At 33.0% G+C, this 58,242-nt stretch overlaps 9 protein-coding genes across 10 annotated transcripts; 1 reads left to right on the top strand and 8 right to left on the bottom strand.

The window, feature by feature from the left end:
• Positions 1–3,359: 3,359 nt before the first annotated feature.
• Positions 3,360–8,405, bottom strand: LOC123212045. The gene is made up of 4 exons (XM_044631070.1): positions 6,806–8,405; positions 4,717–4,863; positions 4,251–4,367; positions 3,360–4,135 (listed from the first exon to the last, which is right to left on the bottom strand). The coding sequence occupies exons 1-4, from the start codon at positions 8,339–8,341 to the stop codon at positions 3,551–3,553; spliced, it is 2,385 nt and encodes a 794-aa protein (XP_044487005.1). The 5' UTR covers positions 8,342–8,405; the 3' UTR covers positions 3,360–3,550.
• A 5,214-nt stretch (positions 8,406–13,619) lies between these two features.
• LOC123212527 (ethylene-responsive transcription factor ERF039) lies at positions 13,620–14,437 on the bottom strand. The gene has a single exon (XM_044631695.1). The coding sequence runs from the start codon at positions 14,402–14,404 to the stop codon at positions 13,763–13,765; it is 642 nt and encodes a 213-aa protein (XP_044487630.1). The 5' UTR covers positions 14,405–14,437; the 3' UTR covers positions 13,620–13,762.
• Positions 14,438–16,075: 1,638 nt separating this feature from the next.
• LOC123211251 lies at positions 16,076–17,707 on the bottom strand. The gene is made up of 2 exons (XM_044629855.1): positions 16,498–17,707; positions 16,076–16,416 (listed from the first exon to the last, which is right to left on the bottom strand). Exons 1-2 carry the CDS (start codon positions 17,301–17,303, stop codon positions 16,185–16,187), a joined length of 1,038 nt encoding a protein of 345 aa, XP_044485790.1. The 5' UTR covers positions 17,304–17,707; the 3' UTR covers positions 16,076–16,184.
• A 2-nt stretch (positions 17,708–17,709) lies between these two features.
• On the bottom strand, positions 17,710–24,187 carry LOC123211250 (peroxisomal acyl-coenzyme A oxidase 1). The gene is made up of 14 exons (XM_044629854.1): positions 23,758–24,187; positions 23,242–23,350; positions 23,058–23,119; positions 22,607–22,816; positions 22,204–22,291; positions 21,967–22,129; positions 21,412–21,610; positions 20,807–21,004; positions 19,875–20,006; positions 19,400–19,520; positions 19,117–19,227; positions 18,677–18,746; positions 18,197–18,380; positions 17,710–18,100 (listed from the first exon to the last, which is right to left on the bottom strand). The coding sequence occupies exons 1-14, from the start codon at positions 23,893–23,895 to the stop codon at positions 17,891–17,893; spliced, it is 1,995 nt and encodes a 664-aa protein (XP_044485789.1). The 5' UTR covers positions 23,896–24,187; the 3' UTR covers positions 17,710–17,890.
• Positions 24,188–26,708: 2,521 nt separating this feature from the next.
• Positions 26,709–29,283, bottom strand: LOC123212446 (O-fucosyltransferase 30). The gene is made up of 2 exons (XM_044631587.1): positions 28,787–29,283; positions 26,709–28,225 (listed from the first exon to the last, which is right to left on the bottom strand). Exons 1-2 carry the CDS (start codon positions 29,266–29,268, stop codon positions 27,160–27,162), a joined length of 1,548 nt encoding a protein of 515 aa, XP_044487522.1. The 5' UTR covers positions 29,269–29,283; the 3' UTR covers positions 26,709–27,159.
• A 1,516-nt stretch (positions 29,284–30,799) lies between these two features.
• LOC123210974 (transcription factor MYBS3-like) lies at positions 30,800–33,604 on the bottom strand. Its single transcript, XM_044629473.1, has 3 exons — positions 33,142–33,604; positions 32,138–32,346; positions 30,800–31,606 (listed from the first exon to the last, which is right to left on the bottom strand). Exons 1-3 carry the CDS (start codon positions 33,419–33,421, stop codon positions 31,049–31,051), a joined length of 1,047 nt encoding a protein of 348 aa, XP_044485408.1. The 5' UTR covers positions 33,422–33,604; the 3' UTR covers positions 30,800–31,048.
• Positions 33,605–34,831: 1,227 nt separating this feature from the next.
• On the bottom strand, positions 34,832–39,597 carry LOC123210976 (2-oxoglutarate-Fe(II) type oxidoreductase hxnY). The gene is made up of 11 exons (XM_044629474.1): positions 39,457–39,597; positions 39,172–39,364; positions 38,971–39,045; positions 38,675–38,726; positions 37,889–38,010; positions 36,725–36,825; positions 36,572–36,630; positions 36,121–36,177; positions 35,965–36,010; positions 35,342–35,421; positions 34,832–35,099 (listed from the first exon to the last, which is right to left on the bottom strand). Exons 1-11 carry the CDS (start codon positions 39,529–39,531, stop codon positions 35,036–35,038), a joined length of 924 nt encoding a protein of 307 aa, XP_044485409.1. The 5' UTR covers positions 39,532–39,597; the 3' UTR covers positions 34,832–35,035.
• Positions 39,598–40,429: 832 nt separating this feature from the next.
• LOC123211843 (E3 ubiquitin-protein ligase HOS1) lies at positions 40,430–47,632 on the bottom strand. The gene is made up of 10 exons (XM_044630769.1): positions 47,396–47,632; positions 46,063–46,453; positions 45,604–45,738; positions 45,314–45,489; positions 44,481–44,888; positions 44,204–44,362; positions 42,735–43,232; positions 42,126–42,263; positions 41,155–41,876; positions 40,430–40,943 (listed from the first exon to the last, which is right to left on the bottom strand). Exons 1-10 carry the CDS (start codon positions 47,501–47,503, stop codon positions 40,769–40,771), a joined length of 2,910 nt encoding a protein of 969 aa, XP_044486704.1. The 5' UTR covers positions 47,504–47,632; the 3' UTR covers positions 40,430–40,768.
• A 3,973-nt stretch (positions 47,633–51,605) lies between these two features.
• On the top strand, positions 51,606–53,230 carry LOC123212217. Of its 2 annotated transcripts, none has more exons than XM_044631297.1 (4): positions 51,606–52,489; positions 52,577–52,648; positions 52,763–52,807; positions 52,941–53,230. In XM_044631297.1, the coding sequence occupies exons 1-3, from the start codon at positions 51,839–51,841 to the stop codon at positions 52,766–52,768; spliced, it is 729 nt and encodes a 242-aa protein (XP_044487232.1). In that variant the 5' UTR covers positions 51,606–51,838; the 3' UTR covers positions 52,769–52,807; positions 52,941–53,230. The 2 variants fall into 2 exon arrangements, with proteins under 2 accessions (XP_044487232.1, XP_044487231.1); XM_044631296.1 differs by having other exon boundaries at positions 51,607–52,489; positions 52,938–53,230.
• Positions 53,231–58,242: the final 5,012 nt, after the last annotated feature.

Raw genomic sequence — 58,242 nt, 5'->3', positions numbered from 1 at the left:
TTTTTGGGAAATTAAAATTTTTACCTTTATTTTAATCTATGTATACATAAATATCACTCATTCTAAAGCTTAAATAAATATACCATAATAGTAATCAATTTTTATAAAATACTTCTCTTTAATCTTTCATGCAGAGAGATCATTTTTCTTCTTTCTCATCTTCAAAAACAAAAGAAGGAAAAAAAAAACTGAATTCTTTAGATTAAAAATTCTTTAAAGTAAGGATAAAAAAAAAAAAACCCACAAAAACTCAACCACATCCACTTTATAAAAATGATGATCGAAGAAAATCATTTAATAGGATTTAACTGAAAAAAAAATTAACATTTAACTGGAAAAAAAATCATTTTAACATTTATATCACATTTTTTATTCTCAAAAAAATTTTATCCTTATTTTTAATCTTGAAAAATCAGCCAAGAAAATATTATTATTTCTTTTTATGTATTACAAAGAGAGAAAATATATAAATATTTGTATCAATATTTAAAACAAGATTTATATATATGCTTTAGATAAAATCAATTGAATTTAAAAATTTTTGAGTTTAAATTTTTTAGATTAAATCTAAAAAAAATTTAAACTCATTTGATTTTATCTTTTTAAATTTTGGTTGACGTTAATCTTATATTGAAGCAGTATATGAAAAAATAATTCAATAAGTCATCCATGAAACGCATGCAGTGAGGGTCTTATCGTAGCATATGTAAAGAATATAGTATATTGCACGAAAGCAAAAAATTCAAGCTTAACGTAAAATAGCGCAAAAAATATTTAAGAAGTAAATATAATATAATATAAAAATAATAATATAATATGCAAAAAAAAAACAAAAAATATTTGCATTGTAGAGAATATTTGCATAGATATTCAAAATAGAGTATTGCAGATAATACTTTGCATGCGTGTTTGCTTCAATGTATTCATTCACGTGAATGTACATATTTTTACAATCATTTTCTGTAAAACTATTTGTTTGTTTGCTCATAAAGATCATATAGTATATAGCATAAAAGTATTAAACATATATAATATAAATCATCGAATTGTGTTCTCACGGATGAAGAAAATTCAATGAACAATTTTATCGATCATTGGTCGATAATGAAATTTCTTAAATTAACAGTGATGACATAATAGTAAAATGATATGTGAGGTTTCATTATAAAAATAAAAACATAATTATATCATACTAAATTTAATTTAATTTAATTTAAATTTAATTAAATAATTTAATATAAATTATCAATACCAATTAAATTTAATTTAATCTAAATTCAATTAATAATTCAATACAAATCTTGATTTTATTAGATCAATTTGTTTAATTCAAAACAACTGAAGGCGAATTCAATGGTGGGTAAAGGGGGAACGTCGCCGCCAACCCCTGAGGGCTCTGCCATATGTATATATGTTTTGGCGGCTCATGTGATGCAATGCATCCACTGCATGTGACGACTGTAGGTTTATTTTAAAATAGTTATTGTGGGGTGTTCCCGTTAACAACTTTTCTTCCAGTATCAAGTTAGTCTTTCCTTGTTAGCGTACTTTTAAGGCAAGAAAGTGCATTTATTACTTCCTCGTACTAATTTGAATAAAATTATATATATATATATATATATATATATTATTTTAAATAGATAATAAATTATTATATAATTAATCAATTTTAAATTAAAAATAAAATAATATATTAATTATTTACCCTACACATAGCATTGGTGAAAAATTATACTTTAAATGATTAAAATAATATAATAGTGGATTCCCTCTAGTTGTGGTTTTGAATGAATGACGTAGACATCCATCCATCAACCCACGTCCCACCTTCAAATTCCCTATTGAATTAAAGTACAACAACATATGATTTGTTGGACCATCTTGACATGAATTTGTTTTATGATAGATTTTTATTGCTTGTTTCTTGCTCATATTGAGCTCTCCTTGATTTTATATATAAATTAATATAAAAGGATGATATCGGGCAAGTCAAAATATAGTATAGGAAGATAATAGAGATTAGATTTGATTTTGTCATTAAAAATATTAAACATAGTACAAAGATGTTGACTTCATTTTAATTTGTATTACAAAGAAAAGCAATTTAAAGAAATTGACAGACGACAGGCCATTGGAAAGTTAGCTAGCTAGCAACCGACGACAAGCACAAGCAGCCCGCCTGCCTTCCCATGTGCATTTCTTCTATCATTTTGCCTCTTTCAATTAAATGCCAATTTAAATATCAACGGAAAAACATGTCAAATATAATATTTGTAATTCTTTATGTCGCAAAGATCAATTTCTTAATAATAAGTACAACTAATTTTTTGTCACTTGGCTTTTGGCATGTAGGGAAGGCCGGCTCCATCCCCACTTGCGTAATTTGACAAAAAGACAAAGTCATTATTAGAATGTTTCTATTTTCATATTATAAGACATGTTTTGATTTCTGACATATTAAATAATTATAGTCACTCTTGTAAGTAATTGTAACATCAATATATTTTTTTAATTTAAAACATAGATTTAACCATTAAACCAATAACAAAGGTTTTTGAATTCTCCTAAGCAATATAATATTACCTTGTTCATATATAATTTGCGTGTTATCTTTTCATATAATAATAGGTTGTATTTTCTCTTTACTCGTATAATTGAGATAACAGTAATATATATATATATATATATATATATATATATATATATATATAATTGATACATAAATAATATATTATCATATAATTAAATATTATTTTATTTTTAATTTAAATAATTTAATTATATAATATTATATATTTATTTTATATATTTAAAATATATACTCATAATTTTATTATAAGTAAACCATATAATCGAGGATATTTATTGAAAACTTGCTAGATGATTCGCGCTCAGATAAATCGTTGCTCGAATTGACTTTATGATCTACAGTTAAAAAATTGATAGCCCATTCCGCCGAGTGGCTATCAGATGGGTTTGGCCGCCAACCTTTTGAAAATCGCGCTAAAAGCTCAGTTTTCCAGTGGCAGGTAGTGACCAATTCAATTTCTTATCGCTACTGTTGCCAATTTGTAATTGAATAATATTATTTATGTTTATTTTAAATATACAAACAAATATATACTTATTTATATTATTATATAATTAAATATTATTTTATTTTAAATTTAAAATGATCTAATAATATAATAACATAAGTTATTTATATATTCAAAATAAATACATATAATTTTGTTGTTTATAATTTGCAGGTATCCAAAGTTTTCGACTTTTTTTGTCAGTCGAGAGGGAATTAAAAATCCTATTCTAAAAAAGTCGCCCCAAAAATATCATATTCTAAAATCATCACTCATTACGCATTTAGCCAAAGAAAATGCATATATAAGGAATTCAAAATCTTGTACATGACATAGACAGTTGAGGCAAGACTTCAGTGTGAATTTTATATACTGACTATATGCTGCACAGATCAAACTTACACAAAAATTCAGTAAAAAGAAACAGTTGCCTTTTTTTCCCCCTCCATTTTTTGTGGTTCCTATAATCTCATTTATGCACTATCAAACAGTCGGAAAACATTCCTCAATAAACTGAATACGGTATAGATAAACAATACCATAACAATCCTCTTTGAAGCTAAAATCCTGAGATTCACCCGCACACCATGTTTCCTCATTAACTTCACGGATGTTGCAACCAACATTAGAAGCCAAGAACGAATTGTATATGTCACTGCCTTTGCATTATCCATAGGCCCATCCACATACGGCCATTTAGGGCCTTCAGCCTGCGTCTCTTGCTGATTTAGCCCAAAACTCTCATTCAGCCAATCTGACAGCCAAATGAGCAGTTTTGCAAGCCAGACAACCTCATCATCTGAAATGGGACGCTTCATCCAGTCACCCTTGTATCTGATATTAGCTAATGCATTGTTTCCAACTCTTTTGGGGTTAAATATTTCATCCCGAGATTGCTGTAGCTGTTCTGTTTCTAGTGAAAAGGGAATTGGCTTTATAGTATGCACACCAAAAATGCAGCTTACTTGGGCTCTCAGTGAATCTATACTCTGAAGGTTGTTTGCGAGACTATTACTCGAAATGGCTTGCAACTCAGCTTCTGCACGCAATATGAATAACTGTAATCACAAAATCATGATCACTGGATGAGAACCCCATTGTAAATAGATGTGCAAGCACTAAGGCAAATATAGAAAGAACTGATGACAGCAATGACAGACAAAATATCAACACCTGAAGTAGTTGTTGTCCACCATCTTCGCCATCATGAAATAGTCGTAAATCTTTGTTCAAATTTTCATGCAAGAAAGATCCATCAGCATCAGTCTCACATAAGCCATCCTCCCAGTCCTAGAGTTGCCAACATAAATTTAAAATAAACAAAATTAAACTTTGGATAGTTAATAAATAAAATGTTTGTACTTAATGACACAAATATTACAAAATCACCAAGAGGCAGGAATCAGGAACCCTAGTAGACACAAAACAAACAAGAATCTAAACAAAAAAATGGCACCATAGAAATGTGGTTCAAGGTAATAGTGCCATTTGATTTTTAGACTTCCAAGAAGTTATGCCTCTGAAACATCAATAAGTTGAAAAATGGTGCCCATATTTCATTATGTTACTTATAAAAGTGAACTGGAAAAGAGGGGAAGGGGGAGGGGGAGGAAAAAAAGCGGGGATACATGAAAAATACCTGCAGCTGTTCACGTATAGAAGGAACAAATCTATATAAGCTATTGAGCTTAGATTTACTAGATCCAGCCACTTTGGAATGATAAACAGCATCTACATTCTTTACAAGGTCGATTAGCTCTTTTGCTGATGTCAATACATTCATAACCTATTAATTAAAGTTCTGGATGAGTAAAACTGTAGAAGAAACAGCAACATATAAGACAATATTCAGAACAAAGACATTACTGAGCATTAACATGATTAGAGTCATGCCACATATTGCTAATAAAGAAATATATTAAGTCTCAGTGCACACTCACATAAAGATATGGTTTGCAATCTTTAAAACAGAATAATTATAACAAAAAAGAAACTATTAATCTTAATTCCTATTTACCAATATATAAACAAAAAGTTAGAAACCTTTACAAACACTGGTGGTATTAATATCATCCTCAAAATTATCCGAAATTCAGGAACCAGAAACCCTCTCTAAACACATGTCAATCCAAGGGAGGGTTTACACACTAGCATACAGACTACAGTAGATCAACTTGAATAAAGACACCGTGCACTAACTCATGCTCTAATGTCCCAGCCAATGCCCTGCCCCCAGAGAGAAAATTGTATAGACATGTTACACTATATAAGGCTAAGAAATGAGTGTGCTAGTAGCTCCTGACTTAAGTCAGCTTTGAAGTTGAAATCTCAACCAAATGCAGTTTGGATTGCCCAGCAAACAGCTGAAGTGTTTGCTTTACTAGTAGTATGCTTCATTAGCACACTAAAACTCAGAATAATATGTTTGTTATCTTAATAAATTACCAAGACTGTAGATTGTATGTTATTTAAAGCATTAAAGATAGCCAAATAGATGCAAATGATAAATAATAAAACTCTTGTGATCAATCGATAAACCAACAGGCAACCAAAATACAGCATAATACAGTTGAAAGAAAAGGAAAAAAGATGTAGCCAGAACAAAATATCCAGAACAAAATATCAAGAACAAAAACATGCAAAATATTGCATAATATTTTATTTTAAAATAAGAGAATTTTTTAGTGGCACCAATTACATGTATGATAAAAAAAATTATAAACTCCTTTATTCATGCACAAGGAGGACCAGTTCATGCATGTACAATGTGCAGCAAATTTTAATACATCAGAGCATAAATCAAGCTCATAATTTTCAGTAAATAATTACCTTTATACTATAAGAAAAATATTACATTTACAGACATTACCAGAAAACAAGAGGATGTCACTAAAATTAGATACATGTGTGGTCTGCCTACTGAGTTGCTAAGCTGTGGGAACATATGATTTGAATAGAATTCAATATCAAGATGATCCTAGTCTGAAAGCACAACATACTCAATAGAACCTTTGAATCAGGCCATAACACCCAAATCCTAATTTCCAGCCAAGATCGATTTGTCTATTACTTTAACAATTAGAAGCAATGCCTACCAAGATCATTCAGAAATTTTATTTTTCCCAAGCAATGAGGGATCTAGATTCCAGGGACGATAACAGGAGGGTCTCTATGCAATCCAAAATCTGTCAACTCAAATTAGTAACCAATATAACCTTTCTCTACAGTATTTCATCTTGAAATCATTAACCAATAAATATGTACAGGGTCAGATATATCGGAAGACATGTACCACAGCCCACAAATCACAATTGTCATTACATGAAACAGAAACACAAATATAAAAGAGTACCTTCTCGTACTTAATCAGTTTATTAGGAATACACGATATGACACAGATCGAGTAACATCAAGATAACAACATAAGTCCATAAAACTAGCTAATACCAAAGTGTTCTAGAATCAAGTGGCACAAGGCTATCAACAAGAATAAACCAACTGCTCTATAGTACAGTATATTCGTTAAATCATTAGAAAAATGAATAAGGTTTAATGTCCAAGATCAAGAAGTCCAAAAATTCTCATTACCCATACACAATGTAAAGCAAGACAATAGAAACTAATGCATGAAAATGTAACTTTTTGATAATGTGGAAAGGCATGACAAATTTGCATACAATAGCAAACAAGAACAAAAAAATCCGATTTATATTTGCTAAGACACAAACCTTGAATACCATCTGGATGATTACTTCAGGATCAGTGTGAAGAAACTTGTGCGCAAATCCAATAAAGTGCATTACCAAGGAGCTGTAATATAGATAGTTTGACAACACATAATCCTGCCATGAAGATGAATAACCACAAGCTTGAGACTGAAAACCCCTATTCCTCACATTTTTACAAGATCCATTCACAACTGCATCAAGCTCTGCAAAATCTTCAATGCTAATCCTCCATGGCTCCATATAGGAAACCCAAACCGAAAACACCTCAGATGCATTCTTCATTGAAGTCCCCATTGGGCAAAACAGAAAAGTCCTCAATATAAACCTATAAAGTGGTCTTTGTATGATTGCATTCCAAGACCCGACAACACCCACAGAAGGCACCATGGATGCTGAATCCCAAGTCTTCACACCACTATCAAACAAAACTGAATCTGAAACCCCCCATTTTGGACTTCCACTATACTCAGCAGTACTATCAGACTCCTTCATAACCACAACTGAACTCAAATTCAAGTACTTAACAAACAACTTAACTAGCTCTCCTAACCCACTTGTTGGTGGGGTCTCCCCCAAAACCGAACAGAACCGATGTAAAACACCATAGTACTTGCACACATTAACACTCAATGGCGAAAAATCATTATCAATAAGCCAATAGTTCACAAAAACATCAACCAAAAACTCTGCACGCACTATAACTGAACCATCATAACCACTTGGGTAATTCAAAAGTGAGCTACGATATGGTTGCTGGTGCACATTTAAATCATCAATGGGCACAAATGCACGCAAGTATGAATAAAAAAGCCGTAAGTAAAGACTACAATCAATCTTTTGCTCTGTTCCACTCTTAACATTACTCGAAAAAACTGATATAGAATTCGTCCAATTTTCTAACCTAAATTTCCCTTTCTTTGTTCTCTTGATTAAATTATTATCAATATTATTTTCGTTATTTCCTCTACTAGTTGGGTAATATGCGAACCAAAACATGTAATACTCAAAAACATTTAACTGAATCTGATGCACTGACCCTATACCTTTACTTGTATCTTCTTTTTCTCTACCTTTAAAAATGGGACACAAATTAGAGAGTATTTTGGAATCTTTTTCGCTTGAAAGCATGAAGCGGGCCCACCCCGGTAATCGTTCAGTCGGGAAGACGAATTTGACCAGTGATTTTCTATCAACGGCGAAAATTGAGTTAAATAAGATGCCGTTTGGGGAAAGGAGGTGGAAAACCCTAGAAGCTATATCAGGGTCTTTAGATGAGGAGATGATATCGATCCAACCGTTGGATTGTGAAGGTGAAGCAGGGTAGGGGCCATTGGTGAAACCGAATAGTTTGAGGATGAGAGTTGGAAAGGTGAGGGAGAAGAAGTGGCGGGACTGATCAGAAGAGTGCGAGTGTAGGAAAGATTCGATGGAGGCGCAGGCGGAGAGAATTTGTTGGGGAGTTGAAGAGGAGAGGATTTTGGAGGCTAGTTCTTGTGATTGGGAGATAGGATCGATGATGTAGGAATGAGGTATCATAGTTAGAATTGCAGAACCTCTAGGGTTTTGTTGCAGAAGAAGAAAAGGTTTAAATGAGAAAAGTGCCAAATGTGGCGCGTTTTAATGAGGGAGAAGAAAGGGTTCGATTGTGATTAGTGATTAATGTTAGGTTCAAAAAAAATAAAATAAAAATGTTCAAGGGTATAATGAAAATAAGAAGAATGTAGGGTTCACATAGATTATTTGAGTTTTACTATAACAACGCTAAACTGGCCTAGAAAAAAGAAATTCAGCCTAGCTGGGCCTAGAAGGTCTTATCGAAGAAGGCCTATGAAGTTTATTTAAGTTCCCGGCAAGCAAACCAGAATTCATGGAGTGGTCCACCTTCTTCTTCCCTCTCTTTCTTTCTTTCTTTGTTTTTTTTTTTTAACCACAGGGCTTACCTGTATCCATTAGATGAGAGGTTTGAACTCAAATATTTACTTTGAAAATTTTAACATTTGACTAATTTTATTAACTCTTAAGATTTGATTTACTTTATTATCCGCCTTGATATGGAAACAAAAATGTGACTCAAGGAAAAAATAAAATCAATTATTTAACCAAAAAGAAATTTAAATAACCACCTATAACTACCTTTTACGTACAAATTTGATTGTTAAGGTTAATATTTTTTCTAAATAAATTTTGGCAGAGTTACAATTTGTATGTAAAATTATCGTTAAGTACAATCCTAAATTTATAAAACAAAGGGGTTATATATACAAATATATAGTTGAATACTAAATCCCTAGTACAATACTTCTAAACAAATTCTATTATTAAGGAAAATCGACAATTATGTGCTCTTCAAATGGTACAGAGTGATTAGGATTTCATAAACGTGTGAGATAAAATGAATTATGATTTCTTGATTGTAAGAGATTAAATTGACATATTGAAGAGATTATGATATAGTTGAATTTGTAGAGTACTACTTTTGGATGAAATGACTTTCATTAACTTATTAATTGACTTATGTGTACATGAAATAGTTATCAGTCGTTTATATGAGTTAAATGAAGTAAGGTTTTCACTTGGCAGAGTAAATGAAATCGAGCTTGTGTTGAATTATGGAACCGAGGGCTTGTTGCTTGTTATATGTTCTCTCTAGGTGTTATTTTTTGTGTTGCTCTTGGCTGGTTTTTTGTGTTTTTGTTGTTTTTAAGATTTGCCTTAAGGGTTTAGTGTAGTTTTGTTACTATTTTATCTCTATATTGTGTTTATGAAGATAATATGATAAGATAAACTTAGGTTGTTTTACGGTCTTAATATTTCATTTCATTTGCTTTAAAAAAAAAAAAAAAGCAAATGAAACATATTATCAATGAATACACCAATTTATTTCGTTTTATCTTCATAGAGAGAATAAAATAAGCATTATAGAGATTTTTCTCAAGCATAAAGAAACTTTTAAGATTTTATGATGTTTTATGGATGAACTAACAATATAACAACACAAAAACAAATAAAATAATATATAAAAATAATTTGATATTAACCTCTATTTATCCATTGATTCAGATGACTTGAGCAACAAACTGACATGCTCGTAGTAGATGAGTCTTCTTCCTAACTCCATCAATTCTCAATAATGGAGTATTTTTTGTTTCTAAATGTTGAACATGGGGCCCTATACACAACTCCTATACATCTTTCAATCAAAATGGCACCACAAAATGGGACCCTAAACTTATAAAGGTTTCCAAATGTACGTTTTTTTTTTTTTTTTAAGTTGTGAGACATGGTAATTGGCCAGGCAAATGGAGGTTCTACTAGAAACTCAAAATTTAAGCCCGATTTGATACTGTAGCACCATGGGTTTGGCCTATAGGTTATCCAAATCAGATTGTAGGTTTTAATATTAGACTTATAAGTCGGTCCAACCCAAATTTGATACTATTCACAAATTAAAAAAAAAAGGCAGAAGCCTTCATGGCTTCTATCTTTAGCTTCTGCTTCTAGCAATTATTTTTTAATTTTTAAAATTTTTTTATACAAAACAAATCAAAATCTTTTTTATTTCTAATTTTATTTACAAATTTCTCAATATTGATTTTTTTATTATATTCTTAATCTCATTTTATCTCATCAACTCTTTTTCGAAAACTGTCTAAATTTGAAAATGATAATTTTTTGTGTTTATAATTTTATTTTTATTTTAATTTTATTATTACAAAATATTACAAATGGATTCAATATCAAATGTTTGGGTTATTGTCCTTAATTTTAATAATTGAAAAATAATTTATGTTTAAAAGTTTTAATTAAAATTTAAAAAAAAATGTTTAAATGGGCTGACCTGATTAAAGCCCGTGAGTCGACCTATTTAAGGCCCGACCTTGTCTGACCCTATATATATAGGGCTGAGTCTTAGGTCTTCAAAAATCCATGGATCGATCCAATTCGAAGACCCATAGCAATATGGGCTTAGGACCCCGCTCGGCTTGACCCATTGATGTCTTTGGTTGTGAAGAGTTTCTTTTGATACATCTAAAGTGTTTTATAACATTTTTAAAGGGGTCTTTCATGATTTTAGGGAATATAATATATAACAGTTAAAAAAAATTAATGGACATTTAAGGCTTAAATAATTTCTCATAGGCAAATAAAACAGTTGAAAATAATATGCCTAATTCAGTAAATCGAAAAGCTCTAAATTTGCATATCCGAATTTAATTTTGTATTCGAGATACAATCCTAAGCATTCCAATTTAATGATTTTCACAACAAAATTTGCTTGGGTACTGTATTTGAGTTTTTGGGAGGTAGAATTTTTCTTTGGATTACGTAATTTGGAGAGATTGTGTTCTCTGGTTTCCTTCAAACATATGTTGGGAGAGAAGAGATAATGATAATAGCATAAAACCTTGGATGTTAGAATATTTAAATATATTTCAACTATTACCTCAATTCTCACTAATTATTCAACTAATAATTAATCACAAACAGATCGGATCAACTTGTTATGGATAGATCATAACCCAATATGGATAGATCATAACCCAATAAAAATGAACCAAATATAAATAAAAACCTGTAAAATATGTATAGTAACTTAATTTGCAAATCACATGAAAGTACAAAGTTGTGTTTAGGAAATGAGCTTTCTGTTCACTCCTTATTTGTAATAAAATCAAATTTTGTGTGGAGAGCAAGCTTAAATGGCCCTTTGAAATGTTTGTGCGTGGTCCAATTACAAGCCCCATGCATTTGAATTTATGAGGAAAAACATGTATTGAGAACGAGTAGTCTATACATGGGGCTCTACCTCACCGTCAACTTGATGTGATTGTCTCCTCTTTTCATATAACAGAAAGAGATACAAAAACCATAACATTATCAATTTAGGTATTTTCTATTTGTCATTGTTTGTGTGGGCACAAATTAAAGTACCATCCATCGCAATCTTCTTTTAATTTTTGTAACTTCCTGACATATTTTCTTCGTTTCCTACTAATTTGTTCAATGGGATCACCATCCTCCTCTCATAATTAAGTGGGTTAGTCCATTTACATATTTTTCTTTGAAACAAAAAATTACCCATCACCATTAATTCCATGCTTATTTATAACAAATAGAAAGGTGACAACCTAAATGACCCTTGTCATATTCTAGCTTGTGTTGCAAGTTTAGTCTGTCATATTTTTGTGGGGCATCATACATGTACACATATTCTCCCACCCCTTTCTTTACCTTTTAAGCCATTAATTAACTTATACATGAGCTTTCCTTTTTTTTTTTTTTTCCATTTTTGCTTTTTCTTTACAAAAGATTGATTAATATATATATATATAAAATTGAAAATTTTGACATAAAAATTATGTAAAGCGTGCGCATGTGATTCGATGTGACTTATCATGTGACACTCTTGTCTAGCTACCTTGTCTGTCCATACGAAGCTAAACCACATTTTTTTCATTCATTTCTTTCTTCTAAATGGTATCAATGCATTCTCTATTAATTATTGAGTGAGATGACATTTTCATGGTTTTGGCTATAATAAATAAATTGATACATATTTATATATATCATTATATAATTAACTAATTTAGAATTATTGATAAAATAATACTGATATACATAAAAATATACTTATTTATATATTTAAAATATATATATAAAACATTGCTCATGGTAAAATTTTGCCTTTTACAATTATTAATAACAGAATTTTATAACAATATAAACACCATTGACACTTACCAAAAGCTAGAAAAACTTGAGAGCTTAAGAAGGAAATAAAGACAATAGTTAGGAATTAGGTGGTTCTGACTTCTTGTAAAATTTAGTTAAGGACATGGTCAATTAAGAATAAAAGGAAAAAATCAAGATAGTCAAACCACGTGAAGAGCTTTCCCTGTTGTACAAAAATGGAGATTTCTCTGTTAATAGTTATTAAAGCAAAATCTCGTAAAGTAAATTAGACAAACTTCATCAAAAGGTAATGCCTCATCATCGCTGTCTTGTGAGCAAATAAAAGAGGCCTCAATGAGAATAGTTAAAAGGTTTTGTACTTGGATTACTTTCAAGCATATGGTCAAAATGTTGGGATAAAACATAGGCAAAGTTATTTATGCAAGGCAAATCTTTGTCAAAGAGGAATTATATGCATCAAAAGCATACAAATAAGTGTATCATAATAATCTTTTGGGTGCAAAGCATTTTACAACTCAAAAGAAAGGAAAAAAATGTCTTCCATTCATATGATATTTCTTACAACTGATGCTCTCTGTCAGAGTCACACAGGTCATTTTCTCTGCTTACATTATTCTTCAGCTTTATTAACAGTGCAATAAGATGAATATTTGGCAGCTGGGTCTTATATATAATAAAATTATATACCCTTTTCTAGTTTAGAAATAGAACCCACCTCAGAATGACCAGATTCTTTATGCAAGTGCCCACCAGAAGCCAGTTGCTACAAAGCTATTGGCCTTAACTAGATAAAATCATCACATTTATTAAAATCTATAGCTACCATACTTTAAATAACATGGCTTCTCTATTAGCTTTACATTCTAGAGGAAGCCTCATGCCAAAGCCAATGGACCAATTTGTGCTTCATACTTGCTGTATTTGTAACTTTTCTTCAAACGCAAGTGCACTTGACAGTGAATATAGAGTCATTTTAAACTTTTCTTCATTATTTTTTTGTGCTTCCTAACTAATTTTAATTGCTGAAACATATACATGGCTAAAAAAAAAATTATAAAATATATATGGGATAATTATGACAAATAGAAACATAAACCTAAAACTTATTAAATTTGTCATATTTTCTATATATAAATATATATACATACAATAATATTGTATGTTCTTGTCAAATGAAATCACTTCATACAGAGTCTAAACAATACATTAACATTCAAACTTGAACTTAATTACTATTTCATATGACTAAAGATGAAATGATATTCAATTCCATAAGAGTGGTTCCTCTTCATACCAGAATCCAGAATCTGCAGGCTGCCATACAAAAGAGTTCCAGAATTCATGGATTTGATGAATTCCATTAAGGGAGAGATCAGGGAGGTCAAATAATTCATCATCTTCATAGTTATTATGATAGAAAGGTGAGGTGGAGGATTCTTGAGAAGCCACAGTGCTTGCTGGGGAGTGAGGAGCTTCAAGTTGATGGGCATGGGGTGTAGGGTTATAGCTTAAAGCAGCTGCTTTAGCAGCAGCAATTTGAATGTCCTTGGGCGACGAAGTGGCCGGACGGGGAAGCTGATGAACTAACTCCGGGAAGTTGAGGTGAGCTGAATGACCTTTAATTGTAAGAGCAGCGACATCATGAGCTCTAGCAGCCATTTCTGGGGTTGCATAAGTCCCTAACCAGATTCTAGATTTCTTCCTCGGCTCCCTTATTTCTGAAACCCATTTCCCCCATTGACGCATTCTTACTCCTCTATAAGTTGGATGCTTCTCATCATTAACCAAATTTCTTGTGCTGGTTTTAGAGGACTTTTGGGACCTGAATTTTGTTGAGGAATGAGAATGAGAGGAGCTTGAGGGTTGAGCAGCTTCACATTCAACATTGATTATTGAAGCTTCCATTGAGGTTTGTTTTGTGAGGATGTTGTGGCTATGGCGATCACAAAATGTTATTAGGTGACATCCTTTATATTTGTTTCACACATATGGTTTAAAAAAAAGAAAAAAGAAAAAGAAAAGTTGATTAAAGAAATGTTAGCCAAAGGGTTATTTCCTACCCAAGTTTTAATGTAAAAACAAATACACACTTGAGGGATTCAAAAAACTCAAATAGCTATCTTTGGACTAACTGTTGTTAAAATTTTTCATTAAAGTTAAAGATAAAATTATTATTTTATTAATAATATTAAAAAATATATAATTTTATCTTATTGTCCTTTTCGGATTTTGAAAAGTAACTTCTTCCCCCTAAATCTCTAGGGTTTGTTGCAAACTTTGAAAAGGGTAGCAACCAATCAGTTTTGACATCAATCAGCCTTCTATGCCCCTTCTTCTACTACTGTCGACGACACCAAATGAAAGTTAACAAAGCCCCAAAACTAAGAGGTTTTGTTGAATCAACTCTAGACAGTAAGAATCTATCACGTTTTTCATCGATTTGGCTTCAGACCTAAATGACTGTCAACGAAGACCCATTCTCTCTAACCATAAACATGATGGAGACACAACCATAATCAAGTTCGTTGCACGACGATTCATTGCATTTGTGGCTAGAGAACTATGGTTGTGTCTTCGTCCAGGTTGCAAGAGGGAGTGCCGACAAATGAGAGGTTGGTCAGAGAACGTCGCTGGAGAAGAAAGGGAAGGAATGAAACCCTATACGTGAAAATGTAGTTTTTCAAACTTTTGGGTAGAGACAAAATATTAGTTTTTTAAATTAAGGGGAGAAAATAAGATAAAATTTTATTTTTTTAAAATATTATTGTTTAATAACGATTTTGCCTTTATAATTAACAAAAAGTTTTAACAAAAATTTTATGACAAGTGGATATTTAAGTTTTTGAAACCTCACAATGTGAGTTTATCTTTGCACTAGACCTTGGGTGGGAATAAGTCTTTTGGCCAGAAATGTATTTAAAGAAGGTGGACCTAGCTGGATACAAATGGGCGAATTTCAACTTATATTATTATCGTTGCTCATTCAGAACAATACACAGATTTGGATTTTTCTTGTACAGTATATTTGTTTTCTCCTGTAGTCACCTGCCCTATTCCCTTCCACTTCTACGCATGCTCTGATTCAAAACTACTCCATTTAGATTATCTTCTTCTTCTACAACAACCACCATTTAGTGTTTTCTCAAATGCATACAAGTCTTTTTTAATTCCCCAAATTTAGGCTGCCGGCTCTATTATATATTAAAGATGATAACTACCTTCAATTTTATTCTTCATCTTTTGTATTGGGTCATAGTCATCAACCAAAAGAGCTTTCTTTTTTTCTTTCAATAAAGAAATCCAACCTGTGAATCATATTTATTAGAAAAAATGAGTGTGTAGCCACATTTTGATTATTTTTGTTTTGATTTAAAGAATAATTGCCTGAAATTGACTCAACAGACTCGCATCATTTACACACATTTGACCACGTAAATGTTAATTCACCTCAATATGTCCCAAAATTCAGGTAAGACAAGTCCTGCCAAAATCACGTGCAAGAAAGCAACACAAAAAAAAAGGGAAAAATTACAACAATAAATTGGTCAAAAAAGTTAAAAAAAAAAATTAATAAAGGCTTTATAATCACTGTAAGGTAGTTTAATAGAGCAAGATTTGTATAATTGATAATAGATATGCAAATTTAAGAAAAGAGATTACATATACGTGAATAATCAAGACTCAACTAATTGCAAGCTTTTTCATGATTAAGTAGTCCTCCTGTCCTGCCTTCATGCCGATGCACATATTGACGAGCCCACAAATGCTTTCGATTAACCAAGAACTTAGCTTTTGATTGACCATTTAGAACCCTAGTTACCACTGTTGATGCTGTAAAAACTATACGTCCAAACTGTGGTTCTTGCCCCGGACGACTTTGCTCTATGAACACATCTTCTACGACTTCACCCCACTTCCTGAACAACAATATTAAACTATTGATTTAATTACCCCACCAAGATAATTACCAAAATTATGAAAAAAATATATATACTTACGAGGTGAAGAAGTTAATGATTTCTTCTCGTGTTAGAGGGTGACCTTTGGAGAATGTTAAAAACATCATCTTGGCATCGTCTGGGGACTGTACAGGATGGAACGCTGGAGCTTCAGGATTCAAATTTGATTCTCTTGGTGTTACATTAATGGCTGCAGCTTGTGCACTATTAAAACTCTGAGTAAAGGGTCGAACCACAGGCCTTAAGCCAGACTCGTCAACTTCGATAGCAGCCGTGCCACCAAATATTTTGTTGCAAACAGTCTCCATAAAGTGGATATAGCGCTTGTAAATGAGCTCCCGGTTGTAGTAAAAGAAGCTGATATTCATAGGTTCATCCAAGAGGCCTTGAAAAACAGGGAAGTTGTCTAATAGTGTGTGTTCAACAGCATCAGGTTTAATGAATTTCAGGCATTGCAATGCTTCATTGGAGAGGGCTTCAATGGTTTTGTTATCCAAGGAATGAATGGTTCGAATCAAGTCATGATAGCCAATCTCCTCTAGCACAAGCCAAAAAGCTATGGTTCTTTTAACTTCTTGTGAACACCTTCCCATCATTTGAACCATTCTGTTGAATAGTGATCTCTCAAGTGAGTAGAAGAGTAATAGATCTACTAGGGTTCCAACTCCTGCCATGGCCAGTGCATGAATTAACAAGTTGATTGAGAATAAAGTAAGGTTTTTAATTGGGTTTTGGAGTTTTGGGGCACATAGCAAATGAAGAGTCTCGTAAGAACAAAAATAAGAATAAACAAAAGTTGACGCTTGGGGCATAGAAATTGTGACCCTTTGGGAAAGAAAATGCATTAATTTGATTGCAAGTATTCGTTGACCCTGAATCGATAACTTTAATTAATTTCCGCCTACTCGTTATAAAGAAAATTGTAAAAGAAAGAGAAATTTCCCGTAATTGAAAGCATCTGCTATTTTATTTGCTTTTGAGTAATATTAATCTTTGTATTTGTCAAGATAGTGCAGAAATAATTGAATTTTCTTTGTCAATACTAGTGAAACTGAGATTGAGCTATAGTCTAAATTTTAAACCCCTTCCCCTGCCATATAAAAGTAAATTATAAAAACAATTTCGAAATGGGTAGTTAATGGTACATCATTTTTAAGACTCTGTCCTGATAATTACTAAAATCCCGACAACAATGAAGGGGGAACTTAGATTTTTAATATGTAATAAGCATATAAAACAAGAATTATCATATAGATATCAATTCTTCTATCCTTCAATGCTAATAAAATTTTGTCATAATTTAGGTCCATTTATTCACCAACAGTGATCACAATCTAGGGAATTTTACTGGGTTCGAGTTAACTATATAATGGCACTTTTTGTAGTACTACTTCAAATTTTAGTTGGAGAAGATGTTACAGTTCTTGCATCCTCAGAGTCTTGCTGTTCGGAGCTGTTGTTTCAGAATGGGGCGGATGTATTCATGGTAGCCATCAGGTACAACAGAATCATTGAGAGGATCCTTCCAAGCTTCCTCGTAGAGGTTTGGATACACGTTTCCATCATACCGGCCAAGGACTGATCCCAGAAAATGGTCGGTATAATTGAATGAATCAACAAGGGCAACCGCATTAGGACGGACCTAACAACCCATGAATTACAAATTGTAGTAAGACTGGAGAAAACATTAATCATTGAGCAAGAGGGGAAGTTGAGAAAATTATCTGTAAGCCCATACCTGGGAATACAAAGACCTTAGTTGCTCATTAGCAAGTGAAGCTTGCTTGGAAGTTATGCAGCCAGTGGATACAAAATCACCCAGATTTTTGTGCAGAATATGCAAAGCATAAATGTTGCAGAGCATTCCTAACACTTGTTTCACCCCCTTTCCAGGTATGTCTTGTCGCAATTTCTCAATAAACCTGATTAAGAGAAAAGTTTCCCATTAAAACTTAAAAAATTGAGAAGATATACAGATGCGTCAAACGAAATTTGGCCAAGAATTTAACTTAATTTTGACATTCTCAGCATAAACATAATCTTATTCTGTTTCAATTCACTTATAATTTCAAAGAAATTTGGCATAAATTTGATGTTTGGGTTAGGTTCCTTCAATGTCCATTCATCAACAGACCCCTCTACCAGCAGATACATTCATGAAAGGAAAGGCGGCCTATCAATTTGAGACAATTGACATGATCAAGAGGATGGAACTTACTTTGAAACAACAATTAACTGGCAATGAGCAATTGCTGCCTCAACTAAATCAGCTAAGAGTTCTGAAAAGCCTGAAATTAAAGGAAGAACCAGTGAAAAACATCAAATGTTTTTACTTTAACTTAAAAGACCATACATTACCCAAAAAATAAACTTAAAAGGCCATAAAGAGGCCAAATTGAATCATGTTAACGATACTATGAAAATGAAAAGATCAACATTCTGTATCTTGTACTAAATTGAATCATGTTAGCGAGAGAGATGCCAATTAAGGCAAAAACTCATGTTAGCAAGAGAGATGCCAATTAAGGCAAAAAATTAAGTTTCAAAAGTAGTCCATACAAGTGACTTGTTCATAAATTTGGTCATATAGAAAGTTAAGAAGAATAGATAAATGTGAAATACATACCAAATTCCTGAATAAAGGGAAAGGAAACATACCCTCTTCTGGATTTGCGAACTTGCTCAGGTTTTGAGCACATGCAACAGACATCCTAGTGGCCCTTGCTTCAAAAACCTCCAGTATTACAGAAGGCTTTAACCAATCCTCAGCTGCCAGCCATTGAAAGAAAGAGGAAAAAAAAAAATATATGATGGTGAACATGAATTAACACATTTAGAAGAAGCTGCAAGTGTTCTATCATGACAGGGATAAACAACAACAGTCTGTGTTACATATGAAACAAAATTGCATTGAACAGGAAAAAAATAATAAAAATATTACCTCTTTGAACCTCACAACGACATTTCATCAAATGCTCCGCTTGTTCCATGTAAGATATTGTCCCAACAGGCTTCTTTCCAGACCCCAGTTGAGAGACAGTTTTCATGAGAAACCTTGCAACCTAGAAAAAGAATTTTTTATAGAATGTCATTCACAGTCCAAACAATCACTTGGGGTCACAGCAGTACGAGGGCCAACCCAAAACCAGTAAATAAAGAAGTCCATACAAATTATGGTCCTTTAAAAACTGCAAACAAATTGACAACAGGTTGCCACAACAGACAACTGTATTTACATATATCTTAAAGTGAACCCAAACTAAACAGGAGAAAGTTCGGACATTTAAAAAACCTCCTTCATCAGGGCAAAAAATTTGTACCAAAACCCAAGAACAACAAGCAACTAGAATAAATGCTATAAACTGCAAATGGAACTTGTTGAAATCAGACTCAGATTATTTAATTGTTCAAAACACCTGTAAAAGTAGCACAGTGTTGTCTCCTTCATATGTACAAGCAGGGACATATACTGCAAATAGTTCTGGAAGTCCGCTGCTACACAAGTAACCATGGCCACCACATAATTTTCGACATTCCTCAATCCCATCCTGCCATAAAAGAAATTATCACTTCGAATATTTCAAATAAATAACATGATACTGCAAATTGGCTTTCATAGACAGAGCTTATCGAACCAGAATCCAAACACTTGCAAAAGAAAGTGCCATACATGAAGCTAGTAGTAGAGTCAAATAGAGTAATACAGCCATAAAAAATTACCACAATATAGAAAGATGGCCAACCACCATAAAAACGAAAGCATAAATAATACAAATTTCAGCATTAAAAAAAAAAAAAAGGAAAAAACAAACCTGTCTTGGATCCTACAGGTCATTGAAACTAATTAAGCCAACAAAAATGCAATCCTAACGCTAGCTTCATCGGGAACATCCCAACTTCATGCAAAATTTTACTTTTAAAACTTGAGCAAACTATTGGGTGTATTATATCAATAACCATCACAAATTACAGTCTTAATTCTGCAAATGCAAAATCCAGTTCCGAACAGTTAGTCCATGTTCTTCACCATACTTTTAATAAATAGCAGAAACCATAAATGGCATCCCCACAGAATGCTCTTACTAACAATTCTGGAGGAACATGACGCATAGCTAAAGCAAATGAAATATAAGAACCCTGAGGAACAGTATAGATACAAAACTATGCATAGATATGAAGTTTGCATTCTCAAAAACGGGTATCCAGTATAACTCATCAAAACTCATTAGCAAGGTTATCGTGAGAGAACAATGATGAGTACAGGTGAAAGAATCAACTCTTGAAAGAACAAAAAAAAAAAAAAACAATTAGCCAAAAGAAGGCCTAAAGATCAGTTCTAATAACATACAGCTGTGGCAGAAGTAGTCAGAGACTTCAAACCCGCGGTACATGCATGAGCCTCAGGCAATGTTGAGAAATCATTAGCTTGCAATCTTTGCATCACATCGGTATACAACCATTTCAACCACTCACTAACAAATCTGAAAGCATAGGCAAAAGCAAGCAATGGGAAGAGTCTATTTTGCTGAGTTTTGTAATCAATCACCTAAAGCAAGAAAGCAGCATAAGCATAAGATGCAGATATTCTGTAACAAACTGGAAAATAGTGACCAAAACTCGACAACAAGATTAGAACTTATCAAAGCAAATTTCTCTGCTCTATATGTTAGAACTCCAAACAAGAAATAGTTAATTCATGTTTTTCTAACAATTTGGAAGACAAGAATTGTGTCTGAGACCCCATAAAATTAGAAGGATCATCTCAAAATTGATCTTCAAGTAAAGAATATCTTCAATAGTAGCAATAAGTTATTAACTAAATCATAAATGCCAAACCATCATAGACTTTATCTAATCACAGTGAAGTAAGTAAACAATGTCAAAAAGAATATGCTCAAACAGTAGCAAATCCTTGATAAACTTAAAACAAGAAAAGGGGGTTTTCTAGCATACCTGGGTCTCAGCACCACCATTCTGTGAACCGAATTGTCTACGAACACAACTGTACCTTGTGGCAATACAAACTGCTCGTGATAGGGCATAAGAAGCATCAGATACAATCACTTGACGAACATACACCATAGTGCCATAAACTAATTGCCGAGGAACATTTGATTGTTTATATTTCCCTTCCCTTGTAACTTGTGAAACCCTGAGACATTTGAAACAAACTTCAACTTACAGTTTACGAATAACTACAATGATGACACGTACAGCTTTACAAAACCATGGAAGAATGACATAATGAACTCAAGGATATTTATACATCTCGCATGTATAAATGTAGAAGTGAGGTACTAATACAACTGTTACTCCTCTGACAGTCTCTTTCTTGGTTAATTATAATGACAGTGATGGTAAACCACTTGACTCTTTATCAAACAAAAACTTCAAATTAGAGTGTCCCAGAAAATTACTAATTTTTAAAAGCAATTTTCTTGATGTGCAGTTCACAAAATTAACAGGTTCAAACTACATGGAGGACAGTAGTAGAGAAAGGGGACCAACCGCATCAACATTTGATTCCTAGGGATACGCACATGATCAAATCTCAAAACACCATTATCCATAGTGTTATATGCCCCATTTCCAAACTTCATTCCAATGTCTCCAACTATTATGCCAGGAAGAGGTGAGTGATCATCCAGGCTCCGTAGCTGAACAATAAAACCTGAAAATGGCAACTTTTCATAATCAACACACTAGGCCATCCACCACATAACTCCAAACAATGGATATACTTACCATGCACTCCATGGTCCTTGCCATCTGTTATTAGACGAGCATAAACAACAGCATGGGTAGAAACTTTACCCAATCCACCAGGCCACCACTAACAACAATAGAAAGTAAGATAAAAATTATAAGGATCCAATACAAGAATATTCCATTGATTCTACAAAGAGCATATCAACATAGAGAAGATACAGTTTTTTTTAAGTAAACGCACCCTTTATACCAAACATAGCACATACATGTAAACGGTGAAAAAAGGCTTTGCTATATTTAATCCTAATGACTAACAAAGCACCTCTAGTTATTTTTCTATTAAAGCTAAGAAAATGTCTCTGATTCTATAACACTAAAGATAAAATAAAAAATATTCTCAGCCTTCAAAAGTCAAGTAGAAGCTCTATATTTTACTCACTTTGCTTGAAGTCAGTGTAGGACTGTGAATGATGAACTCATCAGTCTGAGGATCAAATGTTGCAGTGGTTTCAAGCCCTTGAACATTGGAGCCATGACCTAGCTCAGTTTGTGCATAGCATCCGATTATTTGCATCTTATATGCCAATGGCAACCACTTCTGGTGCTGCTCATCAGTCCCTTGTCCTTTTATAGCCGGCACAAACATTCCCTACCAAGAAATTGAAACATTACATTAGATACGTAGAAATGGTAGCCTAAAAATTATTTGAAGACTATGATGCATAAATGGGAAATGAAGGATAGTTTCCTCTAATATAACTTTGAAGAAATAGAATTATAATGAACTCAATAAAAACTCAGTATTATCCACAAATATGCCAATGTCCCTCAGCAAACATACTTGATATATGCAAAATTATAATGCCAATAAGACATGAATTGCGACATACCCAATGAAGATCCGCAAAAGCAGGTTCATCAACATAAAACCTTAGCTTATTTGCCTCTTCTTCTGTAACAACAAAACTTATACGGTTAAATGATATACTCTAATAGAAATAAAGAAATCACCCATTGTTGTCCACCAAAGAGCTTAATAACAAATATTGAAGGGGTCTTCAATTAAAGATCTACCAGTTAGACGGAGCTCATTAATCCGTTTCCAAGCATGAGCCGTCTTTCTCAGAGTGTTCTTAAACAACTCCTTCCTACTTAGCATAGGTCTGTTATCCTTTCGAAAGGCCTAAAAACAACAAAGGATATAACCAATCATTACAAAACCAAAATAAACAAATAATAATAAACAACAGAAGACTGATCTTAGAATCACAATTAAAGAAAGGAAATTTATAATCTACGCTTTCTATGCGTATAATATTCTAAGCATCATGAACAGCATAAAAATTGAAAAATTGAACTGCCTTTGTTGACCAATATATTATTTTATAATTAATATATTTGCTGATAATCGGAACTTAATTACAATTTTCAGAAGAAACATCTTCCAACAAACTTGATTGATTGTAAAAATCACATTGTACAACGTAATTTAAATTTAAATGATCTCCAGATCCACTAAAAATGAAAACCAAAACAAATCATGACTAAAATTACACAATCAAAAATAAAAACAAGAATGTAATAGTTCACCGGATCACTGGCGACGAGTCGAGAAATCCGATCTGAGAGTTCGAAGGCGTGGCGAGAGCCGGCCCAGACGACCTTCATCTCGTTGACATCGAACTCCGCCTTGTTCCTCTCGTCAGCAAGATAATCAACGCCAGCCATTCTCGTTGAGATGTGATGAGAGCTCAAAACTTGATAACGTAAATTTGGTTGCTGAAGAAATTGACGAAGGTAGCAGTGCGGTGGTGGAGATACTTATCGATTCATGTAGGACGATTTTTGGTAACTAAAGGTTGAGGCATTAATTGATTAGCTTGACAATCCTATCCTTGTTTAAATCGATTTCGTCATCAAATTCGTCATTCACTTGTATATTCTTTAAAAAGTTTGACACGAGTTTTTTAACTTTTGGCACGGGTGAAATGACATTTTGTAGTGTGCTTCTGTTGGCCGGCGCGAAGACTCGGGGCAGCGGAATACTTGTTTGTGCTGAACCTTCGTTCTTCTATTTCAGTTTTATTATTATTTTATTCTTCTAGAAGAGATTGAGGCAGAAAGTTCGTTTTTATTGTAGAGATAGAGATGTTATTCGTCGACTACTTTTTTCCTTTTATTGAAAAGGTTATAGAGGATTCGGAAAATGTTTTTAAGGATGCTTTTAGTTAAAGGTAATTTGTGAATATCCACCAATGTACGTATATTCGGGAAATGTTGTAGATATTTTTTATTTTATACAACTAAGTATATAAATAATTATAATAATAATATTTATCTTTAATTTAAAAATTTTTAACCATATATTTAATCATATTATCAAATAATAGAAAATTGACACCCATTTATTTTAAATTGATGTGACCAATAATATATAAATTAATTTGATTATTATATATATTTTAATTATTAATATATTATATTATTAAAATAATTTTAAGTTTATTATATTTTATCAAGATATTAATTAAAATAATTATTTTTTATCTTTTATATATATAATTATATTTTTTTATTATACAAATATAACAATTTCTTAATTTGATTTTACCTTTAAAAGAAAAAAGATTTTAAAATTTGAGATTGGTTGAATGAATTAGTCAGTTGATCAAATACCCGATCAATCAATTTTTAATCGATCGATCAATCACCTGACCAACATTTTCATCTTCAAAGTCATTAGAAAATTTTCTATTTTTATCTTATATCTCAATATTGGTTGGATGCATAAGTGAATTTTATATCTTGATTGAGTGAGTTTATATTTAACTCGATGAGTACAAAATCTAAAAATGATTATATATGTGTATAAAAGAAAAAAATAGATATTTTAATTAATATCCACATTTTGTCTTTACTATTTTTGTTTTTCATAAAACCAAAACTAGTATAAAAATATTCTTGTATTCAAGTTAAAAAAAAAAAAAAAAAAAACCCTAAACGCAAAGATCTATTGCCACTATTTTCCCATCCTTACAAATTTGAAAACAAAAATGTTTTTGTATTCAATTAAAATTACAAGTTATCTAACAATAGCAACAGCCATCACCAGTCAGCGACACGACCACCAATACATTGTCATTACCCACACAACCACCACCCTTTCATCACGTCACCACCCACTACCAGAAAAACTTTCAATTGAGATGATACCAAATTGAGATTATCTGATGTATAATCTTTCTCGTTTAATTGTGTGATGTTGTCGAATCCACCAAAAGACTTCGAATCCTAGTAAAACAAAATAGGTCGAGATCAACCAAAGTCTTATCAGGGTGATGATCTTGCAGTCTCAATCAACCCACTATTGCACACACATTTGACTTTTCATTTAATCCCACCGCCACCGTCTGATTATTACTGTTTCCTTTGCATTTCACTTCCAATCCCCCAATTTTTTTTATCTATTACAGTTTTTTTTTAATAATCGATGTCGCTATTATATAGATAAAAAAGTGAGAATTATTGGTTTTAGTTATTTTACATAAACCGTTTGAAGATTGGTTATTTTGATTATTTTTCTAAAAAAATAATAAAAAATTAATTATTTTAGCATAGACGCTTTTAAAGTTGAATATTTTAGTTGCCATTGAGGGATTAATTTAATGAACAGACCCATTTTCATGCTCTCTCTCTGTCCTCACACTACCCTCTTTCCTTTCTTTCACAATAATTTCTCTTAAAATTTTCAATACAAAAGGATCTCCTAAACTCAGTTTTAGGACATCTTCTCGCAAAATTTCAAGACGGACATCAAATTTTCAAATGCTCTAAAATGATAAGACTCTTAACATTTTAGTTTTTTCAACACCACGTTTATAAAGAAAAGCATCACATTGACAATTCCAGCAGCCAACTCTCTACTGTTTTGAAGTGGACATATATATATATAAACAACAAACATGATTTTCATGTGCCAAAGAATCAAGTTGATGTATCAGTGTAAAATTACCTCCCAATCTGATTGCGAACCCATCTTCTTTTGAACAATAAATGTTCTCTTCACCTCAGCCCAGATTAGATGATCCTATGGGACAAGCCCTTTCATCATATGTTCAATTAACAAAACTCTACTATTCATTGGATGGAACATTGTGTTAGGACTAATGTGTATGTCTCTCTCAGGAAAAGAAAAAAGAAAGAGGGGAAGGCAGTCGGCAACAAACAGGAAAATATGAGCGCCTCAACTACACTAACTAATCAACAACAGAAGAAAGAAATACGTGGCATATCAGCAGAGGATGAGAAGGGGAGATTAGTTGAGGAAAGGGAGAAAAAGGGAGCAGGTGGAAGTGGAGAGGGAGGAGGGAAAATTTGAGGAATGTGAGCGGGAGAGTTTTAACCTCTCAAAAGCTGAACAAAGGAGCCCTTGGCTTATTGTTTCTTGTGTTTTTGTGAATTCTTTTTGGAACCTAGTTTATTATTATTAAGTTGTGTTTTTGTGGGAATCTGTCTCTGTTCTGTAATTCTGAGATTACCAATTGTAACAGCTGGGAAATAGTCATTATATTGATAGAAGAATGTTGTAATCAAGTTGATAAATCAATCAATACAATACATGTTTTTTTGCTCTATTTACAATTTGCATGTTCTGTCTTGGCTGGAACTTACGAGCTCTGCAGTTGCTTCAGTTTGGTGATTAACTCTGGGAGTGAGATATTGTCTGAAGTGGTGTTGGCTGTGAGGTGTTACCCAGTTACTCATCACATTGGAAGTAGCGAGAAAAAAAAGATTGCAGAACACTGTATAGCCTTCATGCTTTTGCAGCCAGATGAGACAAATCGAAGGCACATGTATCTCATACAGTGTGAAGGAAGAACCCATTTAGGCTAAATAAACCATTGAATCTGTGAAATTTAAATAACCTCATGAAGAAGTAAATCCATGATATTTAGAATCCACTGCCTTTTGAGTTAAGGTTCTTTTACAAGGTCAAATTTCCTTTGGACATGCATCGAATTTCCTCATCAGCTGTACACTCTCTGCAATAGTTGACCCAGCAGTCCCAACAAAACCAAGTGAAGCACAGCTGCAAACAGTTTCCTCTATGAATAAAAGTACATCAGAAAATCTCTGAGGGCAATGCTTCTTTGGCGAGGTCACTTCATGAACCTTCCTTGAAAAAGATCCATACATCAAGCTACTTCCTGCAGTGGAAAGTTTCTTTACAGTTTGTTTAACCAACTCATCTTCCTCCTTAAGAAAATACAGCTTAAAAGAGTCCATATCTTTTGCCAGATCCCCCAGGTAAGTTCCAGTCCAATTACCTTCCGCAAGATCAGTCATCACAAAAATATGAATAGGCTGAGGACCTTTCTGCCTCAAAGAGTCTAATTTTTCCTTTAAACCCAAAAAGGTAGCATTCCAATGGTTCTTGAACTGTCCGTCTAAAAGTCTGAGTTGTGCACAGAGAAATGGAACCTTTATGGTCCCCAATGCATACTTCTTTCCAGCAGTTAATATTTCGGGGACAAAAGGAATATATTCAATATTTTTAATTAAGGACTGTATCCTATGATCGCTTGGAGCTCCATTAATATCAATATAGAGTTCAGAGCCTTTGTATGGAGCTGTGAAAAGGCTTCCAAATGTGAGAACAGTGGCAAATTCAGCTTCAGAACCAGGTCCAAGGGCCTTGAATACATCTCGACGTCTCCTAACATATGAAATCTTCTTCTTCATCTTGAGTTGTTCATCAGGTTGGTATAAATCTAATATGCCATCCTCAGAACCATTTTGGTATGTCCAAATTGTGGTTCTACAATCATCATTTATGGCATATAAACACCTATCCACATTACCAGTAAGCCCAGATAATACATACCCACATTGCCTTAGGCTATTGAACAAAGAGGAGTACGCATTCAACTGATTCAAGCAAAACCAATTAATGTCAACCCCACACCATAAAGACGCAAAAACTCTAAAGTCTATGACTTGAACTGAGGAAGACAACACCAGAGATGAAATATCAACAACGTCAGCTATGGAGACATACCTACAATAAGAGCAAAAGATAAAGTTCAATGCAGGTGCATAAAAATCAACAAATCCATTCAAAAACCCTGCAGAACAATAAATTACAGGAATGAAAAAGAAATCCAAAAATCTAATTACAAAGGAGAGAAAGCAACAAAACGTAATTCATCTGCTAGCACAACGCTTGACTTCTATCTCAAAACCAAAAGGCATCTTAAGAAAATTTTTAAATAAACAATTTCAAACAAAAAGAGTAGAGAAGGAGAAATCCAATCAACTGTCCCTTATCTACCATTGACAATAATCTAGTTAATCCGAGAATCTATTGACAAGATAAACCAAATAATTTCAAAACAAGAATCGAATTTTCCTTTTTTTCTCCGTCAAGTAACATGACAAACAAAGAACAAATCACCAGCCACATTGAGTTAGCACAAAGCAAAAGAAACACAACTAAAATTCTAGTTTAAGCTAAAAAAAAAAAAGCACATAACACGAAGAAAAATCAGTAAGATCCAATCTTCACAAATGCAGTCCTTCCGCACACACAGTCACATATTGACACAAAAAAACAAGTTACCTTCCACTTCGAAGAAGCTCGATGGTGTGATTCCAGACTGACATTCTAATCTCAGTAGGACTAGATACCCTAAATTTAGGACAGCTACCAAGTGCAACAGCATGATGGTCGAGAACCGGAGGGATAATCAAGGTCCGGTTCAAAATACCCGCCATTAGAATGGCATTCTTGAATTCTTGAAGTTGATTGCTGAAGCCACTGTGTGGCGCATAAAAGAGGAATCTTTGACGTGGGTTTAGGATTTTGGCGGATCGGCATGGTGTGAATTCGCGAATTCGAGTATTGGGAGTGGATGGTAGCGAGATAAGAGATTTGGGGATGTGAGTGTAGGCAATGAAGAAGAGGATAATTGAGAAAAGGAAGATTGAGATGAATAAGAAGGGTGATCTGGGTTGAGGTTTTCTTCTTGTACTCCAAGGTTTTGAGGATCCGCGGAGAGTGAAAATGTTTTTCATCTTTCTGTTTCCAGTTGTTTTGTTCATGGGTTAGTTTTGTAAGTGACATTTGTTTGGTTAGGACTTAGGACATTCACTGGGCTTAATTGTAAACATTATTTATGGGCCTAAAAAGAACAATGGGTCGAACGGTCGTTCACAGAAGAGTCAATAACATTTTCCCACTCAGGGTGTAGTTTGAAAACATTTTTTTAATTATATAAATAATATTTTTTATCAAAAATCAAACTTGATTAAAAAATTAACATTATAAAAATAAAATAATAATTTATTAATATATTAATTTTGAAAAAAAAATTCTATTAAACCCAAACGTTGTAAACATAATAATTTAACTAGTTTAAAAACTCACAAATTAATTTTTTTTCAATCCTTATATATTTTAAAGCTATTATATCACCTCAATAATTTATAATATGATATAAAACTTACAATTTGTTACATTATATTTAATTTTTTGAAGATATAACTATCACTTCTTAAAATATTGAGAGTAGAATAATATTTCAAAATTTTGAAAGACCCTTAAACTTTTTTTTCAAATTTCTAAAACTCTTAAAAATTTTCAAAAAAATCTCAATATTTTTAAAAAATATTGTTTATCTTATAACATACTTAAAAAAAGAAAGAAAAAAAGATAAGGGTAAAAGGAAATAGAAATGAAAGACGTCTTATACAATCTATATATTTAAACTTTTATTTTTATTTTTTTTGTTAATTTATAGTTATATTATAATAAAAAATATTGTTTATCTTATAACATACTTAAAAAAAGAAATAAAAAAATATAAGGGTAAAAGGAAATAGAAATGAAAGACGTCTTATACAATCTATAGATTTAAACTTTTATTTTTATTTTTTTTGTTAATTTATAGTTATATTATAATTTTAAAAAATATAATAATAAAGTAAAACGGTAATTTTATTTTCTAATATTGTTGTTTCATTTACATAGTTTTATTTTAGGTGAGAAAAATATTGTTTATAGTTGATTTAATGTGAGAAAATATTATTTATGCGAAGTAGAGGTGGAAAAGGGTTCTAAGGTCAAAGTTTGGGTGCGAAAAAGGTAGCTTACTCTTCGCATAGTTCCCATTATCTCTAGAAATGCGGCATCTGATTATGTTCAGGGAAATTTTCCCATCACAATGAAAGAATAAATCATTTTAGAGGAAGTATTCACAGCAGCCTAAATGTTTTCTGTACAAATGTGGTGAAGAGCGTATGAATGAATTTTCCCATGCCCGACAAAATAAAAAGCCGGCCATATGTAGAACTTTCTGTGGAACTCAGAACGAATGAAATAGGTTGAGTGATTTTGAACAGAAAGTCCAGGCTTTAAACAATGTAAGCCCTTCAAAATTATAATGTCCTTGCAGCTGAGATTTGATTTTTGGTCCTAATATACCATAGAGACATTAGCAATGTTGCAACGGGATTTATTAACCTAGCCACCGATTGTATGACCTGCCAGTTATGAAATAAATCACTTCTGACTTTACCAGAGAATTGATTAGCAAATATGGCTGCTGACCAAAATCATCTACCAGTAGCAAACTAAGAAGAAAGCATCAAGTTCCATAAAACACAATATGCAAGGATTCAAATAATTTCTAAACAGAGATTCTACAACCTACAAGCTATGAGATAAAGTTATTGAACTGAAAGACCAATCTTATTTAGGTAATTCCACAAAGAAATGACTCAAACGAAATCCAACTACAAATTATTAGTCTTGTATTAACATTCATCTGTAGAGCTCATCAGCTTGGAGCTAACTAGACTATCAACCTCATCAAAGCTGCACTTAAACTGCATGGATAGGACTGCTACTTGAATTCATACCAGAATTGTCAGCGGCTGGTTTAGCATGGAAAGCTGATTGTCTAGATGACCCTTCAAGAAGTTTCAATGAAAGGGTAGACGGACCAGTCTGGCCAATAGATTCTCCCAAACAAAGTTTTGACATGCCAACCAGTTCATCAACATTGATAGGGCTCTTCGAGTGTACTGCTGTTGGCTTGAGCACTTCATGCGTTTCCTTCCTACTCAGCTCTGTGTTGTAACCCGGCCAGAAAGGAAAAGAAAAAGGAAAGAACGGTGAGACATAAGCAGGATATATAACTGGAAAAGAAGGCTCTGAGCTTTCTGGCTTTGAACGGGCCGGTGGATATATAACTGGAAAAGAAGACTCCGAGCTTTCTGGCTTTGAAGGGGCCAGTTCTCCATCATTGGAGTTTGTTGAATCCATTGATTCACATTCTTCATCTAAAGCAGGAGCAGCAGGTAGTGGATTATTGCCTTGTGGTTCAGGCTGGGGGTTGGCCAAGAATAAGTCCTGAGATAACACTGCACTGTCCAATGACTGCATGGGAAACATAAGCCAAAATTTTATCAAACTTTCATAGCAGGAACAATCTAAAAGGAAAATCACAGAATATAAAAAACTTGCAAGCATTAAGAACAAAAGGGGAAGTTAGCTCACATTTGGAATGGTACACCAAATAACAAATACACATATATTAAAAAATAAGAAGAGCAAAAGCACCCACTTCAACGATATCCCAAAATTAGCAGAGCTAGATGATAGCTCAAGTAAAACAAATAAACAATTTGAAATTTGAATATCATAGCTCTGATTATTCCTTTATGCTTGCACTGGATCAAGATAAGAAAAAGAAACCAAAAGTAACTCTTTCAGAAAAGCAATGACCAGTTTCACAATGATATACATAGCTGAAATTTGCATTATGCAGTCATTTTTCAATGTGTGTCTGTATCAGTGCAAGGCACACAAGCATGAATGCCTAATATTCAATTGAAGGTTTAAAAGACATAAAAGTGTGCATGTCTGATACTCAATTGATGAATAGAAAAGAGAGAAAAGACTAGTAACCTCATCAGGAACAATATCAAACAGGCTGGAACGTCTTTTTCTCCGGGAAACATTGCTTTGCCTGAGAAAATATTTTTGAGCATGGCTAGCAACTTGTGTAGGTGTTCTTGATACAACATAGTTACGTGCAATTCCACGCCAATCACCTTTGCCAAGCTTCTGCAGACCTAGAAGAAACATTCTATGCTCCTCTTCTGTCCATGGGACTCCTGTACAAAAATTCATAAGCTGCTTGAACGACAAAGACAATACACACAATACAAGCACATAACCTTATATAATCAATTAATCACGAGGTCTAAGTGATAAACACATAACTTGAGTTGAGTTTAAAGCATCATTCCATTACTTAAAAGATTTCATATACTAAAAATCAGTGTTACATTTTGATTCCTTTCTACTAGAAACCAATTCAGAGCAGAAAATAGTTACACATAAAACATTTATGAGACCAATAGACAATAATTCCCAGACCAACAACTCAAGACATCAATTCAATAGGAACACTAACTCTCCATAGAACTTGCCACTAATGCCAATTTCTAGATTTGGAAAAAAAAAAATTGCATAAGCTCCGAATTTTATCCGTTTGGATTTCTCTGCTATGTTTGGTAGCACACGATGCGAGCACAACTCAAGAATTTGAGCGGAAACAAAGATGCTCATGCTAGTCCCTTAATTCTGCAAAAGATGAATCTCCGATTCATTTCTAAGACCAAATTCCATAAACACACCTGTACTGTAATAACGTTATTATCCAAACAAAAAGTTGCAAGCAAACTTCAGCTAATTTAACCAAACTCTAAAGTTTCTCTCTTTGTGGGGGTAAATCAAATATTACTTTAAAAGCCAAACACATAAAATCTATATACAACTTCAAATGAAACAATTCAAAACCCAAAAGCTAATCTTAAAACCACAGAAAATTGTTCAAAATTAGAATCAAATAACTTATGACCAAACGCGAATTTAAGCAAGTTCAAAACTTAAAAAAAATCTGAAACCTTTCTTCCGTTCACGACTGGATGACGACCCGGGAACGAAATCCTCAGAGGCGTACCCGTCAGCATGATCCGGCGTCTCAACAGGTGAAGCTTCCGGGTTTGACCCGTTAATGTTGTTATGACTTAAATTGGAGCCCGCATAGTGGATGAGATTGCCCATACTAGCACTTTTTCGGATCGAACCATCGGTCAGTCTGACTCCGAAGAGCTTGACACCGCGGTTTGGGCATGTCCGAGAGTTGTGGCCATTGTGGCTGCAATGCGAGCACCGCCGCGTCATTTCGATTCGGGCCAAGCAAATGGGATCCGATAGAACTGAATTGAAATGTTAGATAAATTGTAGTTCGGATCCGGATTTGGAGGGTCCTAATTATTACCTAACATAGGGCAGATGAGGCTTTATTTTCCCGTAGAAGGGAAAAAGAGAAGTAAAGATAAAGAAGAAGAACATCCATATAATAACCCTCGTGTTCGGTTAGGTTTATTTGGATAAAGAGTCATGATTGGGTGTTTCTCAGGTTAGAGGTAAAACTTCGTTCATTACTTTTGTGGTCGTCGATTTTTTTCGTTAATCCCTATGTTGATTGACCAACGGTGATGCGTATCTTTTGGGATTGACTTGTACTCTCGCTTTTAGTTGCCAGGTTGAGTGGGCCCCACATATTTGAAGTGGAAGACCGAAGAAAAGTTTTTTTAATATTAAATTAATTTCCAAAATTATGAAAATAATAATAATATACAGTATTAATCTCAGTTGTCACTTGTCATTTAATTTGCCTATACCTTCATATTTTAATAGAATAAAGCATACCGCGATTTATCAACTTTGGTAATATCGTGTAAATGCAGAAATAGCATATAATATTTAATCTTACATTACGGCTATTATTCTGATAATATAAAATAAGAGGGGGAGGAGGACACGTGGATGGAGAGGGTGTGTTATTGAGGGATCCTAAGCAAATCTTGGTCTAAATCAAGCGGTAGAGAGATGGTATATGAGCTAAAGAAAAAAAATATATATATATATATATAAAATCTAAATATTTAATTAATTTATAATTTTATTATTCCTAATAAATTAAGCATATCCGCATCTAGAACGACGCCTATCTTTTCTGTTGTGGTACGACCAAAGAATATAAACTTTATCCGAAATCATAAACATTAGTGGACCCCACGCAATGGTTCAAGTTGGAGCGTTATCCTCCCTAACAAACATCCTATTTAAAGCATAAGTTATTTGTTTATAATAATTGTTAAATGAATTAGAGAGATTAATTGAGATTAACTATTTTAATCAAGATCACTTAAGAGATTCTGTGAAAAAGGGGTTTAAGATTAAGGAATTAAAATAATAGAAAAAGATAAAGGGACCATGAGATTGAATGGCATGTGGATAAAAGCAGTAAGAGATGAAGCAGAGGGAGGTGACCACGTGATGAAGAGAACACAGATGTGCGGTTGAGATTTAAGTAGAGTTGCTATAAAGGACGTCTTTATTAACGCGCTGTACTGTTGTTGTCTTACACGTAAGGGATACCCATTCCTCTGCGACTCACTTTAGAGCCGTGTGGTTAACGTGTTCACTTTAGACACGATTCATTAGTCACAAGTCCAAACCTTGGCCGTGGGCGGTGACTAAACGCTACCCAGTAAGAATTTGAACACACCTGATTGAATGATATTGTTGTACCAAAGCCCAAATTTCATATTTCAAACCGCAGAATATGAACTAATAGAATAAAAACAGGAGGGTAAATACAGTTATCCCCAGAAAAGCACATGTTGAGGGTTAAAATTTATATATGGGCTGTAATGGTGACACCCATTATAAAAGGGAAAGTATTTAAACTTTAACTTTTGCATACGACCACCAATCTGAAAGCTCCTCTTATGATCCATATGTAAGTCTTAACCGCTCTTTAAAGTAGTCCCCACTGCGGATGGGGGGAAATCTGCAAACACAACATAGCACTAATAAATGATATTTTGTCATCTTTGATACAACTCATAAATGCCACACAAAAATTTGACAAAAACCATCACGATGAAGGATTCAAAGTAATTCCAAGAATCAATGTCCAATTTCAACTTGTATTTCAGTATGCAAACTGCTGTAAATCAAGAAAGAACATCTTGTAGTCTTGAAGAAATCAACATGGCCAATTGCAATAAAAGGAATCAGAATATTCTCTACCTTGGGGGACAGGATTCACTGCAACAACTTTCCAGGCATTCCACTACACAGTTACTGTTGGGATCCAAAAAGAATGCAGCCTAAAATGTTAAAATTACAAACAGCATCAATTATAGCAATATTGTACCTCCATGAGACACAAACCAAGTGTACTTTAAAAATCCAATTTAGACGCAATGTTCTCCTGCCTAAGTCCAGACTTTCCTAAGAATTATTTCATATTGAATTTGGAAGAAAGTCATTTTCAACACATTTTAAATTTACTGGCACAGTTTTTTCTCAAACCCAGAAACTTCTCATCTTCCATGGCATGTTGAACAAGTGGCTGTGACTTACTAAACTCATTAAAAAACACTCTCAGAAAGGTGGATTTCATAATTCATACCCACTGATACAGTGAAACTACTTGTTTGAATTTAAAGCATGTTGTTTGATTTTTTTACTTCTATAGCCTAAAAAAATTCAATATTTTTATTTAATTCAAGACTGCACTTGCAGAAGTTGACCCTTGATAAATCAAATGTTTGCATCTTAAGATCATTCAAAATCTATGACAACTACTAAAAACACAAAGGCATAGGAGATGACATTGTAAAAGATTAAAAAAAGGAGTGAATAATTACAGAGTAGCGTTCTTGTCCTGTTGGCATCACTCTATGAAGGGTTGACCTACAATTAGGCACAAATTAGGATTAAAACCGGCTATCACCCAAGAAGCCATTGTTATGAACTCTTGAGTAAAATGACAAAATGGCTGACTAGACAGAATAACAAATTACCGAAATAAACAATTAGTCCACCTCTCCATCATGTCCCCAATATTAACAATGAATGCCCTACAAATTCAAGTAAAAAGTTTAGATGTTGAGATGAAAAGGCACTATACGATATAATAATCACCTATTTCCATGAATATATACTGTATCAGTGAAAAATCAAGAAGAATCATTGATATCACAGTATACAAACAGTAAGCTAATAACAAGGCAATACGATAACGAAAAAAAAAAAATCCTTGCAAACTCTATTAATGATTTAACCTAATTGCATTACAGCAATGAGTTTAATACTCACTGTAACATTCAATTTCCTCATTTCTCTGGATGAATGATTAGAGTTTATCAGGAAGATTTTATTTATTAATTTTGTTCAAAATAGCTGATAGGACTAAAACATAATTATGCCAGTTAAATTTCCATCTACATTAAAAGAAAATTCATCATCAATCACCCCTTGATACTTGGCACCTCCTCCCATGCCCTTGATTCTTTGAATTTCTCCCTACAAACCTATTATCATATAAAGCTCAACTCAGATGGGCCGAAGCATTAGCTATTCAAAGCCATGGTAAATGATGATTTAATTTATTTAAGAAAACCATGCCTGTAGTCCTGGAATCCCATCAGTAGCTAGAAGAGTGATCATTCCATAATCTGAATGAGCAGAAGCACCATATATTTCTTCACCAGACAAATCTAATTTGCCTGAAAGAAGAAATAAGTGGTATAATATCAAACAAATATAAATCCGTAAATAACTGCTTGAAAGGCAGAGCCTCAAAGATATTCTCACCTAGATCTTCCTGGTTCCTCATATAATATTGCAAGAGCCACCCCAACCCCAAGTTTTAGTGCGTTTTCAAAGTCGTACCCACAAGGTTTGAAAAGTCAGAAGTCTCACCCATGGATTAACTTTTATTAAAAGAGGTAAGGGTAAAATCGTTATTTCATTAATAATATTAAAAAAATATAAAATTCATTATGTCTCCCCCCCAGTTTTAAAAACTAACCAATTTACTCTTATTTAAAGTTTTCTAACTTTCAAAAGCAACATTTCCCCCCTTCAAAACTTAGGGTTTATTTTTCAGAGGCTCTTCAGCCACCGGAGAAAGCACTTCAACCGACCATCTCACCGGCTATCCTTCATCTCTCCAAAGCTTTCAGATGACACACCAAAGACACATCTTCGTTGATTCCAGAAGAATCAACGAAGACTCATCTTCGTCAACTCTGTCGATTCTTCTGGAATCGACGAAGACAATGGAATCAACAAAGATTTCATCTATTCAAATGAATTGATGCGTCTTCATTAATTCGTCTAAAATCGACGAAGATGCGTCTTTGTCACCTCTTCTTGTGTCGGAGAGTAAAGATCCGGTGACCGATGAGATAGTGAGTTGAAGCGTTGTCGCCAATTGCCTGGAGATAACGGTTGGAGAACGTCTAGAAAATAATCCCTAGGTGTTTTTTTTTTTTTGGGGGGAGGGGGAAATAATGTTACTTTTAAAAGTTAGAAAGTTTAAGTAAGAGTGAAGTTGTTAGTTTTTAAAACTGTAAAGAGAAAACATAATTAATTTTATATTTTTTTAATATTATTAATGAAATAACGATTTTACTCTTACCTCTTTTAAGAGAAGTTAGTCAAATCTTGCGGGTGTGACTTTGAGAAAGCGCTAAATCTTGTGCGGAGAGAGGGGGTGGAGGAGGGGAGAATAGTCCTTTGGCCTATTGCAAGTTAACAAATTTAAATAACAAAATTGTCTCATACCTGGATAGTGTATCAAGCGTAGAAATGCAGATGGCATATCCAATGCTCCCACTTTCTCAAAGAAATCTTCATCCAATTCCAAAGCTAGAGCTATTAAATGGATTAATCTACATCCAATATCCCTGTTGTAGCAGAACTAGGACGATGTAAAAGTTGTACCGATTCACCATTCTCCAAAATCTCAAACTATAATACATACTGAAAATAACATACAAGGATGCAACAAAACACACAATCCACCAATATTTTGCTGACTACCGAGAATTTATTTGTCCTAGAGGCGTTAACCTAGGTTGGTTCCAACATAAAATCAAGGCATGTTTGAGTTGCCTTCTTAGATAACATATTCGGTCAACTGGATACCATGCAGAATTCAAAAAATTGAACCCAATCCATTTAAAACAATTAATCAACAATCAAACTTAGAGTTGTGCATTCAAAATCATAATCAGCAGACAAAGATACAAGATAAATCAATGACAAGAAAACAAAAGTAACATCTCATGACAATAAAACTAGCTGCATTAACAAAAAATATTAATTTGTGTACTAATGATTACATGTCATTATGTTATTATGTGATTTCCAATTAGGGATAAAGTAACACACAATCACATGATGCTGTGTCATTATTAGTACACAAATTAATACTCATTGTTAGTGCACATAGTCTTACTAATCTCACAATAACAAAAGCACCACTGGTTAATTTCCAATTTCAGTAATGTAAAACATACAAACACATAGCCAACAAGCAATTCAACATTAAGAAGCGATCAAACTCACAGGACTTTTTTATAGAAAAGGTCCATTGTGGATCTCCAAGATGGCAAAACTTCTGGAATTTCCTAAGCCAAAACATCATCCAAAATAAAGTTCAATCAATATTTTTATATAATCACACGACATCTATGTGAAGCTTGAAGATAATAAGATGCAAGTCAAATCAAGAACAAGGAAAATTGGAAAAACTATATCACGAAGACAGATATTCCAAGTTTAGCATGATGAATATGGACAAGAAAATCCCGAAATCCAATGAAGTATATAGCATATTATACTTATACATAAAACAAAAATACCTTCAGAGGGCCACTGATTCAAGCTACTAAGAGTTCCTTCCAAAGGACCAATGTAGAAACTCTCTTTTGAGTCACCTGTTCTCCTTTCCATTAACAACAATCAATTCTCATCTTTTCAATGAATCAAGCGAAGCATTCATGAATGCAATAAATTAATCATCGGTGATCAAAGAAACTAAAAATGAAAAAAAAAAAAATAACCTTTAGAAGAAGAAGAGGGGTCAAGATTCTCAGCATAGAGAGGCGTGTAACCTCTATGTTCTTTGCGAGCCAAAGTCATCTTGTGTGCCAAGGGAAGTGAGAAGAATTTCCTACTCTGATCAAACATGGTTCCAAGCAATTCCTCATCTACTCCATGATTCACCAGATAAAAGAAACCATATTCTACGCATGCCTAAAATATGAAATAAATAAAGTTAATAATCATTTTCATCAAATTCAAAAGCAACTAACGGAAATAAAAGTACTAAGGAAGAAGAAAGAAACCTGACGGATTGATTGGGCAGCGGAGAAGCGGTCCGCTGAAGAGAGGTCTATGATAGGGAGTTTCAGAGCTTCCATTTTTCTTTCTTTCGCACTTTACTGGTCTGCTTTACAGCTTTCTTGCCCCGCACGGACAAACAAAACGAATATAAAATGTTTGGTATTTTAGGAACAGTTTTATTGGAGCTAGGAAAGTTTAAATTACACTTTTACCCTTAAAACTTGCCTCCCTAAGGGAAAATATCTTAACCCTGCATGTAAATAGGAAAAACCGTAATATCGTACATTAAATTGTGTTTGATTAAATTATCTTTTATAGTCAAAATTAAAAAATTATTACACATGTATGTTGAAATGATTAAGTTTTATATATTTATTATATTTTGTTCATAATAAAATAATATTAAAAGGTTATTTTATTTAAATATTTTTAAATATATAATGATAATTATTATATTAAATATTTATTTATGTATTTTTAAAAATAATTTTTATTAAGTTTTCTATATTATCAAATCATAAAATTAAACTAACATTTATTATACAAAGAGCTCGAGTCATACTATTGGCCACATCAAAACTTCAAAATTCAAACATTACCAACGACCCGATGCGGGCAAAATGGCCAATTAGCAATTAAATTATAACAATCGAAGCAAAATTGTTAACGATAAACGGACTTTGACAACCAATTGGCCAGTCCAGAGGTCACTACGAAGGTGACTGAGATTTCGGTGGCGATGTAGCGGGCGTTGATTGTGATGTGACATGGAACCCTTTGAATCGTCGGAAAGGTCTTGGAAAACTGAAATAATTTTTATGCCCTTTCACCGTCAGCCTTTTTTTGACAGTGATAGGTTTTATGTTATAGTAACACTAATTAAATTTTCTTGATAGAAACTTATATTTGACTGCCAGATTTATTAATTCATGGAAGAAAATGTTAACCTCAACTCAAGCCAAGTTCATATTAGTATATCTCAACAAAATACTACATTAAGAATTAGCTTACTTTAAAATGTTACAAAAATGTGGCCAATATTGGCATGAATCGTTTTCTCTGAATTACAAAGCCACTGTTGATTAACCTTTGTGCAAAAGGATAATGACCTGTCAAACCTCAATCACCATTCAGACGATAACCATAGTGTGTATACAAGGAAAGCTGCCCTCCATGGAACTGTATAGCTTTTACCTGTGCAACTCTTTAATACCAAATTTATGGCTTTGCTGCTCACACTCTAAAAATTTGTAACTTTTGGACCAGTCTGGCCGTGCTTCTTAGAATCCAAGTTTTAGATGGCCAAATTAATCTTCATTTCCTCGCAAATCTGCTTCTTCTAATTCCCCTCAAGGGAGTAGAAGCTACTCCCATGGATTTCTCTGGATTCAACTCCTCTTCCTCATCACTAGTTTCATCAGACCTCCATCTTGGCCCACCATTTGCATTTGCATACCTATCTTCCACAGCGGGCGACTTTATTCCATGGCTGAAAAAATAACAACACCCCACCCACAAATAAATAGAATTGCCGAAACTGTTTTTGCATGTAGCATGAACTAAAAGAAAAAGATGAAACTCTCAAGAACAAAAACTAAAAAAACAAATCTAAATCAGCACACTCCACAGTCAAACAAGAAAGCTAGCATGCAAAGAGAATTAATTAGGAGAGAAAACTAAAAAAGAACTATAATTCTTACCTCCAAGAGACATCCATTGGTTCCTCTGAAGAAGCAAAATTCCATAATCCATCAGCCCTATCAGAATGAACTCTTTTACTAGACAAATTAGAACGCAGGTCTTGTGAAGGATCTTTCAGCAAGCCACGGTTACTGCTAGGCGTAGAAACTGGATTAGTTGACATTCTAAGGAAATGTCGAGGAACTGTGTTCTGGAATTGGCTTGCAAACCCATTTTGTTCAGGTTCAGGTGAAACTTTATCCGAAAGCTTAGCTTGCCGGTGTCTACTTGAAAGAGCTCTAGATGAATTGTTTATATGTCTCAACGGTGTTGCATCCATAAGACTAGGCCAACGTTTTCCAGGAGTTGATATATTATCAAATTTGAAATCTTTGCTGGCACCAACTTCATACTTCGCTCCCCCTGTATTTGTAAATAATCCTTCCTGAAGAATTGATGTACTATAGTTGCCAACTTCAATGTGAGGTTTGTATACAATTCCATCTAGTCCTGTAGGAGTTTCAACAGCTGATGATTCAGCTGGAGTAAGATGGTTCATCCCCAAAAGAGAAAAATCAGATGTAGGTGCCAACAAATCAGTGGATTTTGGTTCTTGCAACTCAGAAAGATCGGATTGAGCTGGCATTTCAGTTTCTTCATCAGAAGTAACAGTAATGGTTGGCAATTTTCCACTCTTTACTGGTTGCCCCTGGACTTCCGGCAACAACTCTATGCATGAATCCTGTTTAACATGTATAATAAATTCAAGAAAGTTAAAACTACAATATCTATTTTTGAAGTGCTCAACAAAATTCTTCTTCAAGACAGCATTAATGACAAAAGAATATATGAATGTGTCATGTAAACAAACAAAGTTGCAACCAGAAATAAAATTTGGTAAAAAACCTTCTCAATAAATCAGGACTTTAGCCATTCAGAATTCAATTACTTGCAGGCGACCTTATTAGCTATAAACATTTAAAACACTTACAACAAGTTTTGCTCTCCAATGACTTTGTGATTGCATTCTAGATAAAATTTCTTCACCGTCAGGATTCCTTGAAAGGAAGTCTTGCTCGACACTCTTAAGCTTAACATTGACTTGGTATGCTTCGGCATATCGATAACGCTGAAATGGTAAAGAAATACAAAAGTTCATAAGCCCACAGCCAACCATAAACGTTTCTTTTAACAAAAAGAACATATAATGCCATTCTAACAAAATGTCTCGTGCAGTTCTGACAGCTAAACAAAGTCTGAATAAAGAGTAACTTAGTAACTTCCTAGCATATTATCATGACAGACAATGCTACACAAAAGAGGGAGATGAGACACACACATAAATAGATTAGCAGTAGAATCTACTTATAAATATTTTAATCCAATTAGAATCAGATATAACTTAAAATATGGACTCCACAGAATTTATCACCCTTTACCACCTACAGCCTGTGTCCATGACATATGGGTATGACTACCAGACCCTCTAAATGGTGAAAAATCTTATATTAACAGACAAATCAGATACTTGGATGCCTACCCACAACCAAAGCAGTACTCAAGTTCACATTAAATGGATTACAATAGATAAGGAAGTTACCTGAATATAGAAGACAACAAGAAGACTGCCAATCGTTGTTGAAGGGTCATCAGTAGCAAAATCTAATAGGCATTTATGTAGATGTTTCTCCTCATTGGAATTCCAAGGTAACTCAATGATCCGATCCACCAGGTTCCTCCGAATGCAAAGACAACAAATTTCAGTGACCAATATTTCCACCCATTGCTCCCAAGTCTTAAAGTCACCTTTTACATAATCAGAAGAGCCCCCACTTGGTCCATACTTCAACTGCTTTTCCTTCACTTTGCCGCAAAGTGTCCTCTGATACGTAAAAGCTTCAGTCAAAAGTGCACACTCTACTCTCACCCGGACAGCAGTCACAGCTTCACTGAGTGAAACCAGCACTGATCCACCTTCCCGACCTGACCAACGCAGTACCATAAGAGCTGTCTCAGGACTTTCCCTTTCTAAGAGAACTCGAGCAATCTTCGGATGAGTTGTTGGGCCACAGATCTCTGGAAGAAGCTGACAAGCTTCCTGAGCAAAATAATTGGGTCAAAGGTAATCAGAATACAAACATGACATTTTTTCTGCAAAGCAACAAAAATCCCTTCACTTTCATCCAATAACACTTCTTTTTACTATAAAAACTTATTAAAGAACAAATCGTAAACTGAAACTTGCACTTGAAATTTCTATAAGAATTCAATCTCCCTCACAATAATAATTCTTCGATGAATTAACTTGGATGCTTTTAAAATCAGAAATAGAATTTTTTTTCTCCTAATGGAGCTTCTAGTAGTTTTATTCCTAGATCATTTACAGTAGACAGATCAAAAGAGCTCTACACATAGATATCTAATACAAAGCCTAGTACAAATAATTTTGAGCTTGACCAAGCAATAGAAAAAATGAATATGCTTAGCTAATGTACATGAAGACCTCCTTTGGTCCATAAAAATACTTTACCATTCCAAGAATGATGCTTCAATAATCTCCTCTCTAGATAAGCATTGAAGTGCCTTCGAAATTGCTTCCTAATAAAAGCTCTCTATTGTTTACACAGTTTTATTTAGTAGCCTTCTCAATTATCAGACAAACTAAACAATGAAACTAGATAATTTACTTTACACAGATTAAAAGAGCTCTACATGTAGAGGGTAGAATGCAAAACCCTGTATTAAATTTCGAGCTAGAACAAGCAATAGAAACCATGACATGCCGAACTTATGTTAATGAAGACTGTCTTTGAAGCTCATACTTTATAATTCCAACAGTTACACTGCAACAATCTCTTCTCTAGAAAAGTATGGTCATTCATAGAAAATCAATTCCTAATCAAATTCATAACTGTTTCACAGTTTTATTTTGTGGCCTCCTGAATTATCAGACTAACAAAATAATGAAACCAAATGAATTGAAAAAATGAAGCGTTTAAAATAATCTGCCTTCAAAAGGAATCAAAATTTGCATTCAAATCCAACAAATCTTTCATGCCCACAAGTTACCTGCAAAGCCTCATCTGTGTGGTCATCCAGAAGATAGAAAGTAAGGGATTCCAGTAATGAATGCCTGGTAATGCTAAAGGTGGCTGCAAAATCATCCACAATATGTCTCCAGTTTTCGTCAGGCATTGTCCAATGCCGATCAAAGAGGTAATAGAGAAACTGTGCCCCAGTTAAGAAAATAAAGGAAAAAATACAAGAACATTTCTTGATTAAGAATACCAACAACCAACAATATCATCCAGTATGCAAAAAGTAACTTAAAATGGAGAAAGGATACAATTGCCTGCTTTGCAACAACCAAATCAGAACTACCATGTAAAAATAGGATGTCAACAGCAGCTCGGAGATTTTCAAACGGGTAGCAATTCGACAATCCCTCTATCCTGAACTTAAAGGAGGACAAACCTCCGTCATCCTTGTGCAAAGATGCAAGTTCTAGTTCCTCTCCCCTTCCCTGCTCAAACTCCTGCTCTATCTCTAGATTAGCTAGTGCATCTTCAACGAACAGAGAACCTTCCTGTACAGTGGACTCAGCAGAGTAATTTACTGCATCAAACCATGCACGTTTGGTTGCAACTGATTTCCTTTGACGGACTGAAGAGTGCCATGATGTGAAATTAACATAACGAGATGTCACATCCGCCAAAAATCGGTGCTTTACACACCACATCATAATCTCCAAATGCTGAAACAACAAAACAATATTTAGATAGAACACTTTACTGCTTACTGAAAGATGTCCACTCACAAATTTATATATTCAATAAAAACAATATTCATATGCAGATGCTAAGTAAACAATGATATATCACCGAAGCACAGTTATAGCATGGGATGCGCCAAGAGTTGATTTTTCTATTTAAATCCTATTTAGCATCAATCGTGCTTCTCAAGGTCACAGTTTCTAAGAACTTATACAAGAAAAAGAAAATACCTAACCAGAAGCCTTAAACGACAAGGAGAATATAGTTTGTCATTCATAAAAAGGTAAACAAATATGTGACGTAATAATTTCAGAAATAATATATAAAAAATAAGAAACAGGACAAAGAAAACAGTAAATGGATATGAAAAGAATAAATGATAACCATAATTTTGTTGTAACCAAACCTGTTTTGTCTTTACGACACTCTCTTGAAGTTGGTGCAAGTCATGAACCTGTGCAGAAAGATCATCCTTAAATGATGATGACAAAACTTCAATCACACAAGATATGCCAGCCAGCTGCACTGGAAACTTTAGAAGTATACTTAGCCTAGTTTTCATCTCTTCTGGTCCCAAATTATCTAATGAGAAAGGTTAGGAAACAAACAATTTCAGTAGACTCCAGACAATATTCAGAAGCATAAATTGGAATCAGCATGCATTGGATAGAAAAATTAACAACATATATAGGATACATATCTGCTGAAGTTCAGCTATGATATTCTTGAATGCCCGCTGGCACCAATCCTTGATGACCACTTCATCCAACAAGAAGGCAATGACAGGATCACTGGACACGGCAGCTTCGTCCATACAAACATCTCTAACATCTGTGAATTTAATTTAAGGAAAACATGCATTTCCAACAAGAGAAAAACAACCTTTAAACAGATAGCAATAACATATATCTGTGCCATATAATACAAATATCAAGCTGTCTTCAAATTAGACCTGTTACTGTACTCTTCAGAGTTTGCTGAAATTCTTCTTCCAGGAAATAAGGCAGAATAAAAGAAATCCATAATTTTAAGAATTATTAACACAGTGAAATACAATGGCATATATCATAAGTCATGCAGACAGGAAACTCAATTTGTATGCCCAAAAATTAAAATACAAATAAAAATTGGGACATTGATGTAACAATAGGATACAATGGCAAATCAAAGAAGTCAAGTTATTCTCCAAGGCAATGTCGAACAAAGAATAAAGTCGTTGAATATCAGCAGTTAGTTGATTCTCCCCATCTTCTATATCTTGGAATCTTTCATCACATCTTTTGGATATCAGACCAGCCTCTATGCACTCATAATAAAGGCGAAGCCGAAGTCTATTTCCATCCTTAGGTATGGGTATTCGACAAATTGGGCAAAAATCACACCGTTGACTACACTCAGCACATAAAGAGGCATGTCCACAAGAGTTCAACACACACTGTACACAACGCCCACAGCTTCTCAAGTCTCTAGTTGCCCGACAACGCTCAATTTTGGCTTCATTGCACAACTCACTGAGATCAATAGATGCCAAGTGCTCCAAAGCTTCCTAAAATTAAAATTAATAGGAAAATATAAGTTCCTGATAAATCTAATCGTTGTTAGCAGAAGCTCAATAGCACATTATATGGTAAAGGCATTTTTATCTTTAATCCATGAGAACATTTACATAATTTTATTCTCATTATTTGAAAATAATAACAAGACAAAAAGAAGTGAACAAGAGAGATTCATAGATTCAACTTTTGAACTAACACAGTGCTTGGAACTATGGAACCAAATCTCTTGAATTGGAGAAAGTTTCTGAATAAGGCAATCGCCAATAGGAACCATTTCCAATTCTATGACTGGACTACCACCTAATACAATACAGCCATTTTAGATGCATTATCAGAAATGAAATAAAACAGAAGACAACTAAAAGATGAAGCTAGAACACCATGTACCACAAAACCCCTTCCTAATTAGATACCATAACTTGTTACATTATAAAAAACCCAAAACAAAAATAAGTTATAAAATGCGATTTTACTTTAATCGCAAACCCTAAACATATACTCAATTCTATATTCCTCCACTCCAACCTACAAAAAAAATTAAAACACAATATCTTGCTTAGTCTAGCTCTCTTCACAATGCAAGTAAAAGAAAACCAAACATGTTCTACATATTTACCTCTCAGACTCTAAACCCTTACTATAAACAGCTAAAGAAAGCCCAAAATCTTTTCCACCAAAATTTCCAATTTCCAAATTCTCAACACAGCTCTAAAAAACAACTTGAAAGTACCAAGTAAAAAAATATAAGCAGCGTGAAGTCCTAAGAACTAGACATCTCTCCACATGGCACCGTCCCGGTTCTTCAACTCCACCAAAGTTTAATTGAAACCTAAAACCCTAAAATAACACTTAGGATTTCATGTAAATGAGCATAAGCATATTATGTACATTTAGTCATTTACTGCTGGTACGGAGAAGTGTGTGCTGAGTACCTGAACGGCGCGGCTACTGTGGTTAGATTGAAGGGGCGATTTAGCGTTTCTGCCACAGTCAGCGGACATCGACGGTAAATTTAGACCGTTGATTTCAGTTTTATCCATATGTGGAGCTTCGTCGAGGATTCGTTCCAAAAGACCCAAATGGTGATTTTAAGTAATTGGAGGGAGTATCGTACTTAGGGCTTGAAACAAACGATTTCTAAGAGGGCGACTCTGAGAATTCAAATTGGAATTTTGAGATTAATCATTGGATCCGATATGGTCGGGTCGGGTCAATTTGAGAATTTTGCCTTCTGACTCATGGTCCGACAAAATTGATCGAAGAGGTTGCCCCGAGGCCCAAGCGCAACCTCTACCCATTTTTTAAATTTAATTCAATTAATTAATTTTATTATTGAGGCTGAACAATATTTCCAACCTTCTTTTATGATACTTTCTTTCTCGTTCTAAAACTTTAAAAAACTACTTTTTTATTAAATTCTGTAAAATTATTGGATAAAAACATTCAAAATATAAAAATTCTTTTAGGGCATTTGGTTTCTGTATTTAAATATTATTTTAGTAATCTATCTTTTATTCCCTTGTTTAGTTTATCAGTAATAAAATATTACAGTAATATTTTATTACCAATACTGACATGACATATAATATAGGTGATAATCTGATTACCACCTTCACCTTAGGTATTTAAAGATTATTAAGGTAATTTTGATTTTATTATAATTATATTATTATTTATTAATTTTTTGATAAAAAATAAATTTATTTTTAATTAATATGAAGAATAATATAAAAAATATTTAAAAATAATTATATTCAAGGGTATTTAAGTAAAATAATTTATTAGTAATATTTTATTACTTTTAACCAAAGATAATAATTATTTATACCTATCAAAATTTATCAAATATAGTAATTATTTATACTCAATAATCTTCTAAGTAATTTATCTCCAAGGTAATCTTTTTATTTTGATAATAAAATATTACTTAAATCAAACGCTCCTTTAATCTTTAACAATTAACTCCAAATTTTAACTATTAATGCGGTAAATTATTTTTACACCATTATAATAGCATTAAACAAATGAAATCAATCTTTTATGATTTATGTGATTACTTTTAAAACCTTAAATATATTACATTCATATTCTTTTATAATTAAAAAAAAAAACTAAATTGGTTGTAATTGATTATAATTTATTATTAGATTAATAATTTATTTTATTCAATATAATTAATTTAATTTAAAAAATAACGATATGATTAAGATTTAATTCTTTATTATTTTTATACACAAACAATTCTAATATATCTTAAAAACCATTAAAAAAAAAAATTTCTAATGATTTTACGAGGTGTATAAAACAAGGGTTAAAAGTAAAACAACGATTCCATTAAAACATCAAAAGAATTAAAATCTGATAGCTTTTTTTTCCCCCAAAACGGAAACTCTAGCCGTTAGCCTTTGAACTTCCATTTGTTGGTGTCTTGTGACGGCCATGGAAGATCACAAAATGAAACTTTGTTGTGACGATGGTCACTCAGCTTTTGATGTGCTCACAATATTCCGACACTCCATCGTGACATCTTCGTCTTTGCATAAGTTATTACCGTCAATCATTTGCGGCATATTTCGTAATAGCTTATCCACTGACAAGAGGTGAAATTAGCCACCATAAAATGCTCTTTTTCATGGTAGTTTTGCTTCAAACAATGGTTGAATTAAATATAAATGATACGTGTATGCTATAACTGTTTTTCTATGTATATTATTAATTATTGTTTGGCAGGTTAGTGATTAAAAAATGCAAACAATTATCACACACTATCAGCTTTAAACCCTAATTCAAACTAAGGCCAAAGGACTTATTTCCACCCAAGGTTTCATCTTTTTCTAAATTTTCATCCGTTACCTTTTAAAAATTTATCTATTTATCTATATATTAAATTTTATTATTATTATTTATTTAAAGAAATAATAATTTATCTTCATTTTTTATCTTATTTTAAAAAATTATTTTTTATTTTCACCATCTAAGATTTTTATATTTTAAAGTTAATAACTTTTATTCAAAATTCAAAATATTATATTTATACCCTCAAAAATCCATTCTCTCTCACATTGGATAACAGCAAAATTTTAAACATTAATAAATAAGGGGGTATTTTGGTTTTTTAAAAAAATAATAGGTAAAAATTAGAAAAAAGAAGAAACCTTGGGTGGGAAAAAGTTCTTGGGCCTTCAAACTAAACTTTCTTTTCTGGCATTCTTCTCATATCAACGAAGTTGGCCACTTGTTTGGAAGCGAAGTTGTAGGTTGATTTTTTTTTTTTTTTCAAATTTTAATATCTTATAATTTAAAATATTGAGTTTAATTCATGCACATGGGGGAATCCCTATGTACCTTTCACTATCTTTATTCCAATAAATCTTATCATTTCAATATTAAATCTATAGGTTACGTGCGAATTAAAATTAACAACAACACTCTTCTAATTTTTCACGTATTATTTCAAAGATTAAATAATTTTTAACTTCAAATAATAACGATAATTAATATTAATGAAAAAAAACATGTCGCCGTTACACATATAAATATATTGTAAATTGTAAAAATTAGGTAGGTACCCATTGACTCTGTTGAATAATTTGTTAATTGATAGGGTACGTCACACTTAAACGTGTTGACTATGCCATGGTCAATTTATAATTAGAGTTTTAATAGTGGACAAGCAGAAGCCATCTTATAATTTAGTCGTAAATTGTCGTTTCTAATTACACTTACTTAAATAATTGTGCTTATAACCTGCTTTTGAAAACATTAACTTTATAAATGTCAAAGGGCTACTAGTCTACCCTAGAATTTATAGCTACAAAGTAAAAATCCTTATATTCAATTAATAATAATTAGTTTTGTAATATATTCAATTAATAATAATTAGTTTTGTAACAGGACACCAATTTCATGTGATATTTTAAAATGCCAAAGGACTTTTTCTCACCTAAATTTTAATTCAAAGATAAAGATATATTTATGAGATTTTAAAATTTTAAAAATTTATTAATAAATTAATTATCATTAATTTTTTTGTTAAAAATAAAAATAAAATCATCATTTTACTATTAAATTCTAAAATCTTAAAAATTTATATTATTTTTTTCTTTAATTTAAAAAATTAATAATTTTTCTTTGAGATTAAATTTTGAAAAATTCACTTCTCCCAAACTTAGGGTTTCATACTTTTTTAATTTTTTTTATTTGTAGCTACCCCCAAAAACTTTTTAAAATTTTATTTCACCCCCCATTTCAATTTATATAATTTTTAGTAATTCTACGGGCGACAACTAAATCACAACTGGATAGTGGCTAAATTACACTTCGTCATTTAGATATAGACAATAAAACATCGACAAAAGCTCAACATCAAAGAAAGGATGGTGTTGACCCTTTCACCATCCAACCGTCATCAAAAAAAATGAGTTGATGTTTTTGGATGACGCTTCATCGTCTAACAATTGTTGTTCAACCATTGAAGATGATATAAATTGAAATGAGGGGTGAAACAAAGTTTTAAAGAGTTTATAGGGGTCGTTGCAAACAAAATTTTTTTAAAATTATAAAACCCTAGAGTTGAGAGAAAAAGTAATTTTTTTTTTAAACTTAATTCTATGTAAAATTATTAATTTTTTAAACTAAAGAGAAATATCTAAAGTTTTAAATTTTAATGATAAAATAATAATTTTATTCTTAATTATCACAATTTTTTTTAATAATAATCAACATATAAATAAATATTAAAATTTTTAACTCTTATAAATATGTTTTCATCTATATATTAAAACTTAAATGAGAGATAAAATTTAAATGGAGATTTTATCAAATACGCTAATTTAATTTTTTGTGTCACCGGCCATTATAATTATATATCTTAAATTTCACTATAAATTAAATGGAAATACATGTCAACTTTCATCGCAAGTGGGACCACGAATTTCATATATTGCCACGTCTTCATTCTGTCACCACTATAAGTAACGGACATGTAATTATATTTCCTACTCTAATTGAGACGGGTCCACATCTACCCCAACATCAGACGGTGAATATACAGTCAGAACTACAAAAAAAAAAAAAGGGACCCCACAAGAGAAATAAAAGGACAGGGGTAAAACTGACAAAACAAAATAAAGGCACGATGTTAAGGCTTAGAACCGGAGCGAAAACTAAGAAGAAGGTTTGCTATACAAAAATACACAGTGACTCACACGCACACACATGACCTAACCTCCTCTTCTCTTCTTCATCATCATACTCCAATTGAAAGTCTCCGAGCCAAACTCATTTTCGAAGTCTCTCTTCTCTGCCTCCGTCTAGGGTTTATTTTTTCTCTCTTTGAATTATTTGCTTTATCGGCACGTGTGATATATGATGATATGGCAACGGCACCAATGAAGTCACACCCGCTGCACAACTTCTCTTTGCCGTTTCTTAAATGGGGGGCCACCACGACCGCCACCACTCACCACCACAACAGAGGTCGAATGCCATCTCCCGCCGACGCCTCAGAACCGGACAACGACGCCGACGCCGACAACCAGAACGATTCTGTACGTCCTCATCGCGTTGGATCGCGCTCCTCCCGCGTGCAACGATTATCGTTCTCCTCGTCGACGAAAGCTCAGAAGGATGAGAGTGAGAGGTTGCTGAAGCAAGCGATGGGTACGGAGGTTGAGAAGAACGAAACTGAAGAAGACGAAGAAGAACACGAGAACGAAGTTGAAGATGTAGTGGTTGGGAAGCCGTGGAATTTGAGGCCGAGGAAGGGAGTTCAAGAAGCGTTGGTGAATGCGGGGGTTATGGAGAGTCATAATCCGAGTAGGAATAATGTAAATTCGAAGCCAAAGTCGATGAGATTGAGAGAGATGGTGGAATCAAGAGGTTGTCATGGTGAGAAGAAGGAGAAGATCAAGTTTTGGCTGACTTTGTCAAGAGAAGAGATTGAAGAGGATATTTTTGTCATGACGGGCTCAAGACCGGCCCGTCGGCCCAGGAAGCGTCCCAAAAATATTCAGAAACAAGTAGATGTAATAGATCTTTTCTTCCTCGTCGTTTGCCTCTTGCTTTTCTTTGTTGACCCTGTGTTCATTGAAAAAATCGGTGTTTTTTTGCAGAATGTTTTCCCTGGACTGTGGTTGGTGGGACTTACCGTTGATGCTTATCGAGTCACTGATGCTCCAATGAAGGTTAAGTTATTTCTCTTTATAAGTGTAGACGTGTTATATTATTTTCCAATTTTAATGTCTAATGGGTTGCTGATGGTTGCTGATATCAATTTTCAATATTGCTTGTTTCTGCAGAAGTAAAATCTATAATAAATACTTGTTCGGCTCATCTTTGCAAAGGTGTTGTCCTTCTTCCTTACTTGTTATAAACATGTAGTGTGCTCTTTTTTGAAGTTTTTCTTTTTATTATTTTTATTTTATTGTATTTTATTTTTTAAGGAAACTGAGAGTTTGATGATGATTGTTGCAGCAGTCGATGTATTTACAACTTACAACGAATTTGGGAATTTCAAAGCTTGTATGGGAGGTTGGGAAGATTGCACCTACAATATTGAGACCTCAATTTGAGGTATAATGAAAATTTGTAAAAAGGAAGGGAAGTTATTTTCTGAAGAAAAACAAACAATAAAAGAGAGAATAGGAAAAAGGGAAAGTTCATTCCTGTAGGGTGCAGGAGTAGCATTTAGTTTATTTACTTGTAGCTTTATGATGTAAACGGTTGACTATGGATGAGTAGAGAGAACTTAAGTGTTTTTAATTTTAGGATGTTGTGAATGGTGTCGTGTTTTGGATTGTTTGTTCAAATGTGTTGATTACTTATTATATTTGACAGGCTTCCCTACATCGTTGGGGGGCAGAGTACCAAGCATGTATTTAGTTTACAAGCCCCTATCAGATGCAGAATTTATTATTGGAGGCACTGCATGCTTCCCATTTACCGGAAGAGTCATACTTCATTGAACTGAGCTTTATCAAGAGCAAACCTGATGAGGTTTTAAGTTAACATGTTGTGTTGACTTCATTTTTACACCTTGATCTTTCCATACATTTTAATAATCATAGTCACGACATTACCACTACTCCCTTAATTGTTGTGAATAAATGTAATCTATGCCATCAGGAATGTTTAGAGTGGTGGAAAGTATTATGCATAGCCCTATAGTTGGTTTTAGATTTTCTGATCTCATGGAAGATTCTGTGTTTTCTCTGTTACATTTTGGTGAGGTATGCAGTGGCATATGCAAATTTTTTAGGTTGGAATGGAAGCTCTGTTTTCATTTTCATATTACCCTTTTAACTATTTATATTGATGATGAATTATCAATTTTATATTTGCAGTTACCCTTGTTAGGTGAATTTGAGTTGGATTGATTATCAACTGTCGGTCATCTTCATATTACCCTTAGTTAGGTGAAGTTGATTTAGATTCATAATCAATAATCAATTTCATCTTGTAGTTGCTTTATCAGGTGAAGTTGAGAACCTCTGTGGATAGAACATTGACTTTGTTTCTTGAAAAAATAAGTGTGCAGTGGGCACCTGCGAATATATTGAAATGGTTAAATGATATAAGACATAAGTTGGCATCTGAAAATCTATGACTTACATGCTGATTGGGCTAGCTGTTATTTCTACTTTGTATTTTCTGTAACTTTCTAAAATTCTGCTCATGTTGGCAGGATCTTCCACTTCTAGAAAGACGCCCTTCAGAAACTTTTCTTTTCCTGTCATGGTTTTCTAGAATTTAAAGTTCATATTTATATAGAAGTGGTGAGTCATATCAAGCCATGTCCTGATAGATGTTGGTAATGCAGCATTTATTATATTTTTTGTTATTTAAATATTGTATGATCAACTTGAATGATTCTTCAAAAAAATTGGTGCACTGTCTCTCTTTTTTCCATTATTCTTTATATGTGAAGCAGCTCTCAGGTTTTGTATAAAATCATATGAAGTTAAGGAAACTGTGTTGCCCAGCTTATATAGTGCTGTTGGACTACTAGAATGTCAAGTTAGTGCCCGAGATGACAAAATATAGGGCAACCATGAGCATAATATCGTGGTGCTAGATTGTTAAAATGCTAAACGCGGTGTGAGAATGTTATAAGGGTAAGAAGAAGAATCTATCTGATGTTACGTAATATTCTGCTGTTGCTTACTTTTGGCATGATATATGGTTGTGACTTGTTGTCCTGTTGCTATTTTAAAAATCTCTGAGTCCTTTTTCCCTGATAACATGCCATAAGTGAAATCTTCCGACTCGATTTTACAAAGGTGACAGCCTGTTCTTGCAGCTTCAGCCTTTTTGGGTAGTGTTTGATGTAGTCATTTTGTGTTTTTACTTCTTCAGGATGTTATCTCCCATTTACTAATAAGAATATAAATTTTAACTTTAAAAAATTTCGCCGTCTGAGAGATTTGTTTCTAGCAAGGCTGAAAATTTTTAATCTATTGATCCGTACAATTTAGCAATAGGTGGAAAGATCAAGAAACGGCTACAAGTCTTCTGCTTTCTTGGTTCAAAGGCATTCAGAGAACCTGAATTCTGTTGCGGTGAAGGCTCGATTGCTGCCGAGGTAATTATATGAATTATTGCTGTTGCTGTTCTTCCTGATATTCTGTATTAACTAAAAAGTTTTCTTAACATTACCATCGCGTTACTGGTCTACATGTATTGGGGAAGAAAGACGCAGAGATTTTTAAAATAGCAACAGGATAACCATTTATGGCGGTTTTGTTGACTGACCAACAATGACGGGATTATTTTCTTAAACGTCCCAACTAAACCCAATTTAGTGTTCAACGATCGCATGGGAATCGGACGGGATGGTCATTTTGTAGCATGTACAAGGCCCTGATTTCTTATTTTTAGCCGTCATCTTCAAAACTTTTGCTTGTTTCACTCTGTTTTGACCAGTCACCCCTCATGAATTTTATAATTTTAATTTTTAACAAATACCATTCTTCGCTTTTGACCATTCTTATTATTTAAGTAGTGTCTAGAAGCGGCCCATATTATATTGAAAAAGTTTGATTTCGAATAATATAGTGTTATTTATACCATTTAAGAGGTGAAAAATGTTTTTAGGACAAATCTTAAGAGAGAAAATGTAATTTACTTAATCAGAATTGTTAAGTAGTTACAACCATTCAAAGTAAAGAGAAAGCAATAAAAGGGATCAAAGATGACAACTAGAGATATTCAAGCAATACAAGTATATTGATTATTGGTATAGGATGTTTGTAGATTACTAATTATTTATTGATACACAACTTTGTTACATATTAAAATGTTTCAAGCACACCAATTTTACATAAATTTAAAGAATCAAGCAAGATCAAATCTTAATAGGTTCTTAGAATATCTTAATCATAGCAATTTTACAAGATTACAGTAACAATTGACATCAATCTCACTATGCATAATCATATTGGGTTATGAACATGAAGATTATAGCATAACTTAGGCAACAAGATGAATGACTCTTTTGTCATAACACTTTTTTCATTTTATGCCTAATTCTTTGCATGCGAAGCTCACATATATGCATTTCCTTCAACATCTGTTTGGATTTCCTTAAACTTGTATATCTAATCAACCATGACACGGGCTTCTTTCGATATTTGTCCCATAGCATGTTTTCTTGTCTACCTATGGTAAGGCATAATATGATCTATTGGGCAAGTGTGGTTGTCATATAGTGGGTAGAGTTGAAAATAGTTTGTACTTTAAATCTCTTTTGATCTTGTTCATCAATTACACAAGGATGTAAACATTTAGTCTTATCCATCAAAAATTCGAAACTGGACATACACAATTTTAATTTATGATCTTTCTTTATAATGTTCCCAGCCAAAACAGATTGTAGCATGTCTTTTTCTTTAAAGATGTCCATAGCATGCAATTTAGTAACTGCCGTAGTCAGACTGTGATGATAATTGAGAGATCTTCAGCAAAAGGAGGTAAACTGATGAATTTGATCAGGCTTATTCCTATCCTAGGCGAAATTAACTTCATTTATGGCTTTTGGGGTGAGTTTCAAAGGAGTGGGAATTGACAAAATTTTGGGCTTCATAGTTGTCAGAATGGATTCATAGTTGGGCTTTGATGTTTCACTTTTGTTAGAGTCCAGGTTCTTTGGGAGCTATGTATTAAGAAAGGTTTGTTTAAGGGATATTTATAAAATGGCCACTTTTTAAGGGGATAATATAAATAACCAATTTTACCCTATAGTCCTATACCACTATAATAGACTAATTTAATTAAATACAATTTGTCTCCCTATTTTAACTACTCCCAACAAAACCTTAAACTAAACTTCAAGACTATCAATCTCTAATTCTTATTTAGCAATATTTTACATCTAATACATGAGTCAAAGAAGAAAGCCAGGCCAACCTTATTTTGGATTTGGGGTTTGGTGATCATCCAATTAATTGGGCTTTGGTTCTCTTTAACATTGTTCATATGTTATCGAGCCCAACCTTGATTTTGTATTTCAGGCAAACTTCTCATCCATCACTTTCTATACACCGCCTTCACCATTTTATTTTGGTAATAAATCCCAGTGGGTTTGATTCTTGAAATGTTAGAATTTCAAAGTAAAGGAAGCACGTGCATGGAGAATTTGTGATATCCTTTTAATGAAAATGTCTGTCCCTGCACGTGTACGCCTCCTTTCCTTCTCTTTCTATTGTTGTTAAAAGCATGGGTTACTTTGTTTTGCAATAAAAAGAATATGCTTTTGTATGTTAGAAATTAATAAAAAGAATATGCTTTTGTATGTTAGAAATTATTGGTATTAAAATGTAGAAGAATTTTTTCCAAAAATCGAATTGATCTCTTTTTGAGATTGCCATAAAAAAGATTGATGATTGATGTTCACTCCACCACCAAAAAATAAGAATTGTTTGAAAAATAATCTTAAAAAAGGTGATTTTAATATCAATTCTGAGAACATCGTTTAAAGCAGAATATCTTAATTATCAAAACAATAAAATTATGTTTATTTATTTTGAGTATACAAATATATATATATGTATATTTAATATGTATTATTATATAATTTTAAAATAAGGATAAAGTAACACTAAATCAAGTAATAATAATTATAAATATATATATATCTATTTATATATTTAAAATTAATATATATAATATTGTTCTTTTTAATAAATATATTATTATAAAATACCCAAACATTAAAAAAAAAAAAATTCTACTTTAAAGTTTCTTATTCATGGAAATTAAATCAAATAATTGTAACATAACACCTCCTCAAATTCGACTTATAGTGATCCAATCTTAAAATGATGCAAGATAAACGTAATTAAATGGTTAATAATTATTTTGTCATATGCCTTACTTACAAAAAGAAGAAATGATTAATTTTTATTTTTTTTAAAAAATTTAATGAAGATGCTACGTGTCTTAAAAGTAGGGATGACTTGGAACAATATCCACCTTCATTATTCCAAAAACCCAATTTTTTTATTTTTTTTTATTTTTTGCCTTAATCATCATCACTTGTCTCCCCAATTTAATTACATTAGATTAGGCTTTTCAACTTAACCAAATAAAATAATCATCAATTGGGCTCTATTGTTTTCTTTTTTATTTAAGTATAAATCATCGTACATTTTATTATCTAATAATTATTTATTTCACATCATTATTCCCTTTCCCCACCAACCGAACATGTTTCGCAATTAAAATCTTCCGTATCCCATGCTTTACTCTTTTCCTTTTCCACGATTACCCTTTCACCAATTCT

This window comes from Mangifera indica, chromosome 3 (assembly GCF_011075055.1).
Source record: "Mangifera indica cultivar Alphonso chromosome 3, CATAS_Mindica_2.1, whole genome shotgun sequence".
Classification (NCBI taxonomy): Eukaryota; Viridiplantae; Streptophyta; class Magnoliopsida; order Sapindales; family Anacardiaceae; genus Mangifera; species Mangifera indica.
Note: the sequence above shows the minus strand (reverse complement) of the source record. Positions and strands in the feature narration are given on the sequence as shown.

Excerpts from the sequence above, each read along its gene's own strand:
- LOC123212045 (XM_044631070.1), bottom strand. The coding sequence starts at position 8,341 with ATGATACCTCATTCCTACATCATCGATCCTATCTCCCAATCACAAGAA. Across the intron at positions 4,864-6,805 it reads TCATCCAGATGGTATTCAAG|GTTATGAATGTATTGACATC; the intron begins GTTTGTGTCTTA and ends TTTAATTAATAG. Across the intron at positions 4,136-4,250 it reads GTGGACAACAACTACTTCAG|TTATTCATATTGCGTGCAGA; the intron begins GTGTTGATATTT and ends TTGTGATTACAG.
- LOC123212527 (XM_044631695.1), bottom strand. The coding sequence starts at position 14,404 with ATGGAAGCTTCAATAATCAATGTTGAATGTGAAGCTGCTCAACCCTCA.
- LOC123211251 (XM_044629855.1), bottom strand. The coding sequence starts at position 17,303 with ATGCATTTTCTTTCCCAAAGGGTCACAATTTCTATGCCCCAAGCGTCA. Across the intron at positions 16,417-16,497 it reads ATCATTAACTTCTTCACCTC|GAAGTGGGGTGAAGTCGTAG; the intron begins GTAAGTATATAT and ends ATTGTTGTTCAG.
- LOC123211250 (XM_044629854.1), bottom strand. The coding sequence starts at position 23,895 with ATGGCTGGCGTTGATTATCTTGCTGACGAGAGGAACAAGGCGGAGTTC. Across the intron at positions 22,292-22,606 it reads CTACACTGACTTCAAGCAAA|TGGTGGCCTGGTGGATTGGG; the intron begins GTGAGTAAAATA and ends TATTGTTGTTAG. Across the intron at positions 18,381-18,676 it reads CAGTTAATTGTTGTTTCAAA|GTTTATTGAGAAATTGCGAC; the intron begins GTAAGTTCCATC and ends TCTCTTAATCAG.
- LOC123212446 (XM_044631587.1), bottom strand. The coding sequence starts at position 29,268 with ATGAACAAAACAACTGGAAACAGAAAGATGAAAAACATTTTCACTCTC. Across the intron at positions 28,226-28,786 it reads GAGCTTCTTCGAAGTGGAAG|GTATGTCTCCATAGCTGACG; the intron begins GTAACTTGTTTT and ends CTCTTATTGTAG.
- LOC123210974 (XM_044629473.1), bottom strand. The coding sequence starts at position 33,421 with ATGACGCGGCGGTGCTCGCATTGCAGCCACAATGGCCACAACTCTCGG. Across the intron at positions 32,347-33,141 it reads CAGTCGTGAACGGAAGAAAG|GAGTCCCATGGACAGAAGAG; the intron begins GTTTCAGATTTT and ends ATTTTTGTACAG. Across the intron at positions 31,607-32,137 it reads TTGATATTGTTCCTGATGAG|TCATTGGACAGTGCAGTGTT; the intron begins GTTACTAGTCTT and ends TTTCCCATGCAG.
- LOC123210976 (XM_044629474.1), bottom strand. The coding sequence starts at position 39,531 with ATGGAAGCTCTGAAACTCCCTATCATAGACCTCTCTTCAGCGGACCGC. Across the intron at positions 39,365-39,456 it reads CTGCCCAATCAATCCGTCAG|GCATGCGTAGAATATGGTTT; the intron begins GTTTCTTTCTTC and ends TTCATATTTTAG. Across the intron at positions 35,100-35,341 it reads AGTGAATCCTGTCCCCCAAG|ATTTCCCCCCATCCGCAGTG; the intron begins GTAGAGAATATT and ends TTGTGTTTGCAG.
- LOC123211843 (XM_044630769.1), bottom strand. The coding sequence starts at position 47,503 with ATGGATAAAACTGAAATCAACGGTCTAAATTTACCGTCGATGTCCGCT. Across the intron at positions 45,490-45,603 it reads AGCTGAACTTCAGCAGATAT|ATAATTTGGGACCAGAAGAG; the intron begins GTATCCTATATA and ends CTTTCTCATTAG. Across the intron at positions 44,889-45,313 it reads GTGTCGTAAAGACAAAACAG|CATTTGGAGATTATGATGTG; the intron begins GTTTGGTTACAA and ends TTGTTGTTTCAG.
- LOC123212217 (XM_044631297.1), top strand. The coding sequence starts at position 51,839 with ATGGCAACGGCACCAATGAAGTCACACCCGCTGCACAACTTCTCTTTG. Across the intron at positions 52,490-52,576 it reads ATATTCAGAAACAAGTAGAT|AATGTTTTCCCTGGACTGTG; the intron begins GTAATAGATCTT and ends GTTTTTTTGCAG.